The sequence below is a fragment of the Tenrec ecaudatus genome, chromosome 4, assembly GCF_050624435.1.
Source record: "Tenrec ecaudatus isolate mTenEca1 chromosome 4, mTenEca1.hap1, whole genome shotgun sequence".
NCBI lineage: Eukaryota > Metazoa > Chordata > Mammalia > Afrosoricida > Tenrecidae > Tenrec > Tenrec ecaudatus.
This window is the reverse complement of record NC_134533.1, coordinates 3381270-3450417: the sequence shown is the minus strand read 5'-3', so window position 1 is coordinate 3450417 and position 69148 is coordinate 3381270. Positions and strand designations below refer to the sequence as shown.

The following is a 69148-nucleotide window of genomic DNA, read 5'->3' as shown; positions in this document are numbered from 1 at the left end:
AATTTTTTTAAAGAAACATTTTGTATTTTATTCTCATTTATGAGGGAGGGGTAATAATTCCCTGGGGGCCTATGTTCCTGCCGTAAACTCGGCAAGATGAGGACCCAGGAGAAGGTGCGGGAGCAGCCCTGTAAGGCCCTCTAGCTTACACAATGCCCGTGTCCCCATCATGCTCCAATCCCCACCCCGGGATCCTACGGGTATCGGGGCTGTGTTGGTCCGTGCGGAAGGGGCAGTCTGCTCTGACCTCCCATGTGGTTATTTTAAGCTCTGTGTCCCGGCAAAACCTTGGCCACCATTATGACGTCAAGCTAATGGTCTCCCTCATCCACACGGTAGCTGTCCTGTCCTTGTCCCAGCAAAGACGTAGTCAGTGTTCTCTTTATAAGAGATCGGCGAAGCGCATTGAACCTCCGAAAAATAAAAAAGGTGATGAGCTAGCTAATGCAGATGACAGGAGCCCCTCGGGGAAGTGACGATTGGGTGGAGAGTGCAGAAGAGGCCCCTTGTGGCATTGCCCTCGTCCTCCCCTTCCTCCTCGAGTGGTACAGGCAGCTCTGCCGTCCCACATCCGACCGAACGTTGCCTGATTCCCCAGCCTCCTCACAGCCATCAGTATGTCTGTCCACACCCATCGTTAGGGGCCACGTCAAGCCACCCCACTCAGGGTCTGTCTCCCCGACCTTCTACATTAGCAACAGGGAGAGCCTTGTCTGGTGATTTGTTGTTTCTAGTGGTGGGCTGGCTCAGCAACAAGTCAGCAGTTCAAAACCACCAGCCGCTCCTCGGGAGAAAGACGAGACTCTCTGCTCCCGTAAGGAGGGACAGTTTGAAGTTGTTTGGCTGGCGACTGTTTGTGGTGTATAGTTTTGCCACAATTTAAAATAATAATAATTAAAAGAAAAATTAAAAAGAAGAATGGGTTGGGATTAAAAAAACAAAACTATGCTCTTTACCTGCATGCTTTTCATTGTTGATTTTTGTTTCTATCCCAACTCATTTTTCCCATGTAGCTTCCTTTTTTTTTCTTGGTACAAAAAGTATCATTTTTTTAAATTAAAAGATCATTTTATTGGGGGTTCTTACAGCTCTTAGGACAATCCATACATTGATGATATCAAGTTCATTTGTACATATGTTGCCATCATTATTTTCTAGACATTTACTTCCTATTGAGACCTTGGTGTCAGCTCCTCTCTTTTCCCTCCTCCCCCCTTCCCCCCGTATGCTTTTTTTAGGGACCAAAAAGTATGCTTTGTTTTTAAGGATGGAGAGCACTTGTCTGCAGCCTTTCACTGATCCCCAAAACATGTTTAAACCCATTGTGCTTATAAACTCGTGCATGTATGAAATGGACAGGAAAAGAGGGGGGGGGGGAGTGACAGTCTGAGATAACCCCGGGGGCAGTTCTACCCTGTCCTAGGGGGTCGCTGTGAGTCGGCATCAACCCGATAGCGTGGGTTTGGTGTTTGAGTGTTTGCCCAGAGTTCCAAGTCAGAGAGTCCAAATCTTGCCATGGCGGGAGCATTCTAAGGGGCCTTCTGGTCTTGTTCCTTCTGAGACGGAGCTGAAGGCTCCTGAGAAGGAAGGATGGAGAGACTCCATCGCACCCACTTTGGACGGGTCGACAAGAGAGGCCAGTCCCTGGAAAAGGCCATCAAGCTTGGTAAAGTGGCGGGGCAGCAGAAGTCAAGGGAGACGGAGATGGGAGATGGATGACCATGTGACCACTAAAAGGGATCCCCCCCCCACCTCACCACCATGGTGAAGTTGGCGCAGGACTAGGCAGTGCTTCATTCCGCTGTGTCCGGGGTCGCTATGGGCTGGGACAGGCCTCACAGTGTCTGACCACCCCCACGAAGATGGATAGAATCTTTGTTCTCACAGACCTCCGTGCAGGTGGTATTCTTCGCCAACCCACGACACCCCCTGGCACTGGGCGCTGAGGGAATTCCTGCAACAGGGATGCTGGGACACGTGGCAGCCCAAGAGCAGCCAGAACAGAACGAGGGCCTGAGTGCCGAGTATCAACGGCTGAGTGAAACAGTCAACGCACACCGTCTCCCTGGGGATTTCTGGCTCCCTGAACCTGGGTCCCCGCCATGCCACCGCCGCCGCCACCCGAGACTTAGGCCACATTTCAGCTCAGGATGGCAGGGTCAGGGAGGCTTTACAAAGCAAAAGTCAGCACCTGCAGAGTGGCTGTGGGTTTGTACAGCCGTGTGGTTAACCACCTGCTGCCTGACCCGGAGCACCACCAGGTCATGAGGCTGCAGCTCATTGTGCTGTGGTTTGTAAATGATCCGGTAATTCCTACACATTTGCTGTCTCAGTGGGATCGGTGGGTTCCTTGGGCAATGGGGTCCTGCTCGCTCCATGAGCTGGGGCGAGAGACCGCCGCCTTCTCCCTCACTCCCTCCCCGTCCCTGCTCCACGGGGCTCCAAAGACTGTGCCCCGTGGTGGGTCAGGGGAGCAGACAGTCTTTTTGCTGCATAGCAGCTCAACCCTTCCCCCTGTGTCACCAGGGCACCCCGTGCCACCAAGACTACAGAATAGGGAAGCTTGGGGGGAAGGGGAAGGGAGGGCAGTTCTACTGTGACATGAGTCTGCGGGTAACTCAGAGCAACTCAAAGGCACCGCAGCACGTAGTTCTTGGGGATCCCCGGGGGGTGGGGTGGGATGGTGTACAAGGGGTGAGCTCATTCTCGCGGCTGCTTCCTGAAAAGTGGCAGGTTTGCGTCCACTTGTAAGCACCTCAGAAGAGAGGTCTGGCAGTCTGCTTCTGAACAGCCAGCCCTTGGGCACCGTGGGCCTGTTTTACTGCCACGCACGCATGCTCACACGCACGCGTGCGGGGACACCATGGGTACGTATTGGCTTAATGGCAGCGCCCGCGACGTTTCCCCTGTAGCTGATTTCACTCAACTTTGGAAGCTCGTCCCGGTCCCCATGTCAGTACTGCGGAGGCGGGCAGTGAGTTTCAGACCACCACAGCCATCCCTGGGCGGAGTCTGCAAAGCAAATGAGGTGCTTGTGCCTGACAAGGGACTGGACGGCCTCCATGTGGCTGGGTGGGAACATGCAAATAAGGTGTCTAGAACCCTCACAAGGGATTGGTCAGTCTTGCCAGCCGGAGACCCAGCGTAAGGGGGCGGGGCCCATAGTAAGGGAGAAGGGAGAGATGGCCACGGAGGACTCTGCTTGTCCAGGTGGAGCTGGCCAGCCCAGAGCTAAGAGTTGACACTCGTCCCTAGAAGCCTTGCAGACCCTGGCAAGGACAAGACACTGTCCTTACCCAAAACTGCATCCCAAGCAGCTTTCCCAGTGATTCCAAGCAGCCCCTCGACCTGGCTGGTGCCCTGTCCTTCCCTAATTAGCATATGGCCCCCGGGAGTTCTATGGGCGCTGCAGCAAGCCCCCAGAGGAGCGTGCTGGGGGTGGGGTGGGGGGGGTGAGCGAACAGGGCAGGGGTGCTGTTAGAGATGATGGAGTGGCTAACCATTTAGGGACATTGGGGCCTTTGGGACACCTTGAACCCCTGCCTCATGGGGATTGGTCTTGGACTACTCTAAAGGAAGCTACACATTGGACTGCCCTCAACCTTGAGATCAGCAGCCAATCAAAAGCGACTGCTTTTAAAATTAAGTCTTTCTTTTCCTGACCAATAAACACACAGGGTTTATTAACAAATGACAGCCCTAGGGTATATGGACTGAGAAGAAGCTTAATATACTCAGTCTTGACCACCCAGTATCCCAGAGCCTGCACCCCAAAGGGGCGCGCGGCAACACAGAGAGGGGGAACAGGTTGCCACAGTAGGAAAGTTACTTTGTTTCTCTGTGCTGAGCGCCTTTGTTCTTGTGTGCTCCGGGCACCCCCTGCTGGCCGTTCACGAGAACACACTTCTTAGGGAGGAAATGGCACCGCTGGTTCAGACAATATCCCTCTAGACACCAGGCTTATATGTTGGGTCTGTAAGCTCACCCCCAATATAATCCATGATGGTTTCCACTTTGTGGGAGCAAACGCTTTGAAAGCAGAAGAATAAAACGGGGCCGACACCCTAAGACAGACAAAGATTACACGGTGTCCTGTGCCTATCACCCACGGTGCCCTCCTGTGCCCATCGCCCAGCAGCATATCCTGAACAGAGGGAGAAACCCCAAACTCCAAACTCAAGACCATCCAGTTGACACCGGCTCACAGTGACCCTACAGGACAGGGCAGAACCGCCCCTGTGAGTTTCTGAGTCTGTAACTCTTTACGGGAGTAGAAAGCCTCTTCTTTCTCCCGAGGGGTGGCTGGTGGTTTCGAACTGCTGACCTCGCAGTTAGCAGTGCAATGTGTAGCCCACTAGGCCCCCAGGACTCCAACGGGGGAGAAAGACATAGGGGCAAATTAAAATATCATGGAAAGATCAGGCTTACTGGTCTGATAGAGACTGAAGGAACCCCAGACTATGGCCCCTATCGGTCACCTTGCAGCCAAACAGCACATGGGCCATAAAGCGATTGTAACCACGGGGAGGGACTGGGCCCTCTAATAGTCCAGCACACCAGCCCCAAAGGGCAGCCTCTGCCTCCCAAACCAAGCTCAGCATCAGAGCGGGAACCCAGGGAGGAAGCACGGACAAGGCTGCTCCCCATGGGCACTGCAGCCCCTGCCAGGAAATGCCACACGGGGGCGGTGGGGGGGGTGTACATGAAACTGCCATGCACTGTGAACTTTCCACCAAAACCACAATTCAAACTTCAATAAACCAGTAGAAGATGGTTAAACAGGAAGTCCTGGGGGATAGTAGGCTGCTTACCCTAAGGTCAGTGGATCAACACCACCCACCAGAGGGAAAGATGAGGTTCTCTACTCCTGTAAAGAGTGAGAGTCAAGGGGTTGACGTAGAGAAGGACTGTTTGGTGACTGATTGTGGTAGTAAGTGTACAATTCTGCTATGGAATTATATGATATATATATACATATTAATTCCCAAATATATATATATTCCCATATATATATTATGCGACAGTCTCGGAAGTCTACAGGGGCAATTCGACCCTGTCTTACAGGGTCACTAGGAGATGGAATTGACTTGATGTTAATGAGTGTTTGAACACTTTATCCCGGATTATGGGCTATAATTCTTTTCCTGTCACGGGGAATGGTAAACCAAATTAGTTTGGGAACCTATGTCCCAAGCCCCCAGTGTGTGGCACTTCATTGCAGCTGCCCCAGGGACATTTGCTCCTGGGGATCCCGTCCCCATGTGCCCCCTGGCTGGCGTTGCAGTAAGCCAGCAAATGCTGGTAAGTTTCCCATTGCTCTAAAAACAATAATCAGCACAGAAGCGGCGGCACATTCCAGTGGCCTCAGCCACTCCAGACAGAAGCCCGTCCTGACCTGAGCGGACGGAGGCTGGGTTTGACCAGGCACGCTCACCGTCCAGACAGACGTGTGGACAGAAGTACAGTGACCCTGGAAGGGCTCTGCCCAGCACAGCCACCACGCAGACCTTTGGAGCCTACAGGTGAGCACATGCGTATGTATGCACACCCGGGGAGCCCTACCCCCCCCCACCCCCGCTCAGCCCCCAGCTCAGACACGTGGAAAAGCAGAAGGGCCCCAGCCTGCGGCTCTCACCTGGGGCTGAGCATCCAAGAGTCTGATTCTGGTGGGCTTCGTGTTGATTCAGCGATCATGGGTCATGTTCAGTGGTGCTCCGCTCCCCGCTCCTAGGCAACAAATCGGACGCCCAAGGGCTCTGATGAGGGCCGGTGCTTTGGGGACAAAGGACTGGGGATGAAAGCCACCCGCTGATGCCACCCTCTGACCAGCCCCTGGTCTCCCTCCTTCAGGGCTGCGACCCAGTTCATCAGCCAGTCTGGACCCTGGGACAAACACAAAGCCCTCGGTGGGGAACCACGAACCTTCCAGCAGGCTAGGTGGCTGAGTGTGGTACCACCTGCCCTGGTGGCTTGGGGACATCATTATGAACAACAATTGTACTGTGTTGTAACTCAGCTGTGACCTCAGGGACCTGCACAGGGCCACCAGCCCCTGCTTGCCCACCAGTCTGTCTGCTTTGGGGGTTTCTGTCCGAATCCCTTGCTTCCCCCGGGTCTGCCTGTGTGCATGTTCTGGAGCCCCAGACCCTCCGGGAATGGAGTCGGCCTTGCGGACAACTTGGGGCACCTGCGCTACTTCCAGCCTCCCCTCCCCTCGCTGCCATGGAGTGGATGCCGACTCTTAGCAGTCTCGCCGAATAGGGGAGAAGGCCCTGTGGGTTTCCAAGTCTATGTCTGTTTCCAGGAGTCGAATGCTCATCTTTCTTCCCAAAATTCATTGTCACCGAAGTGACGCTGACCTTTAGCAACTCTATAGGACAGGATAGCACCACCCTGAGACTTTGACAATTTACGGGAAAGAATGCTTGGTCTTTCTCCCACGGAGCAGCTAGTAGTTTTGAACTGCTGACCTTGGGGTGAGAAGTTCAATTCGTAACCACTACACCACCCGGCTCCTTGTGTCCAACATGGGACTATTTCAAATAAAGCTCTCGTGATTGTGTGTGCACAAAGCTTATTGCCCTTGGTTTTTCAATAACTTGTCTGTTGTTGGTGTTAAAAACACACACAGCACAACCCACACCATCCAATTATTTTTTGTGTGAAATTAAGTGTCTTCGTGTCTTGGGGTCACTGCCCAAGGATGCCCCTGGGTATTTACATTGCCTGTTCTTAAAAACTCATCACACACCAGCCTGTGTGAGTCAAGGATTGTAAATCAGAACATCTCATCAGCCTGTATGAGCCAAGGATTGTATATCGTAAAATCCAAGATCAAAGGAGGAAGCTGTACCCAAGCTTAAATTCTGAGCACCTTGTCTTCAAGAAGCCGTGGATGAAAGTCCAAAACCCACATGAAGGGTCTCCACGTGGATTAGACCTCAGGCGAATCCCTCTGGCCATAGTTCAGGAATGGGAATAGCGTTGCCTGGAATTTGTGGAAAAGTGGGGTTTTGCCGATGTAGCGAGGTCAAAATGTAACACCTCGTCATTTGCTCTCCCCTTTAACCCATTTAAAATTTATTCTAGTTTTTAATATTGTCTGGGTTTTTTTAATGTTTTGTTACTATTGCTGTGGATGGATGCGTGGGTTGCATGCTTATGAAATCCAGGAGAGTGTGCCGAGACAGGAACTGGATTCGTGGCTTCTTAGCAAGGGAGGTTGGGGGAAAGGGAGGGAGCTACTAACAAGGAGCACAAGAAAGATGAAAATGTTCCAAAACTGATGGTGGGGACAGACCCACTGCCCTTTTTATATGACTGAACTGTGGGCTTGTGTGAGATGCGACTCTTACGTCAATACCGTGTTTTAAAAGCAAATTTTCGGCAGAAGTCCTGTGTGGGAAATGAGTGAGGCTCTTCTGCAGCCTCTTCCTGGGGTCCAGCTGCTCTTGGCCCACAGCCGCCTCCAGCCACCTGCCCAGAAGCTCTCCTGGGAAAAGCCAAGGCCCCTCCTCCTGCGGCCAGCACCTCGTGCCTTCCAGGCTGGAAGGCAAGGCTGAGAGACTTGTCCTTGGCTCCTGCCAGCTGCCCCCATTCTGAACTGCACCCACATTCCTTCTCTCCAGCTCATCAGCGTGCATCACTGAGCAGAAAGACGAGCTATAAGAGGTGAGGAACAGCAGGACCCCAATATTCAGGGTTCCCAGCGAGGTGGACAATGCCATTAGTGTGTCACTGCCCTCCAGCCCAGAACCTTGGCTTGTGTGTCAGTCTGGGTTTTATTAAAGAAACAAATATATAGACACTCATATGTGTGTAAGAAAGAGCTTTCTATAAAAGAGTAATTATATGTTAAGAAAACATCCCAACCCAGTTTAAGTCCGTAAGTCTATATTAACCCATATGTCCAATTGTAGTCCATAAATTGCTCTTTAGACTCACATAGCCATGCAATGATGCCAAATGCAGGAAGGTCACAGGCCAGTGGGTGGAAGGTCTTGTGGATCCAGTGGTGGTGGAAGCATCTCAGCGCTGGCGTGGGTCTTCATGTGGCTCCTCCAGCTCCAGGGCTCTGGCTCCATCAGCGTAGCTCCATGTGGCTTGTCAGCAGGAAGACAAGCAGAGTCTGTGTGGATCTGGCCTCCAGTGAGCTATTTGTCTCTGTGGCACTTCCAAATGAGGTCATCAAGCTGCGACCGGATTGACAGGCTAGACTCCACCCCTCCGCAAGTTGACACCAGAGTATGTAACGACCACACAGCTTGTTTCCTTCTGTGAAGCAGTGCAGCAGTTAAGTGCCCAGCCACTTCCTGAGAGCCTGGCAGTTCAAACTCACCAGCCGCTTCGTGGGACAGAGCTGAGACCTTCTGCTTCTGGGAAGACCCGCAGCTTTCAGCACCCTATAGGGCCATTCTGCTCAGTCCCACAGGGATGTCGGGAGCCAGCAGCAGTGGGTTTTTATCTTCCTGAGGAATCCCTGGTATGCAAACTGCTATGTGCTCCGAGGTGGGTAGTTCAAACCACCAGGGGTGCCAACGAAGACTCTATACATTTGAACGATGGTGCCGGGGAGGAGTGTGGTGTGTCCCATGGACAGACAGAAGATCTACCAGACTGGCCTTGGAAGAAGCACGGCAAGACTTCTCTTTAGAAGCGTGGATGGGGAGACTTCATCTCACGTGCTCTGGACGGGTTGTCCCTGCAGAAGGGGTGGCTTGGCAAAGCAAAGGGCAGCGAAAAAGAGGAAGGCCCTTGGCAAGATGGATTGACACGGGGCTGCAACCGTGGGCTCAGGCATGAGAACCCTCATGAGGCGGGGACAGGACCTGGTGGTGCTCTGTTCTTTTGCACCTCGGGTTGCTCGGAGTCAGAGCCAAGGTGCTGCGGAGGAAAGGCCAGCCGCTCTGCTTCCAAGAGGCACCAGCCTGGAAAGCCCGAGGAAACAGCTGCATTCTGCCTAGCCCGCGTGACTGAGAGTCAGCACGGAGTGGACACAGTAAGAGTGGACCAGCTTCACAGGCTGGAAGGGGCCAGCCTGTTACTGGCTCCTCTCTTCAGTATCCCTTTCTCCTCGTGAACCTGCTTCTCCATGGGGCGCGTGGCCTTCCCCTTCATGACGAAGACGGGAAAGAGTAAGGGAGACATAGCTGCTGCAGTCAGATGACTACTGGTCCCAGGAGACCCCGTGGCCTGGTCCCGGGAATCCAGGGCCTGTTAGATGGGATCGAGGCAGGGTGTTGAGATGGGAGATGAGCCTGGGCTTCCCAGGTGGGTCCAGCATCACCACAGGGTGGGGGGAGTGCAGGGGGGGATTTGATTACCCTAGAGGAGACGAGGTGGTAGCTGAAACAGACATGAGTTGGCGGGGCCACAAGTCAGGGAATGCTGGCAGCCACGGGAGCTGGCAGGGGTGAGAAACTGTGAGTGCTGAAGAGATTTCACCTGTACTCATGGTAGTGAGGGAGGAGCCCTTGCTGTTCCAGTTGGCAAAATTGTGCACCCAAGCCTGGAGACAAATCAGGCAAAGCGGGGTGGGGGCACCCAACAGGCCCTCTATAGGCATCATATCCCCTAGTTTGCAAGCCCCCTCCCATGGTTCTTCATTGGCTGAGGACTTTGGGGTCAGCAATCTTTCCTGAATGTCACCTAAGAATTTCCCCCTCCCCCCTGCTCCCAGCAGACACCACCCCCCACCCCACCCCTATTCTTAATTCCTCGGGTTTCCACACCCCATACCCAGGTGTCTAGGCTCTAGTGACTGTCACAGCTACTGCCCCGGTTACTTAGTAACTACTTGACTCTTCGCTGATTCTGAAGATGGGCCAACCTGCAGGCTTCTCTCTCACAGCGGGCCACAGCTGACAGCCCCTGCACTTCCTCCAGTGAGACCCCAACAGACCACTGGCCCTGAGCCAGGGATCAAACCTCTACTCTGTGAAGCACCAGCATGCGGTCGTTTGTCAGGGACCTCAGTAAACTCACAGGCCTGGACTTGAAGCTCATAGACCCTGCCGCCTGCATCCCAGTGGCAGAGGGGCTGTGTGCTCTCCAGTCACTGACTCAGTGGCCCCGTGACAGAGCAGGACTGCCCCTGCGCCAGTTCTCCAGGGGTACTGGCCAGGTATCTCCCACGCAACCGCTGTGCCACCTCCCCTCCCTGCCAGGCCCGGAAGAGATGGGACCGGTCCTTACAAATGGCCCCTCACTCTTATCCCTACGAGGAGCCCTGGGGCACAGTGGCTTAGCACTTGGCCACCAAGGTAGCTAACTAACTACAGGGTTCAGGATGAGGCTGTCTGCTCCCGTAAAGATGCTCATCCCCAGAAACTCTGTAGGGTCGCTATGAGTCAGAGGCAACTTGGCAGCAGTGGGTTTGGGGTATCACCATTATTGGGTGCCCTGGTGGTGCTGCGGAATAAGCACTGCACCCCCATCCTGGAGTTTGGTGGTTCTAACCCGCAGGTTGCTCCCTCGGGGAGAGATGATACTGTCTGCTCTCAGAGATGGTCTCAGGAACCCTTCAGAGGGCAGCTGGGTGTCAGAATCTGCTCGATCATGGGGTGGGGGTGGGTATTGTCAGTGTCGGGTGCTTGGTGGCTCAGTAGTTACACACTTGGCTCGAACCCACCAGCTGCTTCTAAGGAGACAGACAGGGCAGCTGGTTCCTCCTGGAGTGGCAGCCTCCCCAGGCTGTCATCCTCATGGGGCTGGGTGAGGTGCGCAGAGAGCAGTTCTGCAGGTCGCCGTCCAGTGCGTAGTGAGGACTTCTGGGCCGATGGTGTCCACGTCCTCCTTCCCCATGTTTCCCGTCTCTGGATTCATCATTGGTTCTCCAGAAGTACCTTGCTCAGGCCCCAGGGGGCAGCCAACAGGGTGGCAGGGAGTGGAGGTAGGGGCAGGTCGCACAGCTGTGGCCTCTCTGACTGTCCCCTGGCTTTGGCACACCTTGACCCTGTTGGGATGGACTGCTCAGTCTTTAAAAACACCCCCTCCAGGTCCTCGGCCATTGTGCTCCGTCCTTACCTCTGTGGACTATAGCCCCTGGATCCAGGGCTGTCACTTACTGAGCACTCAGGAGCCCTGTAACGGGCGGCATGTGCTACCTTGCATGTGAAGGTGGGCTCCCAGGAGCCCCTCTGCCCTGGCCTGGGCAACAGAGCCAGGCTTCACCTGTGGTGGTCAGGAGAGGGGCAGGTATGCCTGCTGGATGGCGGGATGGAGCCGGGCAGGCTTGTGAGCACCATGTATGAGATGTCACTGCCACCCAGCTCTGAGAAGCTGGGAAAACCATTTCAGCTGGCTGGAACCCCAGTCTTCCTGGCCAGCCCGTCTCAGGAAGCCAAGCCACCAAGAAGACAAGGCAACTGCCCAAGGCCACCTAGGTGCTAGACAGCCAAGCCAAAACTCAGGGGCAGGAGTCCTCCACACCCAAGGTCCTCGACCACCCTGGCATCTAGCCTGTTGGCATCATCAGTTCCAGCCAGGGCACCCCGTGTGTCAGCAAGCAGAACTGTCTACGGGAGTGCTGGGCTGTGGTCTTTATAGAAATAGGTGACCAGGCCTTTCTTCCTCGGTACATGGGCTCAGGTCAAGCACAGACTAAATCCAATGTGCGCAAGTCTTTGAAGGACAGGAAGGGTCTGGTGTGCCTGGTACTGTCCACACTGGTCCCCAGTCCACTGAATTATAGCCACTTGGGTGGCTTGTGACCATACAGGCGTCTGGGACCCCTCCCTGCGGGACAGTAAGCTCTAAGGCTGGCCTAGGTGGGGATCTTGGCACAGGTACACTGCCTTTGCCCATGCAAGATGAGCCTGGCAACACAGGCTCTGGCATAACTCAGTCAAGACTGGTGCGTATGCCACATCAGACGTCACAGTCTCAAACCCCAGCGGGGTCACTCACTCTTGGTGGGCAGATGTCAGTGGTGCTTCCAGACCAAGAGACTAGGAAGAAAGGCCTGGTGACCTCCTGCTGAACAAAGGGCAGTGAGCACCCCATGATTCACAGCAGAACACCAGACTCACTCTGGACAGTTGGGAGGAGCTAGTCACATGTGCAGGTAAGGGAAACCCCCATGAATTGGACCCAACCGAGTGTTCTGGCGACCACGCAGGTGCTACAGGGCTGGACACTCAGCTCTCCTGTACCTCTCTCACGGCCAGAGTCCACGTTGACCACGGTCACCCTACATGACAGAGTAGAACCACCCTGGTGGATTTCCAAGGTTGTCAACCTTTCCTAAGGGGAGCAGAGAGCCTCATCTGCATCCTGCAGAGCAGCTGGAGGGCTTGAACTGCTGACCTCGAAGTTAGCAGCACAACCCATAACCCACCAAGCCCAGGGCTCCTCTCTGTTATGCCTGAGACTGGTACCCCTGCTCCATCCCTTCCAAAGGTGAAGCCACATGGTCACTTCAAAGAGAGAGTGTAATGTAAAGAGCGCTTACAAGCCACAGGACCGTCCCTTGGCAGAAGTCCCTCATCTGAGGGATAGCACCTGGGGAGGGAAGCTTGGCCCCAGGGGTTCAGGAGACGGCATGGTGGGGGCCCAGGGCAGGGGGCTGGCAGGGGTCACCCCTTCCGAGTGAAGGTGCCCACTGGACCATGGGCAGAGTTGGAGGCCACAGTGAGGGGTCTCCAGCTCAGAAGGGTGTGTGCACTCAGGACAGGGCACCACCAGGGACCCCATACCACCACCACCACCACCACCCCAGAAAGGTACTCAAGGGGAAGCAAAACAGCCTCGGGGAAGCAGGCCGGCCCATCCTTTGACGTCCCCTGCTTGTGGTCTAAGCCTATGCTCACTGAGAAGGCCAGGGCTACAGGGCCCTGCTCTTAAGTGCCAACAGCGGGTTTGGTGACCCCCTCTGGGGGGCGCCCACCTTCTCTGCCACTCCTGCTTTACCCAGCAGGAGGGATACAGTGCTGACACCCAGGAACAGAGGGCTCCCTGTCATGAGTCAGAGTTTGTCTGGACTGGGTGGCTCCTGGGTCTCCAGCTCTGAGAGGGCACACTGTCACCAAGTGGTGTCACCAAGGGATGACCCTTTCCTGCAGGTGAGGAGGCTGATGGTGACAACCTCGGAGTGCAGGAAAGATCCCCGGCAGCCTCACGGCACCTAGAAGACACCGGGCAGCAGGCGGTGGGGCACGGCGGCGGTGTAGCGCTCCCAGTCGCGGCCGTACTTGTGCGCGCAGCGGTGCTCGTCGCGGAGGCAGCGGTGGATGAGCAGCACGGCCATGTAGATGACGTAGAAGTAGGGCAGCAGGTGGCCGCCGCCGCACGCCAGGCAGTAGGCCAGGCTGCCCATCAGGTCGCCCGTGTAGTTGAAGTGGCGGGCCATGCCCCAGAAGCCGGACACGAGCAGCTTGCTGTGGTGCCTGTGCCCGTCGGCCGACGTGTAGGAGCACTCGATGCTCCGCGGCTTCCGGCCCCAGATCAGGCAGCGGCCATCCGTGCGGCGGAACAGGTCCTTCTGGTGGTTGGCCATCCTGAAGATGTAGTACCCCAGCAGGCCCAGGAACAGGACGGCCACAGCGTGGGGCGTGGCCAGCTCGACCGGGTGGTAGACCAGGTACAGGCCCTACAGGCGACAAGGAACGGGTCACATGCTGCCTGTGGGCACAGGTTCAAGGCCTGCCATGGAGGCCATACCTATGGATGAAGGAGGCCTGCCCCAGGGCATTGCTAATGGGGTGACATGAGCAAACAGCCAAGGGCCCCCCCAAAGTCTATGGGAAGCCAAAATGGTAATACTCCCCACCAAGCCACTTTGAACACAGGTGCGTGAGGCCGACCTCGGGGAGGTCACCACGGTGAAACAAGGATGGTGCTCTCTGGGCACCCAAGTCATCCTGGTGCTCTGGAATCGGCGCGGAACCTCCTGAGCACCCGGGGAAGGTGGGGAACCTGGAGAGCAGAGCTGAACCAGGACCCAGATGGGGTGGGGAGGGGGACCCATGGGGGATCTGCAGGGTACATGTGATCTGAGCTTCCATCTGAGAAAGACGGGCCCACCGAGGCATGCAGTAAAGCCAGGACCCCTGAGGGACAGCGGCAGGTGCCAGCACCTCCCAGCAGAAGGGCGGGGGCAGTGCCCGGGTGAACTGACCCGATGGCACAGAGTGGGCTTGGTCACTGAACTGCTTGCGAGCCGAAGCTGCTGTGGGTTCATTGTCTGTGCTCGACAACAAGACTGACTCACAGGGACGCCACCAAATGGTGTGCACACGCACTCGGGCCGGCCCACGCGCCTCACCTGCAGCGTGTACAGGTACGGCAGCCAGACGCAGTCTCCCCAGCCCAGGTACCACCCGAAGTGATCGTGGCAGATGTCCATGGTCTTCAGGTACCAAGTTTCGTTCCAGAAGAAGTCCAGCACATAGATGGCCTACAAAACCGGGCAGCTATCGGCTACCGTCTCCCCTCAGGGAATGGGGCTTCAACCCCAAAGGGCCAGGAGGGGCCCACAGCTGGTGATAGCAAGCAGGGTCCCCACAGTGACTACAGAAGGGGCTGACATGCATGTGAGGTCAGAGCGGGGGTTCCCGATAGCTGGTTGGGGAGGTAGCTCACCCGGCCTTTCTTCCTAGTCTCAGCCTAGATGTTCCCCTGGTACCTGCCCAGCCGCACACACTCCTCCATGGACAGACGGGGGTTGGCTGCACATGAGGCCCCCCGGCTGGGACTCAATCCCAGGTCTCCAGTGCAGGAGAGACTTGGATGGCCCTGGCATCAAGCTCTCGCCCCACCTGGCCCCAGGTTCTGGAACTTTCTCTGCTCCAAAGCCAGGGTATTCCTGTTGCTCAGAGTTGCCAACCTTCCTGCTACTGGGATTGTCACCTGCTATGTCTCCACCTGGAAGCACCTGCCTCACTCAGAACCTGTCAGGTATATGCTCCACAAGACACCTGGGAACAGTATCTGTGTTCTTGTAACCATCTCCCAGACACGTATCTGGGTGTGGAGGGGGAGGAACTCTCTAGAAAAACGAGAAGTTCAAGCCCAGCAGGGTGCTCAGGGGCCAGGCCAACCCTTGGAATCCCCATCCCCCATAGCAGTTCTCTGGTGGACATGGTGCCACCGAGTCACCATTGACCCCGTGGCAACAGGCAGGTCATTGGCGAACCTCCAGCCTCTGAGCCCTGGCTAGCCCCTGTCAGGACGCGCCAGTACCTGCAGGACGTTCACCAGGACCATAGAGTTGGTTACTCGGCCATGCAGTTCCTGCTGCTTAGCGGCAAAGGACAGGTTGATGAGGGTCCAGGCCACGATCCCAGGCCGTCCGTTGAAGAACAGCTTGAAGTCAAACCATTTGCCGATGCGGGGATTGAACTCGATACCCATCATGTAGTTGTAAAAGAAATTGCCTGAGAATTTGCTTCAAACACACAGAACACAGAAGGACACATTGAGTGCATTGGCCTCGGGTGCCTGCCAGCTAAAGCCACGAGTGAACGGGTGCAGGGGCGTCGGCTCCAGAAGCCCATGGGGAGAAGGAAAGACCGCCCCGTCCCGTGCCAGCCTCGGACCACTCCAATGCCAGAGCCACAGTCACGGCCACCAGCCGGCCATCTTTCCCAGCTCTACCTGAACCTGCCTATGGAAGGCTCACCTCCCGGCCCTATAACAGCCTGTGTGCCCCGCTACTTAGACGGCTCTCGGTGGCCAATCGCTCGGAGAACAGGTGGCAGCGCACGTCCTCGGAAGTGGAAGCCTCTCCCTTCCTCCTGGTCTGTCTTGTCCACAAGCTCTGCTTGCTGAAGCCTGTCCACCCTGGGGACCCTGCCGGTGTTTGGAATACTGGGGGCGCAGCTTCCAGGGTCCCAGCCACAGGCAGGGTAGCACTCACACCTGAGTGATGGAGGAGGAGATGGGATGTGGTCAAGGAAGACGGAAGGCGGGGACCGCGGGGCAGGCCAAGCTGGCGGCCCAGATGGCAGACGGGAGGTGGGTCTGGTGAAGGCAAAGATCATCCTGAATGTTCCTTAGAAGGAAAGCTGAGGCTTGGAATCCGTCACAGGAAAGAACCATGGAGCCCGAGAAAGGACACGCGGTGGGGTAGAGTAGAGGGCCAGTGAAAGTGAAGAAAAGCCTCAACAACATGCACGGACACAGCCAACACAACCACCACAGGATGGACCAACACAACCACCACAGGATGGACCAACACAACCACCACCAAGGGCCTGGCCAGGACAGGGACGAGACAACAGGCCAGCCTCAGGCAGTGTTGACCTCCATGGTGTGTGAGGGCCACTGTCAGCCTGAACCAGTGTGACAGCAAACAGCCGCCATGAGGACGCCCCACAGCCAGCTTGTGTCTGCAGCAGGGGTTCAGGGCAGCCAGGAGAGGGGCGACTGGGAGGGCCATGGGAGCAAAGGCCTGGCTGCAGAAGAGCAGCCGTCACTGTGGCGGCCAGCATCTGTCTGTCCACGTTCCCTGCTATGTGACAGGTCTCAGCCGCCTTCATCTCCATGTCCACTTGCTCTTAGATGGAGTGTTCACCTTTGAATCAAAGGTTCTCTCCAAGAATCTTCACCAAGGGGAAGGGGCTGTAGAGCAGATATGCGAATTCTCCAGGATCCGCTCTCCGGAGTCACACAAACCGGGTGACCAGGGCCCCGCCACCTGAAACTATTGTCCCAAGAAGAACCCCTAACCAGAAACCACCACGACCCAGCAGCCTCCATTCGCACCACACAGTCACTCTGCTGAACTCAAAAGTCTGTCTTCCATGGGTGCTGCGTTCCTTCGAATGCTAACTACGTGGGAATCCCGGCCGGTAAGCACTGGGACTGCTACCCACAAAGTCACTGGTTCGAACTCTGCAGCCGCTCCTCGGGAGAAAGAGGAGGCTGTCTGCTCCCAGAAAGACTCACCACCTTGGAAACCTGATTGGAGGGGGCTAGAAGTCAGAAGAGACCAGTCCCTGGAGAATAACATCCTGCTTGGTAAAGTAGAGGAGCAGCAAGAACAGGAAGACCCTGGACAAGATGGACGGACACAGTGGCTGCAACCCTGGGCTCAAACGCAAAGAACAATGGTGTGGACGGTGCAGGGCCGGTGCCGACCGGACGGCCCCGGGAGCCTGCAGATGGACTCTTGACTGTCGTCCCGCAGCTGGAGGTCTGTCTGGAAGGGGACTCCAGCCTCAGACGCCAAGAAAGGCAGAGGCTGCAACGGCAGCCATCGGCCGGCAGAGTCCCAGGACTACATACCAGTCCTTGGCACTGGTGGGGAACAGGTAGGCCTTGATCATGACGAAGGTGGACACGGCATAGCCCAGGATATTGGCACACCACAGCAGCGGGATCCAGTGGTCAAAGATGATGGTGGGCGAGAACCAGGACAGCAGGTAGGCGTTGGTGGCCCAGAGGAGGTGGGTGACCAGCCAGGCCTGCAGGCCGTTGATCTGGTACTTGTTGACAAACCCTGTGGAGAGAGGATGCCAATATCATCTAGGTCACCCACCTGTCTGAGCTCATGGTGCAATGGCTGCCCTCACTAGGTGGCAGTGACAGTCAGCACTTGATTGCCAACCAGGAGCTGGCAGTTCAGACCTGCCTGGTGGCACTGAGAAGGAGGCCTGGAAATCAGGTCCAGCCAAGGAGACCCGACAGGGTGGGGGGAAGGGCATCAGTGCGGGGAAGGGCATGAGTAGGGTACACTCCATGGCAGCGGGCTTGGTTTTGTAGGGGCGGGGGGGGGGGTGTCTTGAGGGCAGGCTGATGGGCCAGGAAATCAACAGCCACTGGCAATTGGTTAGGGTTGTCGAGGCCCAGGTGGGCAGACGTAGGGCAAGTGCTCCCCTCTGAGCAGCTGGGCTCCCTGCAACTCCAGGAGGACCCAGCCTGACCTTGGACAGGAGCCCCCAGAGACAGAAGGGGGAGGAATTCCAGCCAGCCCCCCCAGTGCCCTGCAGGGAGCTCCTGAGGGGTGGGAAGGACATGTGCTGCCCCACTGTCCCCAGAACAGCACCCCACCACGGGGCTGAGTGGGTGCCCCTTCCTTCTCTCAGGGACAAAGCCATCTTCAGCCTGGTACCTGGGACGGCCCCACTCCTGCCATGTTATGAGCACCTTTGGCATGAGCAGGGCTCGAGGAGATGCCAGGACCGGGCACACAGATGCAGGGACCTAGTGGCCAGGCTGCGCGTACCTGCAGGGGTCACTGCGCCCTCCTGAACTCCACCAGCGTAGCCCGGCAGGAACTTATGGCAGAAGTCGGGAAGCAGCGAGTACAAGACCACCTGAAAGACAGACAGGTGGAGCAAATGACACAGGGCCCAGGCTCAGCCCAGGTGCTGGGCCTCTCCGGGTGCAGGAAAAAAGGCCAATGCCAGAGGCACCGCTGGGGTTGTTCTCGTGGTTGCTGCTGACTCTTGGGGACGCCACGTATACAGGACCAGGACAGGTGAGCAGTACACAGTGCTGTTCTGGGCCACAGAAACACATCGCCAGGCCTTTCTTCCTGGTCCCCCTCAGTCTGTAAGCTCTGCTGTCACCTGCTCAGCAGCACCACAGATGGGCAAGTGTTGGCTGTGCCTGGGAGCACTGGCCAGCAATCGAACGCAGGCCTCACATGTGAATGACCAGAGCTGGTGCTTATTACATGAGGAGAGTTTACATTTCCGTGAGTTGGGCCTGCAGGCTCTCCTCCCCTCCTGAAAGGGATCCCTGAAGGGGAGGGAGTCATGCTTAACTGAACACCAAGCCCCCCCCCCCCCTGACCCATCCCACCTGACTCCCTTGCTCCATTTTTGTTGCCCAGTCTGTTGCGATATTATTCACAGCTGACCTGACCCATTCACCACACGCCTGACCCATTCCAAGTGCAGGCAGGTGACATCACACAGTGGGTGCCATTTTCCTCACCCCTTATTTCAAAAAAAAGCCCCTTACCTGTCACCAGGCCCCTCCCACCCAACCCCCCTCAGCACCTGGTACTCCTTCTCAGTGGTGTCCTGGAGCCTTTCCTGTCTGACAGGGGTTAGGGGACCGGTCCCAGCTTTGCCCACACTGCCCGCACATGCCCCTGCTCTGTGAGCCACCTGCACCAACCGCCCTCTGGTGAGATGCTCCAACCCAGGATCCACCTTACAGCTGCTGGCAGACACACACTGCTCTCCCAGGGTGGCACCTCACAAGGTGACATGCAAGTGGGGTGGCATTCATGTGGGGTGACAAAGAAATAGAAAAGATCATTTAAAAAAATAGAAAAAGATCAGCGGGGACTCTGAAACCTGCCCTGAACCGCACAGTAGCTGAGGCACCTGGGAGAAAGGATGAAGTCAACGAGCGGAACAGCACATCCCCGAGGGCAGCTGGAGAAGACCAAGTCAAATATTATAATAAAATCTGCAGAGACCGAGAATCAGGAAACCTAAAAGGACGAGCGGCACTCAGAACGTTGTAAACGGGAAGAACTCGAGAAAAACTCAAGTCTTGACTTGCAGGATTGAAGGAGTCCGTGAGCAAAACATCGAACGATGCAGGCAGCATCAAAAGACGATGGAAAGGGCTCAGTCACCGCAGGAAGAACAACTAGCTGACATTCAACCACTGCAAGAACTGCCGGTGCTGCAGGAGACGTCCACGCTGCACTGAAAGTATCAGCCACAAACAAGGCTCCGGGAAGGCATGAAGAGCGACTGAACCGCGTGCACCAGCCGATGGAGCCCTGGAAGCCCTCACTCTGCTCTGCCAGGAAAATGGGAAGACGCGACTTGGCCGCCTGACGGGAAGTGGTGCACATCTGCTCCCATTCTAAAGAAAGGAGACCGGCAGCAGCTCACACCATACGACCAGTAAGTCGACATGGACTGCAAGCACATCCTGCTGAAGATCGTCCAACAGAGGTTGCAGTGATACATTGACAGGGAGCCACCAGAGGCCAGTCCAGACTCAGAAGAGGACGTGGAACAAGGGATACTTGTCACTGCTGGTATCAGATGGATCTTGGCTGAAAGCAGAGAGACCCAGGAAGATGTCTAGTTGTGCTTTGTTGGCTGTGCCAAATGCCCCACTATGCGGCTCCTAAGAAACCATGGGTGGCCTTGAGCAGAATGGGAATTCCAGGACGCTTCACTGTGCTCCGGTGAAACCTGGAAATGCCCCAGAGGCAGCTGTGCAAACAGAACGGGTGGTTCTCAGCCTGTGGGTCGCGACCCCTTTGGGGGGGCCAAACAACCCTTTCACAGGGATCGCCCGATTCACAGCAGTAGCAAAATGACAGCGATGAAGTAGCAATGAAAATAATTCTATGGTTGGGGGGGTCACACGAGGAACTGTATGAAAGGGTCACGGCTTTCAGGAGGTTGAGAACCACTTCCCTGGTTTAAAATCAGGAAAGGTGTGTGTCAGGTTGTCTCCTCTCACCACACTTGCTCCATCTGTATGCTGAGCAAATCCTCAGAGAAGCTGGTTTATATGAAGAGTGTGACATCAGGATTAGAGGCAGGCTTGTTAACAAGCTCCAAAATGCAGAAGACAGAAGCTCACTTCCTGAGAGTGAGGAGGACTTGCAGCACCTGCTGATGAAGATCCAGGATCGCAGCCTTCAGTGTGGAGGATGACTCAACATCAGGAAGACCGAACTCCTCACCCCTGGACCCACAGGTCACATCTCACTTGGATCCACAACCAATGCTTGTGGAAGCCAGCAAAAGATCAAAGGGCACACTGCAGTGGGTAGATCTGTTTGCACACGACCTCTTTAAAGTGTTGAAAAAATGAGACTATTAAGTCAGGGACTGAGATGGGCCTGACCCAAGCCGTCGTATGTCCAATCACTTCCTGTGCACAGAGAAGTTGGACACTGAGTAAAGAGAACTAAAGAAGTCATGTAGTCGAACGATGGTGCTGACAGCGAAGGTGGACAAAATCCACAGACTTCCCAAAGAGCAAACAGCTCTCTTGGAAGGAGTAGGGTCAGATGGTCCTGAGAGGCAAGGAGGGCGAGACCTCATCTCACCTCCTGTGGGCGTGTCCTCAGGAGAGAGCAGGAGGACAACGTGATAGGTGAAGAAGAGGGGCAGAGAAAGATAGGAAGGCCCTCCGGGAGCGACACTGACACGGTGGCTGCGACAATGGGCTCACGCACAGCCATGACGACGGTGGCGCAGGACCAGGTGGCATTGCGTCCTGTGGTACATTGGGTCGCCACGGGTTGGCACCGACTCGATAGCCCCTAACAACAGTGGCTTTATCAAGCACGGTGTCCTTCTCTGGGGACCGGCCTCCTGACAACACGCCCACAGTGCGTGAGGCCAACTCTCCCCGTCTTCTCTTCTGGGGCGCATCATGGCCGCGCTTCTTCCAGGGCAGGGCTGGTGACTTTCCAGTGTCCGTGAGCACTCGGTGCACTGCCCAGCACTGCCATTCCGACACATCTGTTCTTCCACCTGGTCCAGCTTTGGGCCAGCATGCAGAGGACATGACCGGAGACACCCTCCCCGTTCCTGGGCCTCTTTGACTGGGCCTGTGAGCAGCCCTGCAAGGTGCCACCGTGGGCTTCTCCCCACCCAGAGTGCAGCGCGTCAAACACACCTGGACACGAGTGGTCCAGAGGACGAAGGGACCCTGCAAACCTGAGCCTTCGGGACCCAGAGGGCAGGAGAACTAGATGGTGCCCGGCCCCCACCACCAGTGGCTCTGACAGGGCTCACCTTTGAAAATCCTGGATCGTGTGGCAGAGAAATGTGGGACAAAACTCAAATTCATAAACATAAAAACCAGGCTCCCTGGTCAGGCAGCGCCACGGTGGCCCTGCCAGGTACGTGTTAGACCGCTAATCACCGGTTGCTGGTTCAAACCCACAGGTCACCCTCAGGAGGCAGATGAAGCTATGCTCCCATAAAGACCTGAGAAGCTGGGAAGCTCTCGGGCAGAGTTGGACTGGACTCCGCGGCAGGGGGATCTGTTTGGGTTTGGGTGGGTCACAGGAGAGACTGGGAGAACCGCCAGGGCTGACCCAGGGTCCTTGGCCACCCTTCGGGCCTGGAGCTAAACTCACACCCCTCCCCCACCCATAGAGCAATGTTCAGCTAAAGAACAGACAGGCCCAGATGGCAAACAAAGATACAAGCAGGCGCACACCACTTTGAATCGACAACCATTTGCGGTCCAAAGGGCATCATGTGGCCTGTGCCAGAGTACTGAGAGAAGCCAGGGGGGCGAGAAACGGGAAGCCCGGGGAGTGGCGTCACGGCAGGGATGGCCATGAAAGGGAGGGACCATGCCGTCTTCGGCTAAGTGGGAAACTCACGGAGGCCCAGGCTGTCAGCAGGCACCCAATTCACAGTCAAAGGTTAAAGGGAAAACAAACGCACAGCCGGGGTCTCCTGGGAGATGCCAAGCTAGGAAACCCCATGGGGCCATTCTCCCCATCACACGGCTGCACCCACTCCAAGACACCCCCCTGCAACCCCAGCATAAGGACCCACCACTCCCCTGGGGAGGCCGAGGGCTCACCTGGAACGTGACCCACGTGGCATAGAGCAGGGCCGCTTCCTTCGTCACCGAAGGAGTCTTGGCCCAGATGTCGGCCAGCCGAGCGCGGCCGGTGACGAGGTCCAGCACGGGGGTGGTCAGCGAGCAGCTGTACTGGTCGCAGGCCATGATGAAGAAGTATACAATGAAGGGGGCAAAGAGCAGCAGGAAGAGCACGCTGGCCAAGGAAAACCAGTCCACCTCCCTGCAAGACAGCATGGGGGGGGGGGCTCGCTTGCAGTCAGCCTTCGTGCCCCCCTCCCCACCCGCCCACGAAGCCACCGTGTGTGCTTGTTCGTGACCCTGCAGGACGCAGACAGAAAAGGTGGCACGTCTGAGTGCTTTCTAGGAAGCACTGGCCGGATGTGCAGACGCCGCTGGAACCTCCAGGGTGGACAAACCAGTGAGCAGCAGACACACAGAAACCTGAGCTAACGGGGCGAAGCAAGGCATGCCCACTCCGGGGGAACAAAGCAACACAAGTCTCAGTGGGAAAGCCTATCAGGTGACAGTCTTTAGCCCAGAGAAAGGCCAGGGCCCATCCTGAGCACCAAGTTCCCCCCACACGTCCTATGTCCCAACAAGAACCAGGACACCAATATCCAGGTGTGGTGTTGGGAAGGACTCCAAGTAGTTCAAATATACTGGTTTGCTTGGGGGGTGGGGGGACAGTGTGAGCTAGACCCACGCCCCACTTGTCTTCCAAAGGCTGCTTTTCAGACTCGGGTTACCAAGTCTTTCTTCCAAGGGAGGCACAGGCAGCGCTTTACTGTCTGAGCTGCCCGGGGCTCCGCTCTGCTTTCAGCTCCAGAACTTTCCTCCAGGCTCCCTGTTTAAAGGGGAAAACTGCTCCTCTTTTGTTAGGCTAGGCTTGGCAAAAAGGTCTTTTAAAAAATGGAATGACCCTTAAGATCCCAAGAGCTGGGCACTGCGCACCTGGGCACTTGAGTGACCATGTCACTGGGAAGAGGGGCCGAGGTTCTTACCAAGCACGACCCCACTGTCCTTGAGAGTCGTCGCTGCCATTGGCAACACTGCCCGGGCCCCTGCTCTTGGGAACGCTCGGCTGGGGTCTTGCCGCCATTGGGCCCTGAGGGAAGAAAAGGTGCCATGCTCAGAGGGGTCCCAGGATGAGCAGACCCGACCCGTCACACCCCTCTGGTCCAGCTGCTACCGCGCACCCGACTTCCATCATGACCCTGAGGTAGTGGCTCAGTCCTGGCAGCTGGCCTCCCTCTCATCCTCCGCTGTGCCCTCCCATGTGCTGTTCCCCACACCAACTCCCTGTCCACGGGACAATTCCGACTCGGGAGTAGAGCTGTCCTGGAGGATGTCTGAGGGTTCAAATCCCCCTGGTACCATGTAGCCACATCTTCCTCCCACAGAACGGCTGGTGGGCTCAAACCGCCTACTTTTGAGTCAGCGGTGGGGTGCTCAGCTGACAACCTGAGCTCAGGGCTCCTTGCTGCAGGCCCACAAGGGCTTGAGGCAGGCTGACCCCACCACCCTGAGTTCCTGGCCCCTGCTCCCTGCTGCTCTGGGGGCTCTTACCAGGGTCCTCCCTCACCCCTGACCGGCCCATCAGAAGTGACAGGTGCCCAGCTCCTGGCCAATGTACCCAAGCTACTGTGTCTGCTGGGTGAGTCTGCACACTGTCTGGAATGGTTTACCTGTGTCAGAGCTTATTTCCCAAGCCCCACTAGAGTATAAACTCAGGGGCAGAAACCATCCTATTCATCTCCCTAGGAGCCCTGGTGGTGGAATGGTCACTCCTTGGGCTGCTAACCACAAGGTTATCAGTTTGAAACCACCAGCTGCTCCACAGGAGAAAGATGAGGCTTTCTGCTCTCATTAAGAGTTACAGTCTCCGAAACCCACTGGGACAGTTCTAGCTTCTCCTATAGGACCGCTGTGTGTCAGAATTGACTTGATGGCAGTGAGTTTGTTTGTTTGTTTTGGGGGGGAGCATATTAGTTACAGTCTCAGAAACCCACAAGGGCAGCCCTACACCATCCTACAAGATTGCTATGAGTTGTAATCGAGTCGATGGCAGTGAGTGTTTGAGTACTGACCTGCCTGCCACATTAAAAACAAATATTCAATGAACAAGCACGCCAGCAGAAAGAGAGAAGATGGAATTCCCTCGCATACCTAACTCTGCTCCAGATTATTCTTCTTGCTGGAAAATGTCTGGGTTTCTCCCTTGACAGTTTTCCACTCCAGGTTCCAACTCCCTCGGGATTTACTATATAACAGATGAATGAAACACAAGACAAAACCATGATCACTAGTGGATGAGACAATAAATACAGGTAGCTTCACCATGACAATGTAACCACAATGCTGACTCCAGGACCCCAGGCAGGACATGAATAGGGATGAGAAGCTAGAAGCAGGCAGGCTAACACAAAGGGCCACACAGCGCAGAAGGACAAGCCTTTGAGAGGACTGTTGTTTGCATCAACAGCTCCTTGTGGATGTTTCTGGCTTTGTTTTCAGGTGAGCTGGAATTGTCTTTAGTGCCAAGGAATCAGTTCTGACTTGGGTGGAGGTGTCATGAGATGAGTTACTGGGGGGGGCAGGGGGGGGCACGGGGGTACCTGGTGCCCAACAGCAGGCCGTTGGAGTCTGGGGAACCCACAGGCCCAGTCCTGCCCCTGTCCTGCAGGGTCACTAAGAGTCGGCATCCGGTGGGCAGCATGGAGTTTGGTTTTTGTGGCTCATGGGCCTTGGTGCCTCAGCCCAAGGGGTAAAGGGGGAGGATCCCCTCTCTCTGCCTTTTGTTGGAAACCCACTTAACGCAATACCTACCCTGAAAAACGCAGGCTTTTGGAAAAGCTGTACATTTTATAGGAGAGAAATAAGACACCCAATGTTTTACAGGCTCGTTAGCTTTGGAAAGGGGGTGGGGGAGCTCAGCCTGCATCTCTCACCTACACCCCACGGTGGCTTAAACCCTCCCCCTTCCGCCTACCCCGGCCGGGCCCTCAGAAGAAGACAAAGCCAGCCTGCCCTGGGCGGGCATCCGGGGTTTGGACCAGCTGGCCCCACGAAGCGTCCGGGGAAGCGGGGCCGCCACGGCCGCAGACAATGGTCGTCCATCCCTCGGGCCCTGGTCACTGGAGCGCTGGCTTCTCTCACCAGGCCACATGCCCCCAGCTTCCCTGAGCACACCCCTCTCCCACACCTGAGCACCAAGCCGCCACCCGAGCAGGGCTTCCTCTCACCTGGCGCACAAGCCCCCTGCTCACCTGACCGCGCGGCCCCTCCCCACCTACACGAACCCCACCCCCCGCTCCCACCTGCGCGTTCTCGCGCCTGTAACCCCTCCCCACCTTTCTTCACCCTCGCACCCCCTCCCCATGTGCGTGCTTGCGCCCCTCTCCACCCGCGCGCCAGTGCGCACCGCGCGCCCAGTCTCACCTGCACGCTCGGAATCCCGACCTCCGGCAACCAGACCCACTCTGCCACCTCCTGGACCACGCAACCGGCCGCCACGCCCCCAAGGCTGACGTGTGTGCCGCGCGGCCAATCAGAGTCGAGGCTCTTCCGGGGGGGCCGCAGCCGAGTGCCCCTATTGGTGAAAGCACCTTGACACACCCCCTGGGCTGACTCCGGGCCATCGCGAACACCAATCAGCAGCGGCAAAGCGCGTGAGTGACGGCGGGCGCTTCTCCCATGGAGCTGCATCTTCCGCCCGATGTGTCCTCTTGCCCCCCCTCCCCCCCAATCCTTTAAAAACCTGTCAGCTATACCCGTCGCACCGAAAAAGGTCGCGCGGCGCGTGGGCCGGCGCGATCGCGGGCGCGTGTACCTGATCCCCGTGCTGCCCGCGGGCCCATTTGGGAAGCCTCCGCTCCTCGGAAGTTACGCTGAGTGACAATCGCTCTCAAAACGCGCACTCCGGTGTCAAGCTGTGCTCCCGTGATTACCTGGTGGTAATGGTACCTGCAGCTTCCGCCGCAGCTGCTGGCGGCCTGTCCCATGAGAGGCCAGCCTGGGCATCCCTCGGGGTCAGTGGTGGGTCTTGGGTCGCTGGCAGCTTGCCAGGCGGCCAGAGTCCACCGCCTGCTTTTTTCATGAGCATTTTTCATTTGCAGTGACCCATGAGAACGCCCGTCGCCCACTTTATGTAAATGCCACGCAAGGAAGGTGGATGGTTTCCCATGGGCCCTTGATTAGCCCCTGCGGAAAAGTACAGCCAGAAAGCGCCTGAGAACCAAGCGTGCCTTTCTAGATTCCAAAGACCAGACTCAATTGCCATCGGCAATTCTGGCGCACAGCCACCCGACAGGACAGGGCAGGACGGTCCCTGTGGGTTTCCTAGACTGTGCAGAAAGCCTTCTCTCTCCCTGGGAAGGGCAGAGGTTTCCAACCGCTGGTCTTGGGGTGAGCAGCCTCCCCCCCCTCCCCACTGGGCCCCCAGGGTGATCAAACTTTCCCTCAAGTGCCCTAGACATGTGGTCAGGAGGGACTGCTTAGGGAAAACCGATACCAGAAATATAACACAATTGAAGATTTTGTTTGTTAAACATCCGAAATGTAAAAGTACCCTCCCTGGCACTAAACATTTAGTCTAAGCTTCTGGGGATGGTGATCTTATGGTCCCTGGAGAACTGTAGGTATAGATCACTGCCTGATGATCATTGCAAAATCTTGTGACAGTGTAAAAAAAAAATCCCTAATCTCTTCCTATAATCACTGTTATTTTTTTAAATTATTTTTAAAAGCCCGTTTCTTGAATAATCGCTTGCAAGGTCTGGCCTGAACTCAGGAATAGCTCAGAGGGCTCCGCGTCTGTCAGTGCTTACTGAAAGAAACCTAGAATTTCTCCAATCAACCTGGTCTCCATTTGGTGCTGTGGTGACAGGCTCTCCGGGACCGCTCGCCGACCGACAATAGGACAGGCCCCTACAAGGGGACATCAGGTTTGGGAAAGTGGGAGGTCAGTGGAGAACAGGAAGACCCTCCTTCAGTGGCAGCACAAAGGGTGTACAAACATAACGATTGTGAGGACGCCGCAAGAGTGTTTTGTTCTCTTGTGCGTGGGGTCAATATGAGTCAGGGCACTGAACAACTACAAGGCCCTGAAAGATTGAAGAAAGAGGCCCTGTAGGTAAGGTGGGGCAGGCGCTCGAGTGCTGACCCCATACCTTGCATTGGCAGTTCAAACTCACCAGCCGCTCCTGGGGAGGAAGATGAGGCGGTCTGCTCCCACAGACTTACAGCCTGGGAAATCCTATACAGATAGCCTCTCGGTTGGATGCCTTTCAGCCCTGCCTACAGTCACTCCACACCACCCCTGGGTGAGATGATGCAAATGAGGTGCTTGTAGCCCACCAAGGGGATTGGACAGCTGTTAACCATGCAAATTAGGTGCCTGCAACCTGTGGGGATAAACTCAAAACTAACTTGCTGCCAGGGAGGAAATACTCAGTGCCAGAGTGGGGTGATTTCATCACCATCCCAAACCCAAACCAAACTCAAAGCCACAGTGATGACACACAGAGTTGACAGAAACAGAAAGCATTATCGTTCTCCCATAGCAGGGCTAGTGGATTTGAATTGCTGGCCTTGTCATTAGCAGGCTGGTACCTAGCCCGCAGCACCAGCACCATCACCAGCAGAACTGAAAGAGTTTGGTCCTGTTGTACTTCGTGTCACTGTGAGTTGGAAGGGACTTGACAGCCCCTAACAACCACAACGACGACGACAACAATGACAAAAGAATGCAGTAGCACTTGTAGGAAGCAGAAGAGGCCAAAGTGGAGGCCTGGGCTTGGAGAGAGAGGACTGCCATCAGGTATGAATGAGAAGAAGCTGTCTCGATGGAAGAACTGTATCCTGAGCATTCCTGATCCTGAATTATAACCTGTCATTTCCCTAATACGCCCACCACTGTGATTATCATGAGAGTGCTTGTCACCACGGCAATAGATGGTCAAATCCAGCTGAGAAGGAGAGCCCTGGGAGGGACGGGTGCTGTCAGAATCGGTACAGAGAAAGATTGGTGAGAGGAGGGGCCTCTGACCCCAGCCGTATGGGCTTCAGTCACGGGCGGCTGCTGTAGCTGACATTCATCTTCTTCCCTGCTCCTGCAGCTACAGGAGGTCAGGGGTCACCTCACACCATGTTTGCAGAAGGGCTTCAAGAATGAAGGGGAGGGGGAGGGAAATATGGGAGGGAGGAGGTGCACTAGAACTGATTGTGGTGATGTATATAAACCTCTTTCTAAAACCCGAATTGACTAAGGAAGTGGATTTTGCATCAAGATAACAATAAAATCAAACAACAATAAAGAGTGGGGGGGGGTGCGGAGAGGGTGGGCAGGCGTACCATAAAAGGGTGTGTGTGGCTGCAGCCCCCCCAGGCAATGATATTCTATGTTGCTGTTGTTGTTAGGCGCTGACTCACAGCACCCGGTGCCCAACGGAAGGAAAGAGCACCTGGTCCTGCACCATCCTCACAGCTGTGCTTCTGTCCGAGCCGTGGTTGCAGCCACGGTGTCCGTCCATCTTGTCGAGGGCCTTCCTCTTTCTCACTGCCCTTGACTTTCCCAAGCACGATGCTGTTCTCCAGGGACGGCTCTCTCCTGACAACGTGTCCAACGTACATGAACCAAAGTCTCATCGTCCTGACCTCTAAGGAGCTCCGGTCACACTTCTTCCCAGATGGACCTGTTTGTCCTTCTGACAGTCCATGGTCCTTTCAGTACCCTCCACCAGCACCACCATTCAGATGCACCAATTCTTCTTCAGCCTTCCTCTCTCTGTATGTAGACAGGCTACGACAGGGCATGGTCATCATGACTCCAGACTTAGTGATGTGCCGTTGCTCCATGCTCCCTCACATGATTAAAAAAAAAAAACACAACAGGTAAAATGGAAGGTGTGCTTTGCAGAAGGAAGGCGGCTCAGAAACACTGGTGGCCAATGGAGTCGGCAGTCCTGCCTCAGACACAGGAGCCGGCACAGCGTCAGTCTGAGGGGTCACCAGCAGGATCACATCTTTGATGTTGGCACTCCACAGCTTCCTCAAGACAGCCCCCAGGAAGGAGACGGATGCTAGGAACAGCCCCCCCTGCCTCCAGCCAAGGGTCCAAGCTGATCATCCAAGCTGGGAGCCCTGATTGCATAGTGGGGAAGGCCCTGGACTGCTGACCTCAAGATGGGTGGTTCAAACCCACCCACTGGGAGAAAGATGAGGCTGCTCTTGAAAACTTAGAGCTTCAAGAGCCCTCTCGACTGGCACTTCCAAAATGGGTGCCACCCCTGGGAGGGGGGCATGAGGACAACTTATGGGGCTGCCAAAGCTGATCCCTACACTTTGTCCAGTGGGGTGGGCTATGGGCCACAGTTTTTAAATGTCAGGGGGGTGGGCTATGGTACCTAAGCTTTTCAATGCCAAGGGGTGGGCTGGGGGATTATAAAGAGACTTTTTCCCAGCTTTGTCTCCCCCAAAGACATGGCAAACATTAGAGGCTGTTTGCCAGCATGTGATGGGAGGTCAGATGCTTAGAGACATCCTCCCTGAAGACAGTCAGTTGCCAGACTACAGACTGGTCCCACCACAGGTAGGGACCACTCCCTGCTGTTAAAGGACAATGGGCTACTTCTCCCTAAAGGTTTACAGCCATCAGTCTGGTCCCTGTAGGTGGGGTTTACACCCTACTGATAATGATCTCTATAGTGAGCCAGAGAACATGTCAAACCAGCTCAGTGACATCCAAAGTGAGGCTGCCATCCTAAATGTAGGATCTGCCCACCTTGTCACAGGTGTGCCCCCAATCCCCACTCTTCCTATTGAGTGGATACCCCTTGATCGTCCCCCTCTCATTACTGTATAGCCTATTGTATAGCCCCTTCCTGTGTGCTTACCTGTAATCACACCCCCTAAAGAGCTATAAGCCTTGGTCAGCTAAACATTGGCAAGCAATAAATTGACACGCCTCAGTCTCGCTCTCCTGCGCTCCGCCCACACTGTGCGCTGATCTGGCTGGTAAGATCATGGCCATCCAGGGGGTGAGCATTGCTACCATGAAATGTGTCAGACTCCATTATTTCAATCTCTCTTCTATCTCTCCTTACTCTCTCTGGCTTTATTATACTTTATATATCTCAACCGTACAGTTGCGCCAATGGAACCCGAGATTAGATGTGGGGTGCTGGCCTTGCCCCCACAGTGGGCTATAATGGTCTAAGCTTTTAAATGCCAGGCGGTGGGCTATGGTACCTAAGCTTTTCAATGCCAGCAGGTAGTGAGTGATTTTTTTTTTCCTGAAAAAGAAGTCATAGGCAACCTACGTTTGGGCACTATGCTCTACAGGGCGCTGTAGGGCCGCATCGACTCAATGGCACACGGTAGGGTTTGCTTTTTAAACACCTTTTTTTTTCCCCACAGGGAAAGGGGGACCAGTTCAACCCAGTGCCTCAAGGTGTGAACGCAACATTCCGGCGTGGGCGTGGAGTAGGGAACCAGTGCCGAGGTCTGGGAGGCTGGCCCCAGTACCAAATATTAAGTGGATGCCTGCCCCTCCCCCCAGAAGAATTTGTTTCAAAGGACAACATTGAATCTGATCGGAGCACATGGGAGCAGATGAAGGGGCTGGAGGAGAGAGTGGAGCACAGCCTGGTCCACCAGGCCGTGAGGATGATGTTCCTGATTAGAGCAGCCAGTCCACAGAGAGGAACCACATGGCTGGCCCCACTATGAGATATGATGCCCCTCACTGACCCATGGCCCTGCAGGGGACAGCACCGGAGACAGTGTGGAAATTGCGCCCGACCTGATCCCACCACACCGAGGCAAATCACTGGGGGAGTGCAGCGGAACAGCAAGGGAATGGAGTGGCAAGGTCCCCAGGGAATGCTGAAAGTGGACTTTGGGGCCAGGGCATGGTGCCCCAACAGACTGGACTGGAAAACACTCCTAAAGGCCAACAAGCGATCCTGGAACTAACTACCCCGATGCAGCCTTGGGTGCTGGAGCAGCTGCATGGAGACTCCTCCTGCATTCGGATTATTGGGTGTGATTTGCAAATTTGAGGAGGACTTTGTAGATCGGTGTGGGGACATATGGGCTTGGACTGGACTGGGTTGGGATGCTTTCTTAATGTACACTTAGCTTCTGTATAAATCTCTCTTATATACATAGGAGCTTCTGTGGATTTGCTTCTCTAGTCTACCCAGACTGACGCATGTCCCCGTGGGGGCAGGAGGACGGGGAGTAGCAGCCACACGCTGAGTCCTGTGGGGCTGTGGTCAGACACGCCTCCACGCTCAGCCCTTTGGCCAGCTCTGGCCTGAGCGGCCCCTCCCAAGGTACTCTCGCCTCTCTCTGGGCTGCAGGACTTGCTGCACTGGCCACACAGACCATGCCCACAGTGGAGGGGTTCACCAGGAAAGCAAGAGTTACAATGCAGGCTCAGAAAAGGCGCAAGATACAGTTCTTCAGTCAGGGCTGACACCTCTCAGCTGTGCCCACAGGCAGGCCTCTCTCTGGTCCTTAGCCTCCCAACCTGTGCACAGCTCTGGCGAGGGTCCTAAAGCTTTTCAGCCAAGTGCCCGCAGGTACCCCACCTGCCAGCTGGCCCCCAGTCTGGTCTTGTGACCCCCACACAAAGACTGGGTGGACTAGCACGCCTATCTTGGTCAAGTACCCCGGGCCGCCGACTCTGCAGTCTCCCGGTTCCATCACCACCCTTGCTCTGCGGTTGCTTTGTGCTATATCTCCCTATCTCTGACATTGCTTCTCACACTCTGTCTCCTGGGTCTAGGAGAGGCTCAGAACAGGGGCCCCACGTCCCAAAGGGGTGCTCTGCATCCAGCTCTTCTTGGTGATAGGAAAAGTCCCTTGGCTTAGTCTCTGGGATGGCTCATTGAAAGCAAAGCAGGGTGCAAAGCTGACCTGACCAATCTGGACCCCCACACACCTTGTTAGCATGGTCTCACCTTCACCGGAGGGCCCCTGAGGGTGCAGTGGGCTACACACTGGGTTGCAAACTGCAAGGTCAACAGTTAGAAACCACCATTCACCTGGAGGGAGAAAGATAAGATTTCCTACTTTAGTAAAGATATGCCGTTTCAGGAGGGAGAATATGAGCAAGAGCTGATGGTCCTGAAGGAAGAAGTTTCAACTACCCTGAAAACAGCCAAAAACAAGGCTCCAGGAATGGATAGAGTAACACTTGAAACATTTCTACAAGTCGATGAAGCACTGGGCCCACTCGATGGTAGGGAATTTGGAAGGCAGCTACTTGGCCAACTGAGTGGAAGAGATTCATATTTGTACCAATTCCAAAGAAAGGTGACCCACCAGAACGCTCAAACCACAGAACACTATCACTGACACTGCATGCCAGTAATATTTTGCTGAAGATCCTCCAGCAACGGTTTGCCCAGCACATTGACAGGAAGCTGCCAGGGAGTCAGGCTGGATTTGGAAGAGGGAGTGGAACAAGGGATATCATTGCTGATGTCAGATGGAACTTGGCTGGAAGCAGAGCATACCAGAAAGATGCTTACTTGTGTTTTATGGACTATACCGAAATATCTGACTGTGGATCATAACAAACGATGGATATCCTTGAGAAGAATGGGAATTCCAGAGCACTTCATTGTGCTCATGAGGAACTTGTACATGGATCAAGAGGCAGTTGTGTAAGCATAAGGGAATTCTGCACAGTTTTAACTCAGGAAAAGTGTGCATCAGGGTTGCGTTCTCTCATCATCTGTAATCAGCCCATTGCTGAGCAAATCCTCAGAGAAGCTGGATTCTATGAAGCAGAAAGTGGCCTCTGGATTGGAGGAAGACTTGTTAACTACCTGCAATATGCAGATGACACCACCTTGCTTGCTGAAAGCGATGAGGATTTGAAGCCCTGGGTGATTAAAGTCAAGGATTGTAGCCTTCAGTGTGGATGGTGACTCAAGGCCAAGAAGACCACAATGCTCACTACTGGGCCAGTTGGTCACAGCCTGCTCAATGGAGAAAAGGTTGACGTTGTGGAGGACTTTGTCTTGCGTGGCTTCACACCAGTGCTCGTGGAAGCAGCAGTCAAGACGCCGAAAGACGAGTTGCACTAGGTCGATCTGCTGCGCCAGATCTCTTCAGAGTGTTGAAAACCAAGGCTGTTACTTCGAGGACTAAGGTGCACCTGACCCAAGCCGTGGTGTTTTCAGTGGTCTCATATGCATGTGGAAGTTGCAAGGATGGTAAGACTTAGTCTCCTGTACTTGGGACCTGTTGTCCGAAGAGACCAGTCCCTGGAGAAGGCCATCATGCTCAGTGATGTAGGGAGGGAGGGATGGAAAAGAGGAAGGCCTTTGACGAGACGGCTGGACGCAGTGGCAGTAACATGGACTGGAACATAAGAACAATTGTGAGGATGGCGCAGGACCACACAGTGCTTCCTTCCTTATGTTATGCACAGGCCGCTAACAATGTCCCTCAGGGACAGTTCTACGCCATCCTACAAGGGCCCCTGTGCGTCAGTGTCTCCTCCATGGCAGCAAGTTAGTTTTGAGCTTACCCCCATGGGTTGCAGGCATCTAATTTGCATGGTTAACAACTGTCCAATCCCCTTGGTGAGCTACAAGCACCTCATTTGCATCGTCCCACCCCGGGGTGGTGTGGAGTGACTGTAGGCAGGGCTGAAAGGCCATATGCAGTCATCAGCTGCAGGGGGCCACCCAGAACACTGTCTAACTCGCTTGTTGTGCACATGGACTAAGGAAGCCGGAGGAGAATTGAAGTATTTGAATTGTGGAGCTGGAGGAGAATACTGAAAGTGCCACGAGTGTTACAAGGGCCGACCCATCTGTCTGGGAAGAAGTGGGGCCAGAGTAGGGCCAGCGTGTCAATCTCTGGAGGAGGTCATGGGCTTGGTGAAGGCGAGGGCCAGTGAGGGGGAGGAAGATGCTCTGAGCCAAGCAAGGGATGACAGACACAGCAGCCAACACCGTGTGCTCTGACATGGCAGCAGTGGGGGAGATAAAGCAAGACTGGGAGCGTGGGTTGTGTTTTGTTCTTTGTGTGCCAGGACAGATTTACAAGTCGTACCCAGTTGCCTGGCAGCCACCCCAAGAACATGTAGTGTGCTATCCTGCCAAAGATGTGCAGCATTTAACCTCGGAGGGAGCCCACACCTGCCAACAGAGACATTTTACAAGGCGTCAGCTGTAAACGCTGGAGAAGGCATGACGCATGGCGAAGTAGAGGGCAAACAGGAATAAGCCCACCTCATCGCAAAGGTATACATATGAATGATGGTGCTGGAGAAGACTACTGAAAGTACCATGCACTGTTAAAGGAACAAACGGATCTGTGTGGATAAAAGCAGTTCCAGAATGCTTCTTAGAGACAAGGATGACCAGACAGTCTGAGCTAACTCTACACATGTCAGGAGAGACCAGTCCCCGGAGAAGGTCATCAAGCTTGGTAAGGTGGAGGGGCAGCGACAAATAGGAAGGCCCTCCAGGAGATGGATTGACCTAGAGTCTGCAGCAACAATGTGCTTGGGCATCGGAATAATTGTCAGGACGGTGCAGGAATGGGCAGCATTTCCTTCCGCTTCGCTATGGGCTGAAACCGACTCGATGGCACCTAACAACCACACCGGCTATCTAGCCGAGGACACCCTATGAAGTGGCGCTGAGTCAGCGGCATGGAGTCATGCTCCGGGCGGTGCCCGGGCAGCACCCTGTGATACACAGGGCATCTTTCTAGGACCTAGACCCCTGGCTCGCCACACCTCCTTCAGCGCGCCTGCGCGGCCATGCCTCACTGCGCGGGCGGGACGAAGAGAGGCGGGCCTGCCTGGAGGGGCGGGGCCTGACGCACAGCTCCGCGGTCCTCCGGGTTGGATGGCGCCTGGAGGGGCGGGGCCTAATGCACCACTTTGGCCTGGCTGGGAGGGCAGAGGGCGGATCTGACGCTTCGCTTCTGGGATCAGTCGAGGAGGCGGGGGACCAACACAAAGCTCCCGCTCCGAGAGCCGGGCGGGCGGGCGGGCGGGGTGCAGCCTGGACGGGCGGGACCTGACGCAGAACTCCAAAGGCCCGCTGGGCAGGGCGAGTCCTGACGCACAGCGTAGCGGGCCCGCTTGAGGGGAGGAGCCTGCGGGGGCGTGGCTTAAGCTCAGGTCCGCTCGCTGGGTGGAGTAGGACGAGCCGGAAGGGCCGGCGCTGGCTCCGCCTCCGGGCTCCGACGACAGCCTGGCTGACCTGTGGTACCTGTGCCACTGAGGGAGGCCAGCATGGGCCGGAAGGTGACCCTGGCCACCTGTGCACTCAACCAGTGGGCCCTGGACTTTGAGGGCAATTTGCAAAGGATTCTGAAGAGTGAGTCGGGGGCTATGCTGCGGGGCGGTCATCCACCCTGGCGGCCCCGCTACCCACCGAGACCGCCCCCTGCGGACCTGGAGGCCCTGGCAACCCCAGTGGGTCGGTTGCGAGAGGGCTAGTGGGCAGCCCACGGGGCAAGTTTGCAGGCTGTCCGCCACGTGGCAGTGCAGGGTGTGAGCTGCTTGCCCTCGGGCTTGTGTAAGGGGCGGGGCCCCGCCGGCTAGGGGTGTCAGCACAGAGGCCTGCAATGAACTGCCTGTGGCCCCGCGGGCCCTCTCTGGTGGGTGGTCCCTAGGAGGTGCACCTAAAGAAGGGGAGAGAAAGGTCTCACGTTTGCAATGGTAGCGGGCCAGCCAGGGCACACCAGTGGATTGTGGCCACTAGTTCTGCCCTGAGGGTTAGATCAGAGCCCAGGATCTTCTCCGCCTCTGGCTGGAATCTTGCTCCTTTTTCTTTCGAAAATTAACCTGCCTGTCTTTCATCATTGCCTGCGCATTCTTATTGGGGTGAAGGGAGCCGGGTCTCTAGTAGCTCAAGGTAATTTCCAGGTGGCCTGGCTCCTGGCATTAGAAAGGTGCTCCCTCAACCCACCTTGGCGGTCCTGCCTGCATGGGTCCCAGGTGCTGGGCTGGATGTCCTTCCAGTCCTGAACTCTGCACCAGAGGTTCAGCATCTGCTTACTAATAAGCCTCAATGTGCTTGCCTTCTTCATTTCCACACTGCCTCTTCATGGAAGCAGCAATGAAGGGATCTAGAATGTGTTGAAAAACTAGGGTGTTACCTGGAAGACTTAGGTGCACCTGGTAGTTCCATATAGGATATTCATGCATGTTTTCATACGCATGAAATATCAATCCACGATAGTTTCGATCGCCTCACATGCATGTGAAAGTTGGACATTGAATAAGGAAGACTGCAGAAGAATCGATGAAATGGATTTCCACTGCTGGCGAGGACATACCACGGACTGCCCAAAGAACCAGCAAGTTCTGCCTTGGATGAAAGACAGGGAGAGCGCTCCTTAGAGGCAAGGCTGGTGAGACTGCCTCACGTCCTTTGGACATATTGTCAGGAGAGACCAGTCCCTGAAGAAGGACATCGTGTTTGATCCAGTGGAAGGGCAGCGAAAAAGAGGAGGGCCCTCGACGAGATGGCTTGACCCAGTGGCTGCAACAATGGGCTCAAGGGTCAGAACAATGGTGAGGGTGGTGTGGGCCCGGGCAGTTCTGTTGTGAGCAGGGCCGCCATGAGTCAGAACCAACTCAGCTGGCCCTAACAACAACAAAGCAACGTCTGCCCTAGTTCAATTTCAACAGGCTCCATCCAACGGCTAGTTCAGCTTCTGCCTTGGGAAGGAGCAGGGGGTGGGGTGGGGTGGCGGGGGCTTTAAAGCATTCCACCAACTGCCCCACAGGAGACAGATGAGTCAGGCTGCTTCTGTAAACACGCTCAGCATTAGAGACCCGATGGGGCAGTTCTAGTCTGTCCTCCAGGGTTGCTGGGAGGTGACAGCAGCCCGATGCGCAGTGGTTTTCGCCTTTCATTGTACACCACCAGCGTGGGGGCAGTGATTCAAAAAGGTTGGTCCTTCAGATCCGCCCAGCAGTGCCTGTGAAGTAAAGCCTGGCCATCTGTGTGGACAGTCACAGCCTGGAAAGCCCTATGGGGAGTGGCTCTCCGCTGCCCACACGCAGGGTCCACTGAGCAGCAGCTGAGGGTGGCAGACTCAAGCAGGGCGCTGTAGACCTCCTTGGTGGCGCTAACATTGGGTCGCTGGTAGCAGCACAGTGTGTCGGGGCTGCGTCTGGCGGTGCCGCAGGTGATAAAATCGCTCTCCTTTCTCTGTGTCTCCATGAAGGTATTGAAATTGCCAAGAGCAGAGGAGCGAGGTACAGGCTCGGACCAGAACTGGAAATATGGTGAGAGTAACCCCTCACCCACCCTGGGGTGACTTGAGTGCACAGTCCAGGCTGGGGAAGGTGGTAGGGCCTGGGGGTACCAGGGGAGCCAGGAAGATGCCCGGTCCTTCAGAAGGCCATCAGTGAGCTAAATCAAGCCTGGTTGTACTTAGGGGGTCACCCTGCATCCACAACAGACAGCAGCAGGCCCAGGGACACGCCAGAAAGAGGCAGCTGGGGACTGTAGACCCCTCCTGGGTTCCTTACTCTGCGCTCCTTCCGTATAGGAGGGGTCATTTCCAGTTTGCACATTGTAATCACCAAGGAAGCTGAGCCCTGAATCTCCTCCTGTTTCTTAGTTCAGAGTAAAGCCAATGCCTCAGCACAGTAGAAATCTTCTTTTTTAAACAGCTTTATTGGCACTTAACCCACACATCACTCAGTTCAGTAGTTCAATTCCATCAGAGAGTTGATCCCACAATCAATTTTAGAACCTTTTCACCCCACCCCCACCCCCTGCCCGTCTCATGGCACAATGTAAATCTTTGATAGCTACAGTGCTCTGCGTATCACTGTGGGTGTTGGCGGTTGGCTGCACCCTACAAGATCTCATAGGTCTTTGCTGCTCCCACCGGTGGCTGGGGGTCCAGAAGTCTGGCCTCGATCCTGCACCACGTGTTTGCTGGTCTTGCTTCTGGGAGCTGGTTGAGGCAAAAGAGGTTTCCTGCAGGCTCCTCCTGCTTATCCCCGAAACATCTTTCTCTCTGCCCTCCCCAGCCGGTGTTCTTCTGTGAGCTGATCTGCCTCCTCAAATAGTCCTGTGTGAGTCCGGGTGGACTAGAGAACCGGATCCATAGACACACTCATATGTGTGTGAGAGAGGGTTTTATATCAAAGAGTCATTGAACAGTAAGAAAACATCCCATCCCAGTGCAGATCAAGTCCATAAGTCCAATATGAGTCCATATATCCGATACCAGCCTGTAAATTCCTCTTCAGACACGCACACACATGCAATGACGCCGAATACAGGATGATCACAGGCCAGTGGGTGGAAAGTCTTGTGGATCCAGTGGTGGTGGAAGCATCTCAGTGCTGGCAGCGGTCTCCACATGGCTCCTTCAGCTCCAGGACTCTAGAGTAGCTCCATGTGTCTTGTCCACAGGAATGTCACAGGGAGTGAGCATGTCTGCCTCCAGTGAGCTGTTTATCTCTTTAGTGCCTTGCAACTTGATTGACAGGCTGAGCTACCCCTTTGCTCATAATAGCCTCAAATTGACAACAGATGATGTTACGGCCACAGGTCCCCAAAGACAGCTGCTTTGTCCAAGATGTACAGAGAGACTCTCAAGGTGGCCCTCTTCAGGATGCCAGCTCCTGCAGTGCCAGGACACCGCTGTCCTGCATTGGCCAAGATTGTAGACATCTAACCTGCATCCACTCCTGATCACTTGGCTCAACCCTCCCATCCCGGAGGGTTTAGATGGCTGCCCAGGTCTCTTGGCCTCTTAGCTGCCATGTTAGCCCCTGCTGGTTCAGATGGCTCTCGTTCTGGGGCTGCAAACAGAAAGGTGGGAGGGTCAAGGGCTGTCAGGGGAAGCCAGCTCCTAACACATCATTACAGGCCCAGTAGGCGCAACTGTAAAACGATAATAAGTAAAGACCATAGTAAAGTTATAGAGAGCATGAGAGATAGAAGAGAAGTATTGAAATAAATGGAGTCAGACACAATTCATGGTAGCATGCTCACCTCAGCCCCGCTTGGTGGTCCACGTGGAGGGAGAAAGAGAGAGATCTTTAATGCTAGCCCAGGCTTTTATCTTCTCTGGGGACGTGCAAGCCCCCTAATTGCAGGTGAGGACCTACATCACAGGAAGGGGCTGTGCTATAGGTAACACAGTAATGAGAGGGGTGGTCTAGGGACAGACACGCAATAGGAAGAGGAGGGATTGGGGGTATACATGTGACTAGATGGGCGGATCCTAGATTTAGGATGGCAGTTTAACTTGGACCTGTTCTTTGGATCTCCATAGGAACCATTATTAGTAGGGTGTGAACCCCACCTACAGGAAGCAAATAGATGACTGCAGGCTTAACAGCAGGGAGTGGGGCTCACTGCAGTCTGGCAACTGGTCACCCTCAGGGAGGATGCCTGTGAGCATCTGACCTCCCCCCACAAAGGGTTCCCAGAAGCCCCTCAGAAGAAAGGCCTGGCACCCCACTTCCTGGACCTCATCCAGCAGAAACCCTCTGGAGGGAGCCCTGCACAGACACCGGGGGTGGGGTGGGGATGGGGGACATGGGGGTTCCAAGTCACCTTGAACACAGCTGGTTTAGGTTAAAAACATTTTGTGGTGGCGGTTGTTTACATACCGATATACCAGGGGGCTTCAGCAGGTTAGCGGATGGAATCCATTCTCCCTGGATGCCACTTTTCCATGAACTTTCCAAAGCCCACTCATGTTGATAGTCTCATGAGCTACATCGGAGGAAGCCGTGGTGTCTCAGCGGCTAAGCACTGGACTGACAACAGAATCATGAGCCTCTGCATGTGAGGAAGACACACCACTCTGGGTCTCCGCCTCGTTGGTAGCAGGGGGCCTGTGACTAGAGCCAGCTCCCACCCCACTCATCCAGCTCAAGAAAGACCCCAGACCACCTAGTGGCTCGACTTTCAGCCCCAGGATGGAGAAGCCTAGAGGAGGAGCAGATGAGGTGGTGTAGTGGTTAGGCTGCAAATCACAAGGTCAGCAGTTCAGAACCACCAGCCACTCTGTGGGAGAAAGATGAGGCTTTCTACCCCTGAGAAGCGTGACAGTCTGGGAAACTCACAGGGGCAGTTCCACCCTGGCCTATGGGGTTGCTGTGAGTCAGTGTTGACTTGATGGCTGTCAGTTTGGGGTTTGAGTTGAAATGGTGAGCGGTCAGCTAGGGAGCCTGTCCCCCTTGGAACCACCAGCCTCTGGAGAGGGAGAGGCAGCTTTCACCCAGGGCTAAAGTTCCAAAGGCTGGAAGTCCTAGGAAAGGAGGAAGGGAAACAGCAGGATTCCTTCCTACACTGTACCTTTTTCTGTAGTAGAGGCATTGGGAGAAGCTGGCCCCACCCCCGCCTGCCCTGCCTTGGGGCTATGACTCAGCTCACCTGTGACCCGCTTGTCCCTGCAGTGGCTACGGTTGCTGGGATCACTACTACGAGTCAGACACACTCTTGCATTCGTTCCAAGTCTTGGCGGCCCTGCTGGCCTCTCCTCTCACTGAGGACATCATCTGTGATGTGGGCATGTAAGTGTCAGGGTATGGGACAAAGGGGAGGCCAGCTGCTCGGAGGGAGGAACATGAAGCTGATGGGTTTCAACCACCCACATCTTAGTTAGCCGGGCACTGCTCGCTCACCCGGCAGACACACACACACGTTATTTTGTTTTTAAAATGCAGTGTGTCTTTTAGAGTAGGCTGGGGTTTCCAAATTGGACAGAAAGCACAGTGTTCCCTGAACTTCCAGTATCCTGTTGATACATGTGTGACAGTTGGTGGACCTGTCTTGACACATAAAGGTCATGGTTAATATAAGGCCTCTAGTTAATAACAAAGTAACATGGCCTTATAGTTCCATTGTTATTACCAGAAGTTTATGATTTCATTGTTATTAAGAGAAGGCCACGCTACATTGTTATCAACTAAGGCCCCTGTTTCAGGGGAGGGTACACACTCTGTGCTGAATGGAACTTCACAGGGACACCATGTCCGGTGGTCTCCATGACAGCATCCTGCAGACAGTGTCACTCCTCCAACCATGCCCTGTGCCCACCTCTCCGTCCCGCCCTCCCTGCACGCTGGCAGCCGCTGGCATGCCCCCTGCTCCACTGGGGACTCACAGAGTAGGTCGCTTTCCCAGGCCTGCTCCTTTTGCCGACAACAGGGCTGGCCTGCCCGGCTATCTTTGTGACTGGTCACAGCCCACTGTGTGGACGCCCCGAGCAGGCGGCGCACTGTGGGGCTGAGTGAGCTCCACTCCGGCGAGGAAGCAGTGTGGGTTCCCAGCACCATCCCCCTTCCCTCTGCCCCACAGGCCTGTGATGCACAGGAACGTCCGATACAACTGCAGGGTCATCTTTCTCAACAGGTGAGGGGCACCCATCCCATCCCATCCCATCCCCCCACCCCCACTCCAGAGAGGCCAGTGAGAGTGTCTCAGCTGCCTCCAGGGTCTCTCTGCTGGAGGGCTGTGGGAGCTTGTACTCTGCTTGGATAACCCCCAAACCCCAAGCAAACAGTGGTCCCTAGAGGCCACGTGCCACTGGCCTCTCCTGGGAATACCCACCTCTAGCGAAAAGTGTAGCTTGCTTTGCCCTGTGCTTAGCTACTGGATTGCCCGTCCAGCCAAACATCGGCGGTTCAAACCCAACCGAAGGCTCTGAGAGCAAGGCCTGGTGGGACTCCCATTCCTGTCTAGTCCGCCCCTACTCAGAATGGCAGACTGAGCTGCTGCACAGAGTTCCCGGGTGGCATCTTTACAGGGACAGGTACCACACCTTCCACTTCGGAGCCTTGGGTGGGTTTGAACCACCAACCTCTATGTGAGCTGCAGAGCTCTGTCCACATGGTCCAAAAATCATACACACACACACACACACACACACACGCAGGGGGTGCCGGTAGGCCAGGCAGATGACCCTGGTGCAGTGCCTTCTCATCATGTCCACCTTCCTGATTGTGTTAGAGAGGGTGACTTTGCCGACAGGGGAGAGCCCTTGGGCAGGCACCCATGGCCAGCAGACCTGCCCACTGTGGACCATCATGGGCTGTGGCGTAGACTCCTAGTGGTATGGTAACAAAAAGGCCACAGGGGAGGTGGATTTGAGGAACAAAAATGTGGTTTCTCACAGTTTGGGAGGCTGGAAGTCTGAATGAAGGGCTCTAGTTCTTGGGGAAGGTGTGTGTGTGTGTGTGTGTGTGTGTGTGTGTGTGTGTGTGTGTGTGTGTGTAAAAGAAGGCGCTGGAGCATGAGCTCAGGGAAAGGTCCTTGTCCCCTTTCAGCCTGTCCTTGGGTTCCCTGGAGCTCTGTGGCTGGCCTCCTCCTGGCTGCAGGGATGGACTCATCAACATAACAAGCGGAGTCCCTGTCACTTTTCATTCCTGGGACCACTCTCACTGGTGTAGGAGCTAAGACATTTTTTTCGGGGGAGGGGCACTTAGTTGCTTGGCACCCCTCTTGCAAGCTGTCTCTGTGCCCACTACATAGTCTTACAGGGTGAGGCCACCTGTCCTACCTGCATGACCCCTGGGAAGGGCGTTCTCCCAGGCGCACATGGTGACAGGCCTCATCCCCACCCCCAGGAAGATCCTGCTCATTCGCCCCAAAATGGCCTTGGCCAATGAGGGCAACTATCGGGAGCTACGCTGGTTCAGCCCTTGGTCCAGGAGCCGGTGAGTCAAGTCCCGGGGGCCAGGGGGCCGGGGGCCACAGTTGGGACACTGGTCCTGCAGGTCGGTCACATCTGGGAAGGCCCCGTGCAGGACCTTGGGGTGGGTCCCGGTGGGTCCCTGCCCAGTCACTGGTTCTATAAGTCCCAAGGGTCTGGTCTGGGCAGACGTCCAAGCACATCGGGCAAGATGCCTGTGCCTGCTCCCTGCCCCTCCTCAGCACCTGCCTCTGGTCTGTGTAAGTCATAGGAGTTTCTTATCACGTAAAACCCTGGGCCTCCAAGTGAGCACACGGTGCTGAATGAAATGAGGCCGGCCTAGGCCCAGGAGCAGGCCCACATGAGCCCAGACCTGGGGAGTACTTGGGCCCTGCAGGTGGACATGGCTCAAAGCTTACTAGGGGCTCCCAGGGGCTGGGGGAGGGGAGAGTGGGGCCTTCACAGAGAAAAGACTGGAATGAGGTGTGCAAACCAGCTCCACCACCACTGTGTGGCTCCCGACTCACGGGCAGAGTAGACTGTTCTTAAAGGTTTCTGAGACGGTCAGGCTCTATGGGGCAGCCTACCTCATCTTTCTCTGTTGGAGTGGACAGCAGATTTGAACCCCAGACCTTGTGGTTAGTGGCTCATCCAGGAGGAACCTGTGGCCCCAGGGCACCCTGAGTGTCCATCCTCTGAGGAGTGGAGTCACACGTGGGGGCAGCCACACAGTGGCGCTGGACTGCGATGGGACGCGCTGCCTCAGCCATGCCTCCAACAAGTGGTGCTGGGCTCGCCTTGGCCGCCCTGCCAGGAGCAGCAGCTGGACGAGGGTGGTACACAAGGACCCAAAGTCACAGTGGCCTGGGGGATGGGGGCCAGGGGAGGGTAGAACTGCCTGAGTTTCCAAGGCTGTAACTGCCTTGGAAGGAGTAGAAAGCCCTGTCTTTCTCCACATGAGTGGCTGGGGTCTTCAAACTGCTTACCTTTTGGGTTGCAGCCCAGTAACTACTGTGTCACCGGCTCCTCGAATCCTGGCAGACCCTGTGTGGGACAGAACACAGCAGGGCAGCCACACCTGGCCCATCGCCATGACGCTAGTGAGCTCCCATCTGTGCCCTAGGCTGGTGGGGGGGGAGGGAAGGGGGAGGGTGGAGGACATTGGGCTCGGTTGTGGAGATGACAGCCGAGCGTGGAGACAGTACTGACCACCACTGACCCGGACAAGGACAATGGGGTGAAATGGCCAATGTGGTTAGATGTCTTTGTGCCACATGCCCACCTGCAGATGCACACGCACACAACACACACACACAACACACGCACAACACGCACACAACACACACACACACACACCAGTCCTTTTAAGTCAAGCACACTGCATCTCAAATGCCCCTCCACGGTCACTTCTTCCCTTTGGCCCCAGTGGCATATGGGGGATCATCCTGGGCATCTGAGAATGTCTGCCAGCACCCCTGGCTCTACTCCCTCAGAGAGGCTTGAGCTAATCGCTTCCTGTGGACTCCCCATCTGTAAAGGACCTCAGAATCAGCAGAATGGAAAGTCGGCAGGCGCCCATGAGACAGGCCACCCTAGAAGCCACCCTAGTAGACAGGAGCTCATGAAGGGGCATGGCAAGGGTGCCGACACAGCAGCGTCGACACGGCTGTCCCGCCTGGAGCTGCCAGGACTCAGAGCCGATCAGCAGCCCCTAGCATCTATGCATCAGACCCCTGGTGGCAAAGTCATTATGCATCGGGCTCAGCAGTTCAAATCCCCCAGCCCCTCTTGCAGCCCCTAGGGCTTTCTACTCCCATAAACATTGACAGCCCCGGAGACGCACCAGGGCAGTCCTACGCTGTCCTGTAGGGTCGCCATGAGTCGGCATCCACTCCATGGCAGTGAGGTTTTTTTTGGGAGTTCAGTAGCAGTCACAACAACTTGGATCAGGGATGCCACTTGGATCCCCCATGGGCAAAGGTGGCCTGTTTTCCACATCATCTCCTCTGGGGGTGGGGGGTACACTGCAGCCCAGAAGGAGTCCACACCAGAGAGAGGGGACGCCCAAGACATATGGCACGAGGAGCTTGGGCACATCTCCTCTGCGTCTGTCTTACATCTTAGCATGAGCGTGCAGCCTCTGGGCGGGCCCTGCAGCTCAGTGGGTTAAACACCAGGCTCACCTCAACATTGGCAGTTCGAACCCACCAGCCACCCAATGGGAGAGGAAAGAGGCTGTCTCCTCTCATATAGAGCCTCAGCCTAGAGTCCCATGGGCCCGTTCTGCATTGTCCTTAAGGCCTTCTGGGAGCCAGGATGCCCTCATCACTGGCCATCGGTGGGAGCACTAGGCAGCAGCCCCCAACCACCACCGGGTTTGGGCCTTTCTATTACTGACCCTGTCACTGCCCCTCACCTGTGGTGGTCTCCTCACCAGGCACGTGGAAGAGTATTTTCTCCCTCGCATGATCCAGGACCTGACCAAGCAGGTGAGTGCCAGGTGGGGGCTCGCCTTCAGTTCAGAGGTCATAATCTGACCAATGGTGGGCATGAGGGGCAAGCCATCCTGGGCGTAGGGTCACAGAAACCACAGCTGCTGCCCTGCTGCTGAGGGGACGCGCATCCTGACACCCTATGGCACCTGACAATGGCAGGCCAGTCTGCGCCCTCTCCACAGTCCTGCGCCACCTTCGTGCCACGGGTGTCAGTGCGTGGGAGGTACGGCCGTGGCTTCTCGTGGGAGTCCTTCCCTGAGCCCTCCCCTCCTCTTCGCTGGCATGCACACATGCACGCAGCTCCAACACTTGGCTTGATGCACCACTGTAGCAGAAAGACCACAAGGGGGTGGCTTCCACAAACAGAAAATGATTCCATCACTGTTTCCCTCCCTAGCTCGCTCACTGCCACCGAGTCCATTCTGACTCCTGGCCACCCTCGACGGTTTCTGAGACTGTGATTCTTGATAGGAGTAGAAAAACCTCCTTCGTTGCTTCTCCTGCAGAGCAGCTGGTGGTTTTGAACTGCCGACCTCAAGGCTGGCAGACCAACCTGTCAGTCCATGCTCAGGGCAGCAGATTTAGGGGAAGGCATTCTCTCTCTGCCAGTTCTTGGCAAAGGTCCTTGTTGCTTCAGCTTCTGTGTCCTGGCTCCTTGGAGACCTCCACGTGCCTTGGCATCCCTCGGCCCCGGGATCTAGGAGGTTCTCAGCTTGGGGACCCTGGCTCTTCTTTCTATGGTACCAAGGTCCCTCTGATCTCTGCTTCCGTGTTGAATCTCGTTTATGTCTCCAAAGAGATTGGCTCGGGGTATATCCCAATCCTGCGGGCTGCCCCCTTCCTCATTAGCCTAACCAACTGTCATTCAGGTCCCACAGGGAGGATTTGCAGCATGGAAAGTAATGCCGTCCGATCACAAAAGGGGAAATGATTACATAAGATCACAGCATGAGGGTGATTACAGCAGATCACAACAGATTACATAAAATCGCACAACAGGGGATTACACCCTATCACAAAAGAGGATGATTTCGTAATACTAAGGTCATGTTGCAGCCAGGGCTGCACATTTTGGGGGAGGGAACACAATTCAACCTGACCGTCCGTTTTGGGTGATTTTGGTCTCTCCTGATAACCCGCCTGGAGGAAACGAGCTCAGGCTCCCTGCCCCAGCCTCTGAGGAGCCTTCTGGTTGTCTTTCTCCTACGGAGGTCCGGCAGCCTCCCATGTTCGCAGTGCTCTTCACCAGCCCCGCGGTTCAAACTCACTTGTTAAGGGTTCTCTGTGCTGGTGTTTGGGAAGCAGGTCAGCAGGCCTTTCTTCCGGGCACCTTTGGGTCAGCAGCCAAGCTCACCATTGGCTCCCCCCGGGGAACCCTGCTAAGGCTCCTAGCGACTGCACGTGTGTCAGAAGGACTGTGCTCTCCGGGGTTTTCCACAGCTGTGTGTTTACCCGGAGATGGCCAGGTCTTTCTTCTGAGGTACCTCTGGGTGCACTCGGACCAGGAGTGTTCACTGTTGGCACTGGGCAGGGCCTCCTGTCCTCACTTCAGTTTCCTTCCTGGATCACATCTGCCCCTGCAGCCCTCACCTTGGCACACATATGTCCACACCTTTGCACCTGCCTCCCTCAACCGCGTGACGTGGCCCAGAGTCCAGGGGCTTGGTTGTGATTACCAGCTGTTCTGTATGGACCTCCATAGGGTGAGGTGGGCGTGGACGAGTGAGTGAGTGAGGCTGAAGGGGAGCAGGCTCTGTGACCCAGAGCCCACCCACCACCCAGTTTCCTAGACCTGCTCTGGAAAGGATGCTGTGGAGGCTTGAGCTTTGTGGGCTGGGGAGGCGTCTACAGTGGGGCCTGCACCTGCGTCTCTTGCACACCTATCTGAGATGCACCCTTTTCCCCAATGCAGGAGACTGTCCCCTTTGGGGATGCTGTGCTGGCCACACGGGACACATGCATTGGGAGTGAGATCTGTGAAGAGCTCTGGACTCCCCATAGGTCAGCCCCAGTCTCTCTGCTCCCCTCCCACACCCCACTCTCACCTGGATGACCGTGGGCTTGGGGAGCAGCTGGGCGTGACCTGGGTGACGTGCGGGGTCCTCTGCCCACAGCCCGCATGTGGACATGGGCCTGGACGGCGTGGAGATCTTCACCAATGCCTCGGGCAGCCACCATGTGCTGCGCAAAGCCCACGCCAGGGTGGACCTGGTGTCCATGGCCACCACCAAGGTAGGTGGGCTGTGGGGGGGGCACCATGGGGACAGAGTGGGCCCCCGCTGCTTACAGCTGGCATCGTAGAATGAGTGCTGTGGGGGCTCCTCACCCCCAGTGCTGCTGCAGGGGCAAGCACTGGGCCGCTAATGGTAAGGCCGGAGGATTGACCCCATTGGATGCCACACCCTGCTTTCCAGACGGGCGGCATCTACCTGCTGGCCAACCAGAAGGGCTGCGACGGGGACCGCCTGTACTACGATGGCTGCGCCACCATTGCCATGAATGGCAGCTTCTTCGCCCAGGGCGCCCAGTTCTCCCTGGATGATGTGGTATGTGCCAGTGAGCGCACTCGGGAAGCAATGTGTCCCCTGCCCTTGTCAGCCAAGCCCCAGGGTGCAGAGATGGGAACCCTGAGCCTCTACTGCCTCTTTCTGGAGGCTCCTGGGATGTCTCCTAAAGAGACACAGTAACATATCTGCCCCAACATCTTCTAAAGATACATGGTAACATATCCCCCATCTCCTAAAGATACACAATAACATATCTCCCCATCTCCTAAAGATACACAATAATATTCCCCCCCCCCAATCTCCTAAAGATACACAGTAACACGTACCCGCATTTCCTAAAGATACGCGGTATCAGATCCTGCTGCATCTCTTACAGATGCACAATAACATACCTTCTGTGCACATAACCTACTGCCATGCATGGGTTCCGACTGCCAGCTCTGCCAAGTGTGTCCAAGCAGAGCTGTGCTTGAAACCGGCTTCCCCTGGCTACTTTTCTGGAAGTCAATCTCTAGGCCTTTCTTCTGAGGACGCCTGGGTGCACTAGGACCTCCAACCTTCTGATCAGGAGCCCAGTGCGGAACAGCTGCCCTGAGGGCTCCTTCTTGGACAGACAGTGCACGTCAAGGTTTCTCCTGAAGTCTGCCCTTTGACTCGGCAGTTAGCGCATGCCCCGTGGGTCCCAGGCTGCCACAGGCTCTGCTGTGGGACTGTGGATTGGCAGATGGCTGGAGGAGAGCTTGCAGTAGGAAGGCTGGCCCCTGCAGACTGCCGGGACCCTGCAAGCTAACTGGGGCCAGTCCTATAGCAGCTCCGGCTGCCCTGCGCTTCCCGGGGACCTGGAGATTGAGGGACTGTCACTTGGCAACTCCTTGGGGCAGCTTCCCAAACTTGTAGTCACTGTTGAGTGTCATTGCACCGGCTCCAGCTCTCAGGGCCCCCACATCTGCCAGAAGGAAGTGTTGCTCCTGGTGGCATAGTGGTTACAAGTTTGGCTGCTCACCACAAAGTCAGCAGTTCGAAACTACCAGCCACTCTGTGGAAGAAAGACGAGGCTGTCAACTCCGGGAAACTCGCAGGGGCAGTTCCTTCCACCCTGTCCTGTAGGGTCGTGCTGTGAGTCATCACTGACTCTGTGTCGGTGACGTTTTGAGAGTGGGTGCCATCTTCATGATCGAGCAGAGGTCACTCCCAGTCGGGATGGGACCTGTGGGTGCTGAGGGCCTCCCAGCCCAGGGGGCCCACCTCCCAGCACTCTCAGACCCTCTCTCTGTTGTGCTCTGTAGTTTTCATGAGCCAATTTTCAGAAATGAGTCACCAGGTCTTTCTTCCTAATTTGTCTTAATCTGGAAGCTCTGCTGAAGCCTGCCCACACTGGGTGACCCTGCCAATGTTTGGGGTCCCCATGAGGCAGCTCCTGGCACCACAGATGTACAGGTAGTGGGCTGGGGGCTCTGAGTCATGGGGCAGGTGGGCACTGGTCATGCTGAAAACTGGTGTGACCGCTAGAGAGATGGCATTGGTGATGGGGGTGATTCCTGCCCTGCCAGGCCCTGTCTGGCTTCCTGACAAGCTGAGACACTCTAAGTGAGCATGGAGACCTTTAAGAACTTCCTCCTCTCTGCCCCCCACCCCATCCCCCATGCCAGGCGGCCCATGAATTACAGCCTCTTGGCAGGGAGGGGAAGGGAGTCTCCTTTGTCGTGTGTGTGTGGGGGGGCTTGTGGCCCCTCTTTCTAATGAAAAGGCCAGCAGCACCCATGTTTCTCACGTGTCTTTGCCATGCGGGAGGCTTGTGATTTTGAGAAGTGACAGCAGAGTGACAGGGCATACGACATCCTTGTCCTCTTTTTCCCATGTGAACATGGCACATCCACCCACATGCGGCAGATGCTCACATGTGCAGTGTGTCCGGGGGAGCAGGTGACTACTGTCATCCATCTCAGCTCGCAAGGCAGGGCAGTACTTGCTGTCTTGTCATAACCTGTGTGTGCTCAATGGAGCAGTGTCCTCTGACACACTGTCCCCAAACTGTAAACCTATGCACCACCCACAGCAATGAGCCAGCCAAGTAGAGCCAGAGCCAGGTGTGTTACAAACCCCAGGGTACTTTCAATGGTCCACACTCAAAGCCTCACAGCTGGGCCAAGCAGTAATATCACAATAAGCAAACCAAAGGTTGGCATGACCAAGGGCCCACCATCGACACTCATGGAAGCCACAGTCAGGGAACCAAAGGACACATTGCATGGGGCAAACCTGCTGCACAAACCTCTACTCTGATGAGCAAGGAGGGGACTTGGAGGGCTGAGAGGAGCCTGACCCGAGCCACGGTCTGTCAGTCGAGGAACCTCCTGTCCGTGTGAACGTTGGACCTTGAATGAGGAAGGGCTGCTATAGAAAGGCGCACCACGTACTCTCCATACGGGGATAGCACCTGACTGACGGACGGACGGACGTTTGAGAGGAGCCCCCTCCCTGTTCCGACTTGCACACAGATTCAACTTACAGGGAGACTGGGGGATGAAGCTCCCTCATCTCTGGGGACCTGCCCATCACATGGCTTGGTGGAGCCCTTTGCCCACACAGAAACCCTCCTGTGACACGCCCCTCATGTCTCCTGCTTGGCTTTCCTCTGTGCCAGCCCCTTCTCGGATTTTCTGTTCTCACGCCCACACGGTGGCTGCAGCTGAGCCTGCGGTCTCATCTGCACACAGATGGCCGGGTTACCAGCAAGGGTCTGACGTCCAAAGCTTCATCAGGGCTGCGGCCGGCCAGCCCTGGCCCTGGGTCCGGAGCCCTCAGCTCCCTGCCCCTGCTCCTGCCCCTGCTCTGGTGGGCGTGCTCCCTCGTGTGTTGCAGGTGGTGGACTCAGGTGCAGGTCAGGCCCCAGCGTTTCTCTGACTGCTCCCCACCCCACCTCCAGGAAGTCCTCACGGCCACTCTGGACCTGGAGGATGTGCGCAGCTACCGGGCAGAGATTTCCTCACGGAGCCTGGCGGTATGTTCTCTCCTGCCCACCTGCATAGCCTCGAGACCCAGCACCTGTCCACCGGCTCTGCAGGGCCCGGCATGTGTGGGAAGGGGAGGTGGTAAGACACCTTGCTGGCTGCAGCCGCCTCTGGATAGCCAGGCCCTGCACTGGGGGTTCAGAACGAGACCCAGTCTCCCCTGCTTTCCCCAGAAGCCCAGAGGGTGGAGGGGTGCAGGCTCCGAGGTGGCCAACATGGACAGGACAGCAGAGGCAGAACCCAGGAGGACTCTGCACCCAGCGTGCCAGTGTGAACATTTCTGAGCTGTGGCTTGGGGCCTGGAACTGTGTGTTCTGATAGAGGTGGCCCGGGCTGGGAGAGGAAGTGGGGTCGAAGTGCAGGGGGGAAGCAGGACACAGTTTGAGAACCCCGGGCTGCCCTCCACGGCATTTACATCCGCCGGTCTGGGGGGTTCCGGTTCCTCCACATCCCCGCCAACACTTGCTGTCATCAGGTTTCACCTTCCTAGCCGTCCTCGGTGGGTGGACGGCTGCCTCACTGCGGTCTGGGCTCATGCACCCTGATGGCTGGTTGAGTCTATTCCCTGAGGGGACCAGTGGGCCCTGCCCGGCCTCAGGAATGAGAAGAACATACTGTGGCATTTTTACTGCTATCGCGTTGATGCCGACTCACAGCGCCCCCCTTGGACAGGATAGATCTGCTCCTGCAGGTGTCTGAGACTGTGGCTCTTTATGAGAATCACAGCCTCCTCTGTCTCCTGGGGAACGGCTGGTGGTTTTGAACTTCTCACCTTGAGGTACCACAGTGGGTATCAGTTGGGTTGCAAACCCCAAGTTAAGCCATTTGAAACCGCTGGCCACTCCAGGGAGAAAGACGGGGCTTTCTACTCCAGTAAAGAGCCGCAGTCTTGGAAACCCACAGGGCCAGTCCCCCCCATCCTGTGGGGTCGCTGTGAGCCGGCATTGACTCGATGGCAGTGACAGTGAGTGGCATCCTTGTCACCAGGCCAGCCGAGTGGACCCCTTTCCCCGAGTGAAGGTGGACTTTGCCCTCTCGAGCCGGGATGACCTGCTGCTGCCGCTGTCGGAGCCCAGGCAGTGGAAGTACCACAGTCCTGCTGAGGAGATAAGGTAGCCGCCTGTCCGTCCGCCAGTCCGGGGCCCTGCCAGGGTCTGCATCCTGCCAGGGGCAATGGGGGCGGGCAGCATGGAGCACCAAGAGAACTGCAGAACCAGCTTGGATCGGGGGCTTACTCAGCCAGAGGGGGCCCTGCCTTGTTAGTGGTTGAATTCACCTCCCTGTTGGGCCCCTTCCTTGCTGTGTGGCCCTGGGCAGAGTGCCTGCCCTCTCTGAGTCTCAGACTCTCCCTTCGTGGCCCAGGCGCTTGGATGCACCTGCTCCAGGGTTTCTGTGGAAACTGAGATGCGCTCATTCAGGGGCAGGAGGAGTCCGAGCCTGGAGGATCTCAGCGCTCAGCCAACGTTAGCTACTCCTCAGGGCTCCCCTGTGCTCTTTGGGGCCCTCAGCTGCAGGTGCACTGACCAGACGTGGCCCAGGAGGTCCCAGGTAACCTGCTGTGCAGCTGGGGCGGCAGCACTGTCACTCTCCAGAGGAAAGGCCATGCAGGCCTCGCTTTACAGCCCTTGCTGAGCAAGTGGCCACAGGGCCGTGGCCAGCCTGCATCCAGAGAGGCTAGGAACACCATTTCCCCAGGGACACGTGCTCACTTCCTGTCCCCGGCCACCCTCTGGCCCCCGCCACCCCCAGCTCCAGCTTCATACGTGCTGCGCAGACAGCAGTGGCATACAGACGGAGCTCTGACATGCGGGCCACAAAACCAGACTCAGGGCCAGCGAGTAGATGCCGACTTCCAGTGACCCCACAGGGCTGACTAGAACAGCCTCTGTGTGTTCCTGAGACTCTGACTCTGTACTGGAGTACACAGCCCCGTCTTTCTCCTGAGGAGCAGGAGGTGGCTTTGAACCACTGACCTCGTGGTTATCAGCCCAGTGAGTAGCCCACTGTGCCACCAAACTCAAATCAAACTCACTGTCGGTGAGTCGATGCCGACTCCCAGCGATCCTACAGGACATGGTAGAACAGCCCCGTGGGTTCCCGAGACTGTGACTCTGACCTTGCAGTTAGCAGCCCAAGCAGGCTCCTTGCAAACACACAGGGACAAAGAGGTGCGTGACACATTTTCCAAGGTGTGTGGAACCCAGGTTTGCCCGGGCAGGGCACCAGTCCCCCAGCACCAGAGAGCCAGTCCCTGCAGCCTCAGGGCAGGTGATCCGCCTCGCCCTCCCTGCCTAGAACAGGAGCAGAAGTGAGGCTGGCCGGGGTGGTGTGGTGTGACGTACACACAGGAGAAGCACAGAGGCGCTTTTAGGCCAGAAACAGGACCTGGTGCCCCTGATATGGGAGGGAACGAGGCGGTGGGGAGGCTCTGTTCCTGGTCTGCAGCCGGGCTGCCTTCCACACCTAATGCCCTGCCTGCTCGCTTTCCAGCCTCGGGCCCGCGTGCTGGCTCTGGGACTTCCTACGGCGCAGCCAGCAGGTGAGAGTTCATATTCCCGGCAGCCTTCTGTCCCATCCCGGGCCGGTGGTTCTGCTCCTGCCGTCCCCTTCTCTTCTCATCTTCGTTGGACTAATGGTTGGCTTTTGGGTCTTGTAAACTGGAACCAAACCCACTGACCCGCAGAGACCCTGTAGAGGGTTCCCCAGGCTGTACATCTTCACAGCAGAGAAGCCTTCTCGCTCTCCCTCAGGGTGGCCGGTGGGTTCGAACTGCTGACCTTGCAGTTCGCAGCTCTGTGCCTAACCCACAGCGCCACCAGGCCCCATGGTCTCCCACAGGTAGGTGGTTCTAGGAGAGCAGAGAGCAAAAGGAAGGGGCACCCCCCTTTCTGGTGATCACGATTCTGCTACCAGGGGGTTTTGGAGGTGAGAGTCTTGGGGTCCTCTGGTTTCTGGAGTCCACCTGCTCTAGCCATATATATATATACTTTTTTTTTTTAATAAAGAATTTTGGTTTTACCCAGCATTTTTCTCCCAGGCTACCTGGGTCCCCGCTCTGGTGATGCCATGGTCAGCAACAATTTCTTTCTAGAGCAAGCCCACCTACATGCTCATCTTCCCGGAGCTCGGAGGGGCGGGGGGGCTCACTGAGGTGGGGCCAGGCTCAGCTGTGTGATGCCCACTCCTCCCGGGACAAGGTGACCATGCGCATCAGAGACTCAATCAGTGGGGTGTCAGCAGGGCACCCCTTCCCAAAGACACCCCACACTACTTTCCTTGAGAAAATCCATTAGGGAAAGTGGGGGGCAGTTTTTGGAAAGCCAATGGGGTGCAGGGCTGTCCCTCTCCATTGATATCCTAAAGGCTGGCTGGGTGGCCTGGTGGAGCAGCAAGAGACTAGTAACTGCTCCCAGGCTCAGCTCACATGCAACCCCCCACCCTCTGGTCGGCCCCTTGCAGGGGGGGTTCCTCCTGCCCCTGAGCGGCGGGCTGGACAGCGCGGCCACTGCCTGCATCGTCTTCTCCATGTGTCACCTGGTCTGCGAGGCTGTCCGGGATGGAAGTAGGTGACTCGGCGGCCAGCGTGAGGGTGGCCCCAGGCATCTGCCATTGGCTGCCTGGCTGAGGAGCTAGAGTGGGTGGGCCAGGAGCCCTGGCAGGGCCTTGGGGGTAGAGGGGCCCTTGCAGACACCCTCAGATGTGACAGCGCCAGGGCCGAGCCACGAGCCTGTGGACAGCAAGGCTGCAGAACCACTGCCCCTCCCTGAAGCCTTGGATCTATTCATCAGGGGGCCCATGTCACACCTGCTGTCCGCTGCCTTCTGCTGGCTCAGCCGTTCCCACCCTGTGCGCTGATGGACGCAGCCTGTGAACACACGTGATGGCCCTTAGCTCAGGGTGATCAGCCTGCACAGCCACCACCCGATGGTCCGAGGAGCCTGGCTTGTGGCTGTGATGACAGGCACTTCAGCAGAGCTCACAAACTCAGGAAGACCAGGAAGAAAGGCCTGGTGATCTACTTCCAAAACTTAGCCTTTGAAAGCTATGGATCACAAAGGTCCTGCCTCCCCAAGACTACGGGGTGGAGCGAGATGGGGCAGTGCTTCCCCCTGAGTGTGTGGGGTCACCAGCTCTGGGGACAGACTCCAGGGCAGGGCAGCAGACTGAGGGGTCGGATGCACAGAGGCCAGACTGAGCTTCCGTGTTTTCAGACCAGCAGGTCCTGGCTGATGTCCGGACCATCGTGGACGAGACCACCTACACCCCTCAGTACCCCCAAGAGCTCTGCAGACGGCTGCTGACCACCTGCTACATGGCCAGTGAGAATTCTTCCCAGGACACGTGCCAGAGGGCTAGGGAGTTGGCCCAGCAGATTGGGAGGTAAAACAGGGACTCTCTTGGGGGACACCCAGTGGGGTCAAGGACATTTGGTGGGGGATAGGAACATTTGGTGGGGAATGGGGACACTCGGTGGGGTCACGGACACTTGGTGGGGATGGGGACACTCAGCGGGGGCAGGGACATTCAGTGGGGGCAGTGGCCGACACAGGCCAGAGCCACCAATAGGCTTGTCTGCAACCACACTGTTGGTTGTGCGAGGTGCCACTGAGTCAGTCCCCACCCAGAGTGACTCTCCTGCAGCCACCACGTGGGTGTCAGCATCGAGCCCGCCGTGAAGGCCATCGTGGGCATCTTCAGCCTGGTGACTGGGAAGCTCCCTCTGTTTGCAGCACATGGGGGCAGCAGCAGGGAGAACCTGGCTCTTCAGAATGTCCAGGTGTGTCAGTTGGGGGCGCATTTGGGGACTGTCACTTAGGGGCCTTCACCTGAAGGCTGTCACCTGGGGTCCCCTCCCCCTTCCCTCCCTCTGTCTGCCTCTCCTCCTGCCCTGTGCCCTCCCTCTGTCTGCCCCTCCTCCTGCCCTGTGCCCTCCCTCTGTCTGCCCCTTCCCCTGCCCTGTGCCCTCCCTCTGTCTGCCCTTCCTCCTGCCCTGTGCCCTCCCTCTGTCTGCCCTTCCTCCTGCCCTGTGCCCTCCCTCTGTTGCCCCTCTCCCTCCTGCCCACGGAAATTCCACAGGAGTGACTTTGGTAGCCCAGGTTGCTTTGGGCCTGGGCTGTCATCTGCCCCAGGGTCTGTCCTTCCATCCTTAAAGAGCAGGGCCCTTATGAGCCTGCAAGGGCTTTCTGGTGCTTCAAAACCCTCCCTCCTTCCCCTGAGGTTGCAGGTGAGCCTTCTACCCACAAACTCCCCAACATGTAACTCCTCCTTTGTCCAGGCCCGGGTCCGAATGGTGCTCACCTACCTGTTTGCTCAGCTGAGTCTCTGGTCCCGGGGTGCCCGCGGGGGCCTGCTCGTGCTCGGATCTGCCAACGTGGACGAGAGGTGTGTGGCCCAGTGGTGCGTGGTGACAGGCTCCTTGTGTGTATATCACATTTGCAGGTGGCCAGGCCTTTCCTCCATTATGCCACCAGGTGGGGTGGAGGGTGGGGTCGTTCCTCCAGCCTTCAGGTGAGCAGCCAAGGCAAACCCTGTCCATACCAGGGGGCAGATTTCTCCCAACCAGCACGTCCTCGGGGCGTCAAGAAGGCCACCACCAACCCATCACACAGGTGGGGAGACTGAGGCCCAGCCTGGATCTCCTTCAGGGTACAGAGGAGCAGAGGTTGGCCTTGCTCCTGAAGCAGTTTGGGAGAGGCTTCTGGCCCAGGTGTGCTTCCTGGCAGGCCAGGAGGAAGGGTGTGTTGCGCTGTTCTGGGCATGAGGCGTCGAGCTGATGAAGCAGGCCCATGATTGTGGGCGGGTGGGTTAGGAATCCCCCCAGGAGGTACAGAGGAGCCACTAAGGGGTCTACAGCATGGTCAGGAACCGCTGTGGGTCCTGGACAGAGTGGGAGCAAAAGGAGCTAACCTCACGGTCTCAGGGCACCAACTGGGTTGGGCATTGCTGCGACCATCGCTGCGCAGCCAGGGACCATGCGGCCCGCAGTGGCCCTGCTCTGGAAAGCAGACGTCCTTCAGAACTGACCAAGGTCTCCTGGAAGGCCTCACAGCAACAAGCTGTACGGAATGTGCTGCCAAGGCCACCTGGCCTGCGCACACATCTTGCCCAGAACTGTGGACGGCGTTAGCGTCGTCGCCGTCAGCATCATCGCAGGCAAGGGCTGGTCAGACGCTGCCTCCTTGGCCTGTGAGCGCCCATCCCGGAGGACACCCGGCTCTCGCTACAATGTGCTTTGCGGCTCTGGTTTCCAGGCCCTTAGGAATGGGTGTCAGGGCGTGGGCGGCAAAGATGCTGAATGTGTCCCATGTGGGAGAACGGAAAGCCTGGGCCAGGCCCCATCCCGAGTCAGAAGCGCGTGCCTGAGAACCACGTTCGGATCAGGCCTCCAGATGGGAGTTTCTTTGGGGGTCAAATTAGTGACTCAGCATGTCCAGCTCCCCTGTGGGAATTACCGTAGAGAACCTTGCTGCGGAACACAGAACACATGATAAGCCCAGAAGAAGGGGACACCCACAATCCCAGCTGCTAATGATGTCTGAGTACACAGGGTTTTCATTGGCCGGGATTTGAAAGTCAATCACCAGGCCTTTCTTCCTAGTCTGTCTTCATGTGGAAGCTCTGGCGGGCCCCGTTCAGCTCTCCGGCAGCAGGCACGTCTCCCAGTGTCAGGGGAGCAGATCATGGATCCGAGTCTCTCTCCAACAGCCTCCTCGGTTACCTGACCAAGTATGACTGCTCCAGTGCCGACATCAACCCCATTGGGGGCATCAGCAAGACCGACCTGCGGGAGTTTGTGCTGCTGTGCAGGGAGCGCCTCCAGCTGCCTGCCCTGGCCAGGTGAGCACCCGCCCCTGCTCAGCCACCCCACAGCTGGCCCTCTGCCCAGGTGAGCACCTGCCCCTGCTCAGCTGCTCCCTGTTGCCAGCTCAAATCAGTCCTGCCAGCTGTGAGGCTCCATAATTTGCCCCCCTCCTTCATTTGGCAGGAGCCCTGGTGTCTCAGTGGTTAAGGCACTGAGTTGGCTAACCATCAGGCGGTGGATATTCCCCCTGCCCACCACCACCCAGCTGGTCTCCAGAGAAAGACAAGACTCTCACTCCCTTAAAGACTGACAGCCTTGGACATGCCCAGGGGCCATCCTCTTCTGTCCTGCAGGGAGGCTGTGACTTGATGGGGTGGGGGTGGGGGAAGCATCTTGTGTATGCCTCTGCCCCCTGCACTCTGGCCTGACCTTCTTCCCTTCAATCCCCTGCTCCTCAGCCCTAGACTCCCAGTTCACACTGAGCTGGGGGCTCCAGGCCCTTTCCAAAGCTGCTTGGGCTTATAACTGCCCTGTGCTGCCCGGGGTCCTGACAGCCTCTGGGCCCGTCCCCCACTGGCCATCCTTTCTCTGCCCTGCTGCCTCAGCCCGAGCTCCACATGGGGCTCTCTGTGGCCCCCCAGAATCATTGACTGCCACTGGGGCAGGGGTGCTGGTCTGGTGGGTGGGGCATGCTGTCCACTGTGACAAGGGAGTGTGTCTACAGCCTGGCAGCTGATCCACTCTCTCTCACAGCATCCTCGCTGCCCCGGCCACTGCCGAGCTGGAACCCCTGGCTGACGGACGCGTGGCCCAGACCGACGAGGTAGGCCCTTCTACCTGCCCCTGTGGTCTGTGCTGGTTGCCCTCACAGTCCCCACCCAGGGGGAGCCTGCTCCACCCTGGTGCCCCTTCAACCCTGGCCTTGACCTGAGGCCAAACCAGTAAACACGAGGTGACACCAAAACCCCCAAAACCCCAGATGCCGGTGTGTTCTAACTCCTAGTGGCCCTGTGAGCCCAGGTGGAACTGCCTGGTGGAGCTGCAGAGACTGTAAACCCACAGACAGTCTCATCTCTCTCCTGAAGAGTGGTCAGTGGTCTTGAACAGCCGACCCTTGGACCAGCAGCCCAGCGGTTAACTCGCCGCACCACCAGGACCCAGCTAAGTGTGTGTGTGGGCCGGGGGAGTCAGCCGAGAGGTTTCTCTAGATGCCCCTCAGCGTGGCTCTGGCCCTTCCACTCCGGGCTGATGGAAACGGTGCTGGGTTTTATCACATGCCTTCTCTGCCATTTCTAGACCAGAGCCCGTGTTTTTTCCTGGGATGAACCCCACTCAACCAAGGCATAGACCCTTCTTGACGTGCACCCCGTCTGCTCTGCTAAGACTCTGTTTAGGATTGGGGAAATGGGGGGAGGGGGCGTCTTCAAAAGGAGCCCTGGTGGCTCAGTGCTTAAGCGCTCCCTTCCCAATCTAATGGTTGGTGGTTTGAATCCCCTCCCCCCACCCTCGCTCAGTGGCGACTCCTCCCATCCTGGCTTGTGGTGTTAGATGCTGTTGAGTTCCTTGTGAGGCTCAGCCACCCCACTTACTGCAGAGCGGAACACTGCCCGCCCTGCACCAGCCTCACACTCTGCCGGGTCGGAGCCCATGGTTGCAGACACTGGGTCCAAACACCTCCTGGGGCTTCCTCCTTGAGGCTGACCCTCTGTTTACTTTCCCCAGGGACAGGCCCCCGTTAGCTGTCTAGAGTGAGGGAAGTGGCGTCTTCCCTGTTCCCAAGGGGCCTCTGGCTGGACTTCTCCCACAGGGGCTGCTGTGCTTCCGCAGCCCCGCCACAGCCGGCGCTCCTCTCCAGGGCGGCGCAGGCCTCCGTTCCGCTCGGCCTTCCCTACGCACTGTCCGCCTCTCGCCGCAGATGAGGCATTGGAAATGCCCTGGCTGGGTCAGGGGGACCTTCGTCTCCAGAGTGACATCTTGACTTCGGCACCCTTGACAGCAGTCTTGGGCAGCAGCTGGGTCCAATGTAAATAGGCTCTTGTTCCGGCGGCAGCGGTGGTGGTGGTGGCGGCGGCGCCCACGGGTGCTGGCAGTGAAAGGAAACACCCGCTGGTGACTGACTGCAGCATCTTCTCTCCGTTCTTCGGGACGTGTCTGGACTGGTCCAGCCATGAGGATTAGTTGTGGGCGCTTTTAGGTTGAAGTGTCATCCAGTGGAAGGTTAAAACCTGTGATCTTCATCTGCGAGGGCTTCGAGATCCCTCGCTTCCAGCGGGAGAGGTTGTTTATCTGCACGTCCCAGGCTGTGCATGCGCCCCCTCCCCTCCCCGCCACCCCCTTCTTCTAGAGTCCCGCTCCCGGGAAGACTGGCTCAGTAACACACAGCCTACTTAACCATGGTGGGAGGGAACCACCCCGGTGCACACCTTTCCGGACTGTGAATCCCATGCTCTCCCCTTGTTCTGTTCTTGGTCTGTGTGCATGGAGACGACAGCCCCAGAAACCCTGGGGGCTACTGGACTGCCCTCCCTCCAGGCCTTCCCCTCCAGTCATCTGGGGTCTGATTTCATAGGAGATACCTGTCTGAACATTTCCCCCCTCTTCTGCGCTCAGTGCCTTTATAGGACTCTCCTTAACGTGATCTGTGGCCAGAACAGACGAATTCTGTCCCTGGCAGAGCCTGTCCCCTCTTCTCTGAGTCCCCCACCCTGGGGAAGGTGGGTCTGCTGGAGGAAGGGACAGGACCAGTGTCCTCTGGGCCTTATGGGGAGCAGTCCTTGCACGAGCTTCCTGGGGCGGCTGCAATAAGTGACCGAACACTAGGGGGGGGTGGAGGCAATGGAGGGCTTCAGGCCCTCAGGATGATTTCCTTCACAGTTCCAGAGGCCAGGAGCCTGGGAGCTCACTGCAGTCAGCAAGGCTCCCTGCCCTAGGAAGGCTCCCCACCCAGCCTCTCCAGAGGATTGCCTTTGATCCTTGGCCTGTGGCTGCCCCACCCCACCTCTGCCTCCATCATGGTCACATGCCCATCCTCCCTCTGTGTCTCCATGTCCTTCACTCTGAAGGACCCCACCCTCTGGGTGAGGGCCCTCCCTCCCACTCCAGGGCAACCTTATTTTCACCCATTGCTTCTGTTAAGACCCTGTTTTCTTTTTTTTTGTTTTGTTTTTTTTTTAAGACCCTGTTTTCTAAGACCACCTTCGACAATCCCATTGCTTCTGTTAAGACCCTGTTTTCTTTTTTTTTGTTTTTGTTTTTTTTGTTTTGTTTTTTTTTTAAGACCCTGTTTTCTAAGACCACCTTCGACAATCCTTGGGAGTGTGAATTTAGAGGTCCATATTGACCCAGTCCACCTTCCTGGCCTCTTATGCCTCCCAGTAACCCCAAGATACCTGGGCCTGTGGCTGCCCCACCCCCACCTGGGCCTCCATCGTCACTGGTGTCTCACTGTGTGTCTTGGACACACACACATAGATGGACACGCGCACGCGCACCCTCCCTCCTCTGATAGAACGCTGATCACTGACTCCACCGTCCATTCTACAAGCTCTCCCCTCGAGAGCCTGAATCACGTCTGGGGAGATGCTGCTGACAACTAGAATCACAGCCACAGGTCTCGGAGGTGAGGGCTCACCTTTGCCCTTGTGTGGACTTCGATCCCCCACACCCCTCCAGTCAACACCCAAAGCAGCACAGGTGTCTGAGTCCCCTGGCCTTCTTCCCAGCACTTCCCTTGTTATATGGGCACTGCACAGGACAGAGCAAAACCCTACCTGGCCCTGCATCGTCCCCCCAACTCTTCTTACCCCGCCGGCCTTGTGCCGGCCCCCCAGCTCTTCTTACCCCGCCTGGCCCTGCACTATCCCCCCAATTCTTCTCACATGTGTGGCCGCCACGGCGCCTGTCTATCCTCGCTGCCCCTCGCTGTACAAAGCACGATGTCCTGCCCCAGGGCCTGGCCTCTCCGGATCATGTATCCAAAGTACATGCGGTGAAGTCTGGCCATGCTGGATTTTAAGGGGCATTCTGGCTTCTTCCAAGGCAGATATGTCGGTCCTTTCGGTCATCCATGTGACTCTCAACGTCCCTCACCACGCCATCATTCAGAGGACCCCGGTCTGCCGGGCTTCCTTGTCAGGGTGCAGCTCTCACGCAGACAGGAGGCGGTGGAGAAGACCATGGCGCATGGCGGGTGTGCCTTTGTCCTCAAAGCAGCACCCCTACCCTGAAATACTGTAAGGAGGCAGCGGTTCTCAACCTGTGGGTCGTGACCCCTTTGGGGCCGAAGGACCTTTTCACAGGGTCGCCTTATTCATCACAGTAGCAAAATGACAGTGATGAAGTAGCAATGAAAATAGTTTTATGATTGGGGAGGTCACCACAACAAGAGGAACTATATGACAGGGTCTCAGCATGAGGAATCTTGAGAACCACTGCTGTAAGGGGTCTTGGGCAGCAGATCTGCCCAGTGCCACGCGCTGCACACTCTGACTGCCGCCGCCAGGAGCCTCAACTGCGGGTTTGAGCCCACGAGGCTCATGGCTTGTTTCTCGGCCTTCAGGAGGTGGTCGGCAGTCCTGTCTCGAGGGTGTCTATGTGCTGGCAGAGCAGAGTCACCCACCCTGCAGGCTGCAGTCTTTGGTGTGCATCAGCGAGTGCTTCGAGCCCTCTTTGAACAGCACCTTCTCCCCAGCTGGCCCCTTTTCAGAACCCCCAGCCTTCCCCCAGCATCCACTCAGGCTCTCAGACCGTCCCCAGGCTGGGCCCTCTGTGACATGAGTTTCCCTCCCCAGGAGGACATGGGGATGACATACTCAGAACTGTCCGTCTACGGCCGGCTCCGGAAGGTGGCCAAGATGGGCCCCTACAGCATGTTCTGCAGGCTGGTGACCCTGTGGCGAGAGCGGTACAGCCCCCGGCAGGTGAGGCTCTCCGTGATGTGGCCGAGGGAGGGAGGAAACAGCCCGTGCACTGGTAGACTCGACCCAGCCCTGCCACTGAGTTGACTCCCGGCACAGAGGCCTGGGGCAGAGCGGTCCTTGGAGAGCTCCATCTTGACAGAAGCCCACAACCTCATCTTTCTCCCGCGGGGCGGCTGGTGTGGGGAACTTGACCCACGACATGGCCTTGGACCCCTGTGATTCCATCTCACCCTCTACAGCCCCCGGTCCCCACACGTCTTCGTCTTCCCAGGGAGGTTTAGCCCCACCCAGGTCCCAAACCAAACAAGCCAGCTGCCCACAGGTGGGCTCCATCTGTACCCACTGTGGGTCAGGGCGGTGACAGAGTTCTCAGAAGGGGATCTCCAAGCCTTTCTCCCAGGGCACCTCTACTGCTGTTGCCGGGTGCTGCTCAGTCCGTGCCAACTCACAGCAACCTGGTGCCCAACAGAACGAGGCACCCCCGCCCTGTCCATCCTGCGCCGTCCTCACCCTGTGCTTAGGTTTGAGCCCGTTGCTGCAGCCCCTGCCCCGTCTGTCTTGTTGAAGGCGTCTCTCTTTGGGGGCTGCCCCTCCACTTGACTGGGCAGGAAGTCCTTCTCTGGGACTGGTTCTGTCCTGAGAATGTGACCGAGCACCTGAGACCAGGTCTCACCGTCTTTGCTCTCAGCGGCACTGTGGCCCTACTTCTCTCCCCCCGGCGTGTCCATTCTGCCGGCTGTCAGAGTACGTTCCGTGTTCTCCACACACCGTCATCCAAATGCCATTGACGCTGCTTCAGGCTTCCTCATCGAGTCCAACTTTCACCTGCATAGGAGGTGATTACAAGTCTCCTGGCCGGGTCAGCCTTTGTGCTCAAAGGCACACCTGTGCTTTCCCACTCTCCACGGAGGTCTTGTGTTGTGGGTTTACCCGGCACAATGAGCCCGCTGGTCTCCCGATGGCTGCTTCCAGGAGCATCGATGATGTCGGCTCTGGGTAGACCTGAACCTCCCAACCTTTGAGCTCGTGACGGGGGGTTCTCAGCCAGGTGCAGGCGACACCGAGGAGTCCCCTTCCCATTCAGTAGGCGTGTGAGCCCCACTGTTGGTAAGCCTCCTGTTCTTTCCCATCCAGCAGCGCCGTCCCTCCTTGTGAAACAGCCTTTGCACAGCGTAGCGGAGACCCTTCCCAATGTGGGAGGAGGATCGGTACACACATACCTGGTTGTTTCCTAGCTCCATCCTGCGTTAGCACAACCAGCAAGAAGGAAATGCAGTTGGGCCGTAGCACCCAGGTGTGTGCCAGCGTAGGCCAGTACCGGCTCCAGAGGGTTCCATGACTGGTTGTTCTGAAGTCTCCAGGTCTTTCTTTTGAGGTTCCCCTGAATCCCTGGTTGGAGCAAACTGTGCACACCCAGCCCCGAAAGGCTGGTGGTTCAAATCCACCCAGAGGTGCCTTGGAAGCAAGGCCCGGTGGGCGCCTTCTGAAAGGGTGGCTGTTGAAAGCACCATGGAAGGTGGTTCTGTTCCGACACTTGGGAAGGGAGGCACCTGCGTGGGGCTTCCTGTTATTCCAGAAATCACATTGGGCAAGGCGTGTCCTCTATGCAGAGAGAGGTGGACGTTCCAGGTGGCCGCCATCCCACCCCTTTTGTGGGAAGTCAGGTTCTAGCTGCCAGCCTGCTGTCTGTCCGTCTTGTTAGGGCTGGAACCCACTGGCAGGCTGCTTCCAAAGGATGTTCCTGGGACCTCCTGTTTGGGCCCCTGAAGGTGGATCCAGGGCTTAGATTGGGGGGCCGAAGGTGGTATCCCTCAGCCCTCAGGTCTATGGAGGGCTACTGACTAAAGCCCCCTCTGCTCTGCCCACCCACCAGGTGGCAGAAAAGGTGCAGCGATTTTTCTCCAAGTACTCGGCGAACAGACACAAAATGACCACGCTCACGCCTGCCTATCACGCGGAGAGCTACAGTCCCGAGGACAACAGATTTGACCTGCGGCCCTTCCTATACAATACTAGCTGGCCCTGGCAGTTCCGCTGCATCCAGAGAGAGGTGAGGAAGCCCCCTGCTCGCTGTCCTGGCACCAGGGCCCCTGTAGGGCAGGGAAGAACTGCCCATGGAGTTTCCAAAACTGCCTCTCTCTGTGGGACCAAGCAGTCATACCGCACCTCGCTCTTTCAGGGCGCCTGGTGGGTTCGAACTGGCAGCCTTGCGGTTAGCAACCCAAACCCTTAGGCCATTGCCCCCACCCCTTGTTTTTCTGTCTTGTTCATTTGATCATTTTTTTTGTGAGTGTTTGGGGGTGACAGTCTCCTGTGAAAGTCTCCATCCCCCATCACCATTACACACTGTGGCTGTGATGCTCACTGCAGTCCCCCAACTCCATGTGACAGCACTCTGACCCCGCTCCTCCTTGGCTTCCTGTTTCTGTTTGCCCCCCTTCCATCGGTTTTAGATAAATGCTAGCCACCTCCCACAATCCCATAGCCAAATCTAATGTGCCCTACCCCTCCAAAAGCCAGGGGTGATTAGCTTGAAGGGGGGGGTTCTAGATCCTGTTGATAACCTGATTTTGTCCTCTGAGCCTGGGACCACCCCCCAGGGGTACCAGCAGGTCCATCTCAGCAGTGGGCTCCACGTGCTCATGATGCCCCTCCCCATGTGCTTGCTCTCCAGGTCCAGCAGCTGGAGGGGTGCGGGCAGCAGGACCTGGACGGCGTGGACTGAGGCTGGGCTCTGTGGGGCCTCCTTGCCCCTCAGGCGCCGGGCTGGACACTGTGCCGCTGCCATGGCAGCCAATGGCATTGGTTCCCTGCCCAGCCAGGCTCCATGCTTCACGCCAGCCCACCCTCCGGCCCCTTCTCTCAGAGGGGCTGAAATAAACCAGAGTGAGGCTTGTCACTGATCTCACCTTCTCTCTGCCTTCCACAGCCTGCTCCCCCCACAGCCCCCGGGGTGCAGAGGGAGCAGAGAGTCTGCAGAGCGGCTGTTAGCAACCCAGTGCTCAAACATGACACCACCAGCCACTCGCGGGGTCAGAACCCATCCCCCAGGACAAGAAGACCTAGGTGGATGGGGGAGGAGGCTGCTCTCCAGTCTGCTTCCTGCTCAGCACCCCCACCCTGGACTCCCACCCCCCGGAGTGTTTCTCTCCCCATGATTACACTTAGCCCCTCCAGTAGAGACCCTAGCCTCCAGGATGCCCTCCCCTTGGTTGCAACCAGCCCCCCGAGGGTCCCTAGCTCCCTATACACTCTCTGTATATTTAGATTCAACCCCCTCACAAGATCCCTGACTGCCCACACCCTCTCTCCAGAGTTAAAAGCAGCACCTCATGAGGTCCCCAGTTCCAGTACTCTCTCTCCCCATGGTTGCACACACATAGACACACGCACACACACAGACACACACAGTCCCTAGCTCCAGTACCCTCTCCCCATGGTCGCACACACACAGCTCACAGCTCCTAGGACTCCCACTTCAGGGAGCACGTGAAAACGACGGGAGAAAGTGCGAAGCTGCTGTCACATGGGCTCGTGAGAAGCTTGGGGGTAATGCTGCCCCTGGTGCATGGGTGTTGGGGAGGCTGTTTAGAGACTGAATCCACGCTCCGAGGACAGGGACATATTAGCCCGTGCCCTGGTGACAGGACAGGGCAGGCAGGTCACTCGCTACATTAACAATAAAGCCATGATTCTAATGACCACCGCTGAGTTTTTCCAACTGACCCCCTCATTTGGAGCGCGGGGCCGGCTGGACGCCATTGGCAGACACACTTGGGGGTAGGGGAGTAGCGAAGACTGCACGTTGAGGACTCATGCATCGGGAAAAGGTAGAAGGGGGAGTCAGATGGGCGGGGCCGTCACCGGGTGCTGCAGCAGGGACCTTGAGATAAAGGCGCAGGCCCTGATTTGTAAGCAGGAAGCCCCAGGGGACAATGGGACTTGGCTAGCACTGTGGGGCTCGGGCCCAGCAGAAGGCTCCCGAGGTGAGGACCAGCCCGTCTCTGAAATCTTCCAGGTGGGACAAAGATCTGCATGCCTTTTCTTTTTTTCCCAAACCACCTAGAGGTACCTTGGAAGGAAGGGCTGGCAATCAGACTCCCACTCACTAGGTCTCCTGGAATCATAGTTCGCTCCTCTGTGGCATCTGGTGTGCTGTTTGGGGCTTTGACCTTGAGAGACCTTTGATCAAAGGAGCACTGGTGGTATAGTGGTTACACATGGGGCTGCTAACCACAAGGTTAGCAGTTCAAAACCCCCAGGTTCTCTGTGGGAGAAGATGAGGCTCTCTGCTCCCGGAAAGAGTCAGAGGCTCAGAGACCCACAGGGGCGGCTCTGCCTTGTCCAGAAGGGTGTCGATGAGTGAAAATTCACTGACAGTGACATATCTTTCTAGATTTTCTAACCACGTGCAAGGTAGGGGGTGCCCAAGGAAGTGAGCCTGGGCTTCCACCTGTGACGGGTTAAATTGCATCATGAGGACTCTCAGCTCCTGCGCCCGTGGACAGGAGCCCTGGAGCACAGTGGCTCAGTACTTGACTGTTGACAGAAAGACTGGCTGTTGGGACCCACCAGCCGTTCCTTGGGAGAAGGATGCGGCTGTCTGCTTCCAGAAGGAACCCAGCCTTTCAACCCTGCGTGGGGCAGTTGTGCTCTGGCCCATAGGGTCAATATGAGCTGGACTCACTGATGGCAGGGGCGCGTTTGGGCCTTTGGAGTATCTGTGAAGATGACCCTGTTTGGAAGGAGGCCCTTCATTGTTGCATGCCCGCTCCAACTCACAGTGACCCTAGGGCAGTGGCTCTCCACCTTCCTCATGCCACGACCCTTTCATGTAGTTCCTCATGTTGTGCCAACCCCCCCGCCCAACCATAAAATTATTTTTGTGGCTACTTCATCACTGTCATTTTACTGCTGTTATGAATCGAGTGACCCCTGTGAAAGGGTGGTTCGGGCCCCCAGAGGGGTCACGCCCCACAGGTTGAGAACCACTGCTGTAGCGTATCTGGAGGGTTTAGAGGCTGTAGATTTTTATAGGAGCAGACAGCCTTCTTTCTTCCTTGGAGCAGCTGGTCGATTTGAACTGCCCACCTTAAGGTGAGCAATCCAGCACTTACCTGATAGCGCCACCAGTGTTCCTTTGCCTTAAATCAAATCCCTTCTGGGTAAAAAGAAACAGACTAGGCACAGAGACATGCAGGGGGGGGGCAGTGGTGGGGAGGAGGACAGACCACCGAGACAGACATGCAGCCACAGGGACCACTGGAAGCCCCTAGAAGCCGGACATGACCAGGAAAGGCCTTCCCCTCGAGCCAAGGCCCCGATTCAGATGTCCAGCTCCAGAGAGCGAGGAAACACATCTCTGGTCTTTAAAGACCCCATGGCAGGGCTCTAGTGACTCACTGGGTGACACCTGGGCTGCTAACCGCAGGGTCAGCAGTTCAAAACCACGAGCTGCTCCTCAGAAGACAGAGGAGGCTCGCTTCTCCCGTAAAGAGATTCCGTCAGAGAAACCCACAGGGGCAGTTCTACCCCGTCCTGCAGGGTCACTGTGAGCCGGCAGTGCCTCGATGGCAAGAGTTGACTTCTTTGGTTGGGTAAGTCAGGGCAGCTCTGGGGGCTCAGACATACCCCATTACAGGGGCAGGGTGGTACTCTAAGAGGAGGCTCTGCTGGCTTAGTCTCCCACAGGGGACAGGCTGAGGAAAGGGTCTCTAGCATCTTTCCACCAGCTGCTGTGCCCCCAGCCCAGCTGCTAACCCCTGGGGTGGGGGTGGGGGATCCTGTCAACCCCGGGGAGGGGTGTCCTGTGGGCTGATCGGGTTTCACAATGACTCCCCCACTCCCCATCTTGATATCCAGTCAATATCCATCCATAGGCCTGATTGGGCAGCTCTGCACCTACCTGGACCGGAAAGGAGCGAGGTCCTGCCCTAGCTGTGACGGGATGGGCCTTCAGTGAGAGACAGACACAAAAGGATATGTGGCCCCCTCACTCTGTCCCACAGGGTCACCTGGGAGTCAGTATCACCACCCCGGCATCTCATAACCCCACTTAGCTAAACCCAACCACCTGCCCCCCACCCCCAACTCCGCCCTCTGTGCAGCCAGTTCTGACTCACAGTTACCCCAGAGGACTGGCTGGAGCCGCTCTGGGTTGCTTCTGAGACTGTCCATCTTTGCTGGAGCAGGTGGGCCTCCTTTTCCTCCATAAGTGCAGCTGGTGGGTCCGAACCACCAACCTTTTAGTTGGGAGACTGCTTTAGCCATGATG

At 56.7% G+C, this 69148-nt stretch overlaps 2 protein-coding genes across 5 annotated transcripts; one reads left to right on the top strand and one right to left on the bottom strand.

Moving 5' to 3' along the window:
- Positions 1-12412: 12412 nt before the first annotated feature.
- On the bottom strand, positions 12413-26038 carry DHCR7 (7-dehydrocholesterol reductase). Its single transcript, XM_075545227.1, has 9 exons — positions 25921-26038; positions 24649-24742; positions 23484-23587; positions 22480-22702; positions 18167-18257; positions 17227-17440; positions 15181-15385; positions 14264-14395; positions 12413-13588 (listed from the first exon to the last, which is right to left on the bottom strand). The coding sequence occupies exons 3-9, from the start codon at positions 23579-23581 to the stop codon at positions 13124-13126; spliced, it is 1428 nt and encodes a 475-aa protein (XP_075401342.1). The 5' UTR covers positions 23582-23587; positions 24649-24742; positions 25921-26038; the 3' UTR covers positions 12413-13123.
- Positions 26039-35481: 9443 nt separating this feature from the next.
- Positions 35482-65773, top strand: NADSYN1 (NAD synthetase 1). 4 transcript variants are annotated; one of them, XM_075545223.1, is made up of 22 exons: positions 35482-35837; positions 37699-37759; positions 40904-41020; positions 41808-41861; positions 42776-42892; positions 43076-43165; positions 45578-45629; positions 47548-47636; positions 47750-47867; positions 48050-48181; positions 51069-51143; positions 52141-52265; positions 53644-53692; positions 54613-54715; positions 55365-55533; positions 55795-55930; positions 56429-56535; positions 57859-57990; positions 58709-58778; positions 62746-62874; positions 64748-64924; positions 65549-65773. In XM_075545223.1, exons 1-22 carry the CDS (start codon positions 35753-35755, stop codon positions 65597-65599), a joined length of 2238 nt encoding a protein of 745 aa, XP_075401338.1. In that variant the 5' UTR covers positions 35482-35752; the 3' UTR covers positions 65600-65773. The 4 variants fall into 4 exon arrangements, with proteins under 4 accessions (XP_075401338.1, XP_075401340.1, XP_075401339.1 ...); XM_075545226.1 differs by lacking the exon at positions 35482-35837 and adding an exon at positions 36134-37039; XM_075545224.1 differs by lacking the exon at positions 42776-42892 and having other exon boundaries at positions 35487-35837.
- Positions 65774-69148: the final 3375 nt, after the last annotated feature.

What these genes read in the sequence shown, in the direction of transcription:
- DHCR7 (XM_075545227.1), bottom strand. Translation starts at nt 23,581, where the DNA reads ATGGCGGCAAGACCCCAGCCGAGCGTTCCCAAGAGCAGGGGCCCGGGC. An exon ending in GGGCGCAGTGACCCCTGCAG is followed by an intron (nt 17,441 to 18,166) that starts GTACGCGCAGCC and finishes CTCTCTCCACAG; the next exon opens with GGTTTGTCAACAAGTACCAG. An exon ending in CCCACCAGTGCCAAGGACTG is followed by an intron (nt 15,386 to 17,226) that starts GTATGTAGTCCT and finishes GTGTGTTTGAAG; the next exon opens with CAAATTCTCAGGCAATTTCT.
- NADSYN1 (XM_075545223.1), top strand. Translation starts at nt 35,753, where the DNA reads ATGGGCCGGAAGGTGACCCTGGCCACCTGTGCACTCAACCAGTGGGCC. An exon ending in AGGGTCATCTTTCTCAACAG is followed by an intron (nt 41,862 to 42,775) that starts GTGAGGGGCACC and finishes GTCCCCTTTCAG; the next exon opens with CCTGTCCTTGGGTTCCCTGG. An exon ending in AGCCCTTGGTCCAGGAGCCG is followed by an intron (nt 43,166 to 45,577) that starts GTGAGTCAAGTC and finishes TCTCCTCACCAG; the next exon opens with GCACGTGGAAGAGTATTTTC.